The 72,089-nt window shown below is 40.5% G+C and overlaps 2 non-coding genes across 2 annotated transcripts; both read right to left on the bottom strand.

Moving 5' to 3' along the window:
* Positions 1 to 37,261: 37,261 nt before the first annotated feature.
* LOC130956182 (small nucleolar RNA R71) lies at positions 37,262 to 37,369 on the bottom strand. Its single transcript, XR_009077028.1, has one exon. It is a non-coding gene; the product is annotated as a small nucleolar RNA R71 (small nucleolar RNA).
* Positions 37,370 to 56,113: 18,744 nt separating this feature from the next.
* On the bottom strand, positions 56,114 to 56,221 carry LOC130954231 (small nucleolar RNA R71). Its single transcript, XR_009076230.1, has one exon. It is a non-coding gene; the product is annotated as a small nucleolar RNA R71 (small nucleolar RNA).
* Between the last annotated feature and the right edge of the window lie 15,868 nt (positions 56,222 to 72,089).

The raw sequence follows: 72,089 nt of genomic DNA, 5'->3' as shown, positions 1-72,089 counted from the left end.
GGGAGTGAGGTCGATCCCACAGGGATTGAAGGATTGAGCAATTTTAGTTTAGTGGTTGATTTAGTCAAGCGAATCAAGTATTGGTTGAGTGATTTTGTATCCAACAGTAAGTAAATAGCAGAAAATGTAAAAGGGGAGAGGTGAATTACAGAAACTAAAGAGAACTGAAAGTAAAAGAGCTGAATCTTAAAGAACAAGAAATTAAATGACTGAAACTTAAAGTGCAAGAAATGTAAATTGCAGTAACTTAAAGTGCAAGAAATATAAATTGCTTGAATGGAAGAGGGGTTTGAGGACTGGGATTTCAGACTTCAAGCAAGGGAAATTAAATTGCAACAATTATCAAAGCAAGAGATGATTTGAATTCTGTTAGATCTTCAAACAGAAAGGGAAATTTAATTGCAGCAGGGGTTCACAGAAGAACCAAAAGGAAAATGGGATCTCAGGACTCCAGAGACTAGATAGCAAAGTCTAGATCTCAATTGCCTTCCCAGATCCAAATTCACAAAGCAATTAACAAGAAATGAAAGAGGAAGCAGTAAAGGAAATTGGATTCAACTCAATTATGCAGTGAGGTAATCAAAGAGATCTTAAATGGAGATTGAGACAGAAATTCCTCAATTCTTCACACTCAAGATTCAAACAAGAAAAGTAAAAATGCTCAAGCAAGAACGAGGAAGAAGAGAGATCAATTCTCCTTCCCAATTCTCTCAAATCTCAGTTCCAAGCTCTTAGAGAAGATGAAGTTTGAAAATATCAAAATTCAAAAATCAAAAGAAAGGTCCCTAATTACATCAAACTATCTCCTATTTATACACTTTCTATTCTTGGATTTTGGAATTTGGATGGGCTTTTGATTTGGTGAAGAAATGAATTAAATTGGATTTTTAATCCAATTTTCAGCCCATGTGAAAGTAGCTTCCAGGAGGCTGCCCTGCCCTTGTGGAGGGCAGAGCAGGAAATGGTGCATGAGGCCTCGTGCGTGCTGAGTGCTGCGTGTTACGCTGCAGGATGCTGCCCTGCCCTTGTGGAGGGCAGGGCAGAGTTGTCATGGTGCGCCAAGTGCTGTCCGTGCGCGCTTGTTGCTGGCCGAAACTCAAGTCCTGGCCGTGCCAAGATGCTGTGCCATGCACCAAGAAATACTGCCCTGCCCTTGTGGAGGGCAGGGCAATGTGCCAATGGTGAAGTCCTACGTTTGAAACTCGGTGGAGGCACATGTTGCTCCTTTTTCCTTGGTTTTCTTGGCAACAAAGTAACGCCTAGTTCCTTGCTTCCTCATGGTGCCGTGTTCGATTCTTGGAGATTGAAAGCAAGGCAATTTTTGCTTATTTTCCTTGTGATTGAGCGCCACTCCCTTCCTCCTTGATCTTGGGTTCGAAACCCATAGGAAGCACTAGGAAGCAATTTCCTTTGAATTATTTTCCATGAAGGCCCGATATTGCTCTTGAGGAGGGCATGGCAGAGTTTTTGCTTCCTTTGGTCCTTGGCATCAAATTGTGCTCCGCCCTTGTTGTGGGCAGGGCAGTGATGCTTTTCAAGGCTTGGTTCAATATGCTGCTCTCCTGGAGGGCAGTGTGCTCTTGTGGAGGGTAGTGTTTGCCTCCTCCTTCTATGTTGCACCACACTTCTCATTTCTTGGCCACACTTCTTTAAGCCACATTTTTCTTCTTTTCTTCTTTTCTTCACCTACAAGAAACCAAAACAACCAATCAAAGTATCTCTAAACTCATAAGGTTTATAATTCATTAAAAATTAATTAATTTTGGCTCCAACCTCATGATTTAGCATCAATTTAATGGTGGTTGTTTTATTTAAAGAAGTTATGCATTTTCATTCCAAATTACTTACTTAGGATGCAAGAAAGTGCATAAAGACTAGTAAAACAAGAGAAATTAGCTTGAAAAATGGGTATATGATGACCTGTCATCACAACACCAAACTTAATTCTTGCTTGTCCCCAAGCAAGCATCAAAACCAAGAGAAAATGAAATGAACAAGAAAAGAAAACATATCCTTATTAGGCATATAGCAGAATTTGATTCATGGAGTTTTTATGCAGACAATGACAACTCAAGTTATTGTTTGCTGTTACATAATATACAGTTTTCCTCAAAGGTTTACTAAGCTTGTTGTTATAAGGTTTACTCTTTACTTGCTCCCTTGTTAACTTTTCTTTTCTCATTTTGCTTAACAAGTTTATTATTCTTTGAAGGCTTGGTGTTTAATGTTGCAGTAGTAGCCTTTGGCTTTATTTTTACTCAACATCTTTCCACCACAGACACATGGCTCACTATTTCTTCATAGGATCATTGATGCCCAGCATCTCTTTGGATAACTAAATGTTCTGTATCTAGGTTGCTCTTTATTGTGGACTTTCAATTGGCCATCCCAAATCAGTTGATCTAAGTGACCGGGTTTTGAAATACCCCTCAGAATTTACTTATCCAAGCATATCCTAGTACAAGAACACCATAGGCATGTGTCCTAGGGTCCAAGCTATTGGTGTCCAGCCTTTATTCTTTGTTTTTCTTGCCACATTGGCTTTTTCTTCTTCCTTTTCTTTCTGTTTTATTTTTGTTCTCAAGGGATTTTTTTCTTTACTGATAGGAACCTTTATGACAGCAAGCTAGCTCACACTTCAATGAAAATGACATTATGCAGCAATTATTTCATGAGTTATGCATTTAATCAAACACATATACCACCATTAACTTCCATTCTAACTTATGAAACATTGGATATTTACTTTCTAATTCAAACATTTCTCTTTTATTCAAGCATATGGGAAACAAAACAAAATTCAAAGCTAAGTGATGATTGACAAGCATTATGCAGATCAGCATACTTGACAAACAATTCCACTTGCAACTAGATAAACACTTTAGCAAGATATATAAGGGTTCCCAGATTCAAAACAATTTACAGCAGCAAGGATTAAGTTTAGATACAACCTTTGAAGTTACAGCCCTTTGATTCTTCCTTCTGTTGTATCCCTTTTGAGTCACAATGCAAATTGTCTTCAATTGTTGGCTAATTTCCTGCATAATTCTCAAAAGTTGCTTGCTTCTCAAGCCCTTAAATGAATGGTTAGTATGCATAAAATGAGTGTGTCTTTTGGATTTATTTTGGTGTGGGAACACCAAACTTAATTGTTTGCCACTGCCTCTGATGCAACGAATTAACCATATGTAAAACCTTGTGTCCTTGCTAAAGGTTGTGGAATTAAAGCTAAAAAGCAGTTAAGTAGTTGAATAATTTGTCTGATTGCTTGGAGCTAGCATTATGCAGAAAGTGAGAATGTTCTTTTAAATGAATTTTGGTTGAACACCAAACTTAGAATCCTTCATTCTCCCTTAAATTGTTTTGGTGTGCAACACCAAACTTAGCTCCTTGCAATGCATACCAATTATTCAACATTTTTATTGAAAAAGCTATGAAAGAAAACTACCTCAGGTTGGGTTGCCTCCCAACAAGCGCTTCTTTATTGTCACTAGCTTGACATCTTTCATTTTTACTTCATGGAGGCTGAAAATCATAGTGCCTCAGCTTTTCTCCTCTTACTGTGAACTTCCTTCCAGTCTCCTCTTTGATGATCTCTAGGTGTTCAAGTGAAAGGACCCGGTTCACAGTGTAGTATTCAGATGATTGTGGAGACACCTTCATTGGTTGGGTGTTTAACACCACTTTATCCCCTGGTGAAAAGCCTTCAGTAGGGATCTTCTTATTTCTCCATCCTCTTGGCCTCTTCTTCTTTTCTTTCTCAAGAGATACTCCCTGCCTTGGTGGTTCTTTATCTAGGATGTTGAATTTCTCATCTGGGGGTTTTGGATCTAGTTCCTTCTTGACTTCTTTGGTTTGTTGCACCATCTCTACTGCTTTCAAGCATGGATTTAGAAGTCTTGGAGTTAACTCATTGACTGCCTCCTTCAAACTTTGATCTCTGGCCTTATCCTTCATAAAATCTTCTTCTTGAATGGGTTCATGCAAGGTTTTAAAAACATGGAATGCTAGATGTTCATCATGCACTCTTAGCAATAATTCCCCTTTTTCCACATCTATCAATGCTCTGCCCGTAGCTAGGAAAGGCCTTCCCAGGATGATGGGAGTGTCAGGGTCCTCTTCTATATCTGAGATAACAAAGTCAGCAGGGAGAAAGAATTTTCCCACTTTTACCAACACATTCTCTACAACTCCCAGTGCTTGCTTAGTGGATTTGTCAGCCATTCGGAGAACTATTTGTGTGGACTTCAGCTCAGAAATTTGAAGTTTCCTCATTAGAGACAAAGGCATCAAGTTTATGCTTGCACCGAGGTCACAGAATGACTTTTCAATTGTTATGTTTCCTATGGTGCAAGGTATGTAAAAATTCCCAGGATCATCTTTCTTCTCTGGCAACTCTCTTTGGAGGATAGCACTACATTCCTTTGTCATCTCAACAATCTGTCCTTCCTTCAGGGATCTTTTCTTTGTCAGCACTTCCTTCATGAATTTGGCATATAGTGGCATCTGTTCAAGTGCTTCCAAGAAAGGAATATTGATGCTGAGTGTTTTGAATATGTCCATGAATTTTGAGTATTGCGTATTCTCATTTTCTTTTTTAAACCTCTGAGTGTATGGAAGTTTGGGGACACAAGGATTCACTCCTTCCCTCTTCTCTTGTAGTTGTGATTCAAGGGTGTTCTTGTATCCCTTTGAAATTTGTGCATTTTTGGTTTCTTGATCCTGTTTACTTTTCCCCTCTGTCTCTTCTTGTGGAACTTCTCTGTTGTGATTGTCCTGATTGATGGCTTCCTTCTTCATAGTCTTCTCACTTCCCACTGTGATTGCTTTGCACTCCTCCCATTTTGTGGCTTTTCCTTTGACTTTTGGGTATTCTTCAGTGACATTGGGGAAGGCATTTGCTCTCTTCTCATCCATTTCTGAAATTTTCTTAGCCATTTGCCCCATGTGTCTCTCAAGGTTTCTGATTGAGGCCTCTTGGTTTTTGAATGCTAGGGCCTGATCTTTCCTTGCAGCTTCCTGATCATGTCTTGCCATGTCTTGATTTTTCATGAGTTTCTCCATCATTTTCTCTAGACTTGAGATTCTTTGAGAGTCTGGATTTGGTTGTGGTTGTGTGAAATGAGATGGTTGTTGTTGGAAGTTGTTTGAATTAATTGTGGGGGTACTTTGTGGGTAGGATGTGGATGTGGAATAGTTATTCTGGTGGTTTTGTGAGTTATTATGGGGTTGGTGATATGTATTTTGTGAATTTTTGAATTGGTTAATATTATTGGATGAATGGTTATGGTTGCTTGTGTTGCTGAGGCTGCCAGAGTTGAAGTCCCTTTGTCCTTGATTCTGATGCTCACCCCACCTTGAATTAGAATGAGTCTTCCAGGGTGTCTTGTGTGCTTCACCATGAAAATTGTGTTGAAATGAACTTGAAGTATTGTTCATGCATTGCACCTGCTCAGGGCTTTGTTGCTCAAAATTGAATGTCCCAAAACTTTCTTCAGATTGATTCCACCCATGTGAGGTTTGAGATTGGCATTGTGTGTTTACTGCAACACCTTGCAGTCTATCAATTTTCTTGGCCATCATTTCTATTTGTTGCTGAAGCTGTTGATGCATCTGTTTGTTTTGTGCCAAGAGAACGTCAACACCTTCAAGCTCCAGCACATCCCTTCTCTGGGCTGGTTGGCGTTGTCTTTGATGAACAAAGAAATATTGATTGTTTGCCACCATCTCTATGAGGTTTTGGGCTTCCTCTGCTGTCTTTATTAGCTGCAATGAGCCTCCTGCTGAATGATCTAATGCTTCTTGAGCTTTCTGGGTCAACCCTTCATAGAAGTTTTGGAGTCTATCCCACTCACTAAACATTTCTGGGGGACATTTCCTTATTAAGGCCTTGTATCTCTCCCAGGCATCATACAGCGACTCTCCATCCATTTGAATGAATGTTTGCACCTCTATTTTCAGCTTGATAATCCTTTGGGGAGGATAGAACTTGGCTAGGAATTTGCTCACTAAGTCTTCCCAATTATTGATGCTTTCTTTGGGAAATGTCTCTAGCCATTGAGTGGCCTTATCCTTCAGAGAGAATGGAAACAGCAGTAGCTTGTAGATGTCTGGATGCACACCACTTGTTTTGACAGTTTCACAAATCCTGAGGAAGATGGATAAGTGTTGGTTTGGATCTTCAAGTGGACTTCCTCCATAGGAGCAATTGTTCTGCACCAGAGTGATAAGTTGAGGCTTCAACTCAAAATTATTTGCATGAACGTTGGAGTGAGTATGCTACTCCCACAGTTTCTTGCATTGAGGATAGTGTAAGAGGCCAACACCCTTCTTGCAGGCTGGGTATTGTTGCTCACTCCCTCTTCACGCACCTCAGCCACCATGACTTGCAAGAATCACAAACAAACCAAATGAAACATGGACATTCTAATGCTAGAATGTGGTTAGAGGGTTAGGTGACACAATGTGTCAAACAGTTAATGTGCTTAGTTAAAAAGAAAAAAATGCTTAATCTAGACCACCACCTTACTTAATCATTGTCAATCTAATTCAATCCCCGGCAACGGCGCCAAAAACTTGATGTGTGAAAAACGATCCAACACAAAACTCACCGGAAAGTGTACCGGGTTGCATCAAGTAATAAAACTCACGGGAGTGAGGTCGATCCCACAGGGATTGAAGGATTGAGCAATTTTAGTTTAGTGGTTGATTTAGTCAGGCGAATCAAGTATTGGTTGAGTGATTTTGTATCCAACAGTAAGTAAATAGCAGAAAATGTAAAGGTGGAGAAGTGAATTGCAGAAATTAAAGAGAACTGAAAGTAAAAGAGCTGAATCTTAAAGAACAAGAAATTAAATGACTGAAACTTAAAGTGCAAGAAATGTAAATTGTAGTAACTTAAAGTGCAAGAAATATAAATTGCTTGAATGGAAGAGGGGTTTGAGGACTGGGATTTCAGAATTCAAGCAAGGGAAATTAAATTGTAACAATTATCAAAGCAAGAGATGATTTGAATTCTATTAGATCTTCAAACAGAAAGGGAAATTTAATTGCAGCAGGGGTTCACAGAAGAACCAAAAGGAAAATAGGAAAGTGTAGATCTCAATTGCCTTCCCAGATCCAAATTCACAAAGCAATTAACAAGAAATGAAAGAGGAAGCAGTAAAGGAAATTGGATTCAACTCAATTATGCAGTGAGGTAATCAAAGAGATCTTAAATGGAGATTGAGACAGAAATTCCTCAATTCTTTACACTCAAGATTCAAACAAGAAAAGTAAAAATGCTCAAGCAAGAACGAGGAAGAAGAGAGATCAATTCTCCTTCCCAATTCTCTCAAATATCAGTTCCAAGCTCTCAGAGAAGATGAAGTTTCAAAATATCAAAATTCAAAAATCAAAAGAAAGGTCCCTAATTATATCAAACTATCTCCTATTTATACACTTTCTATTCTTGGATTTTGGAATTTGGATGGGCTTTTGATTTGGTGAAGAAATGAATTAAATTGGATTTTAATCCAATTTTCAGCCCATGAGAAAGTAGCTTCCAGGAGGCTGCCCTGCCCTTGTGGAGGGCAGAGCAGGAAATGGTGCATGAGGCCTCGTGCGTGCTGAGTGCTGCGTGTGATGTTGCAGGATGCTGCCCTGCCCTTGTGGAGGGCAGGGCAGAGTTGTCATGGTGCGCCAAGTGCTGTCCGTGCGCGCTTGTTGCTGGCTGAAACTCAAGTCCTGGCCGTGCCAAGATGCTGTGCCATGCACCAAGAAATACTGCCCTGCCCTTGTGGAGGGCAGGGCAATGTGCCAATGGTGAAGTCCCACGTTCGAAACTCGGTGGAGGCACATGTTGCTCCTTTTTCCTTGGTTTTCTTGGCAACAAAGTAACGCCTAGTTCCTTGCTTCCTCATGGTGCTGTGTTCGATTCTTGGAGATTGAAAGCAAGGCAATTTTTGCTTGTTTTCCTTGTGATTGAGCGCTACTCCCTTCCTCCTTGATCTTGGGTTCGAAACCCATAGGAAGCACTAGGAAGCAATTTCCTTTGAATTATTTTCCATGAAGGCCCGATATTGCTCTTGAGGAGGGCAGGGCAGAGTTTTTGCTTCCTTTGGTCCTTGGCATCAAATTGTGCTCCGCCCTTGTTGTGGGCAGGGCAGTGATGCTTTTCAAGGCTTGGTTCAATATGCTGCTCTCCTGGAGGGCAGTGTGCTCTTGTGGAGGGCAGTGTTTGCCTCCTCCTTCTATGTTGCACCACACTTCTCATTTCTTGGCCACACTTCTTTAAGCCACGTTTTTCTTCTTTTCTTCTTTTCTTCACCTACAAGAAACCAAAATAACCAATCAAAGTATCTCTAAACTCATAAGGTTTATAATTCATTAAAAATCAGTTAATTTTGGCTCAAACCTCATGATTTAGCATCAATTTAATGGTGGTTGTTTGATTTAAAGAAGTTATGCATTTTCATTCCAAATTACTTACTTAGGATGCAAGAAAGTGCATAAAAGACTAGTAAAACAAGTGAAATTAGCTTGAAAAATGGGTATATGATGACCTGTCATCACCACTCCTATCTTTGATTTCTAGATCGAATTCTTGCAATAGCGATACCCATCTTATCAACCTTGGTTTATACTCTTTCTTGGCTAACAAATATTTCAATGCCGCATGATCCAAATATACTACCACCTTTAAGCCAAGTAAATAAGCCCGAAATTTATCCAAGGCAAAGACAATATCTAACAATTCCTTTTCAGTGGTAGTATAATTAGATTGGGCTCCATCCAAAGTTTTAGAGGCACATGCAATCACATAAGGATTTTTACCTTCGCGCTGAGCTAGCGCTGCTCCCACCGCATAGTTAGATGCGTCACACATGATCTCGAATGGCCTACTCCAGTCAGGCCCTTTTACAATGGGAGCTTGGGTCAAAGCAATTTTGAGCTTGTCAAATGCTTCCATGTAATCTTCACTTAAATCAAATTCAACATCCTTTTGCAATAACCGAGAGAGAGATAGTGACACCTTACTAAAGTCCTTAATAAAACGCCGGTAAAAACCTGCATGACTGACGAGTTAATTTCTTTGATGGTATAGAATTTCCTCAAATGAATGAAATCTTCGTTGCAAGTATAGTTCTAAACCAACAAATAATCCTCCCAATCAAAAATTTTGGTTGTCACATGTATAAATCGGAGTATTTGGACTCCAGGTCGTCTCACAAGGATTGCAATGAAGTGAATGATTATTGGCTATGAAGGAACAAAGGGGGTATGATTGATAAAGGGGCAAGGAAGTAAACTAATAGCTAAAAAGTCTTGGCAAAGGTCGGTGGTCAAGGATCTCACGAGGATGACAATGAAGTGTATGCTTATTGGCTATGAAGGAATATGGGAGTTTGATTTATAAAGGGACAAGAAATTAAATGGACAAGAATTTAAATGACAAGAAAAGTAAATTAATAGCTAACAGGTCTTGGCAAAGGTTGGTGGTCAAGGATCTCTATCCTTATCACTAACCATAACATGAGAATTGGCAAGGATCGACCCCATTAAGTCATCCTCTAACTAATAAAGGAAAGTCAAATGAGCTGTTTCAATCCAAGTCCATAAGTCCTAGGTGTCCACCAATTCAATTAGTGAGATCTAGGGTTAATGGCTCCCAATCATCAATCACTTGGACATTAGCAACTCAAAAGTTCCTAAGTTACCTTCCCAAGCCAAGAGCATAAAATTCTACTCTAAAGCCTAACCAAGCATTTTGTCAAACACTTAGTAGGTATAAAAGGAAAGCATGGTAAATGTGCAAGAATAATAAAATCTACCAACTACCAATTGCAAGGAAACAATAGTAACAACTCAAATTAACAATTAAATGAACATCAAACATCAAATTGCATTAAAAGAGATCCAAATCTAACATGAGCATTCATAAGCATAAAAGATAGCAAAAAGGGGAATTAACATGAAAACTAAGAGGAATCAAGAATAGAAACATGAAATTGTAGAGAAAACAAGATGAGATCATGAAATTGGAACTAAATCTAAGATGAAATTAACCTAATCTACCCTAATTCTAGAGAGAAGTGGGAGCTTTTCTCTCTAGAAACTACACTACATGATGCTAATGCTACAATCAATTGCTCCCCTTTTGCTTGGGCTTCAATTCTACATGAAATACACTCAGAGACAGGTTGGAATTTGGCTTGGGATGCTCAGAAATCGCCCTAGCATTTTGCCTTTAAGTGAGTCACGTGCAAGTATCGGCGCGGACGCACCATGTGCGCGTGCGCGTCGATTGGCTATTTCTTCATCCGCGCGGACGCGTCATGTATGTGTGCACGTCTCTATGTGAAATCACTTTTGCCCGTGCGCGCCTTGTACGCGTGCGCTCCTATCGATGCATTCCCAATTCTTGTTTCCTCATGCATTCTCCACTTTGCATGCTTTTCTCCTCATTTCTTCCATCCAATACTTGCCTTATGAACCTGAAATCACTCAACAAACACATCAAGGCATCGAATGAAATTAAAGTGAGTTAAAATCACCAATTTAAGGGCCTAAAAATCATGTTTTTACACTTAAGCACAATTCAAGGGAGAATTACAAAACCATGCTATTTTATTGAATAAATGTGGGAAAAGGTGAATAAATCCCCTAAAATAAGCATAAGATAAACCACGAAATCAGGGTTTATCAATGACCAAGGAACGCACGGACTTCCCTCACAGAAGAGGGGTAAGGTAAACCAGATATAACATTGACCTTTGCTGGATCCACATAAATACCATTGTTACAGACAATGTGACCTAAAACAATACCTTGTCTAACTATAAAATGTCATTTCTCAAAATTAAGAACAAGGTTTGATTTAGTGCACCTCTCTAATACTTTTGCAAGGTTGTCCAAAAAAAGGTCAAAGGAGTCCCCAGAGACACTAAAATCGTCCATGAACACCTCCATGCAATGCTCAAGAAGATCCGCAATTAAACTCATTATACACCTTTGGAACGTAGCCAGTGCATTACATAGGCCAAAGGGCATCCTCTTGTAGGCATAAGTTCCAAAGGGCCATGTGAAGGTAGTTTTCTCCTGATCTTCGGGAGCAATGTGGATTTGAAAATACCCAGAATAGCCATCTAAGAAACAGTAATGAGGCTTACCAGACAATCAATCAAGCATTTGATCAATGAATGGCATGGAAAGTGGTCCTTCCTAGTGGCCATGTTCAAACGCCCACACCCTCCATGAGTTTTGCACCCTTGTAGCTACGAGCTCTCCACTCTCATTCTTGATTGTAGTAACACCAGACTTCTTTGGAACGACTTGTACAGGGCTTACCCATTCACTATCCGAAATCGGATAGATAATGTCAGTCTCTAATAACTGGGTCACTTTCTTCTTTACAACCTCTAGAATGGTAGGATTCAAACGCTTTTGAGGTTGCCGAATGGGTTTAGCTCCTTCTTCTAGAAAGATTCGGTGTTCATACACTTGAGGACTTATGCCCACTAGGTCCGCCAAACTCCACCCTATAGCCTTTTTGTTTCTCCTCAAGATGTGAAGCAATTTCTCCTCTTGTTGGGAAGTGAGCTCCCTTGCAACAATCACTAGGAGCTTTTGATCTTCCTTAAGATAGGCATATTTTAGGTGGGGTTGAAGTGGTTTCAACTATAAACTTTGTTCATGACTCGGCATTTGCTCTTCCAGTAAGACCGGAGGGGGTATGGTGTTCTCTCCACATTCATGGGGGCTCCCCACACTTGGACCTTGAATCATACACTTCTCATCAAGACTAGTATTATGTATTTCTGCCACAACATTGTCAATTAAATCACACCGGAAAGTTGAATGATCCTCCGGCGGGTGTCTCATGGCTTCATCAAGACTAAAGCTCACAACTCTTCCGTCAATCTCAAAATAATAAGTACGTGAAAAAGCATCCAATTTGAACCGAGAGGTCCTCAAGAATGGCCTCCCAAGCAAGATAGACGATGTCCTTTCGGATTCACTAGGCGGCATCTCAAGAATATGGAAATCGATTGGGAAGTGGTGACAAGCCATCTTAGACTAGTTTCACGAGCCTTTTACTTCTATTTTTAGTTGGTTTTCATGGATTTCTTGCACAATAAGTAAGTGATTGAAGTGGAATTTCATGTTTATCTTGACTCAATCAAACATTGTTAATTTTATACAATATCATGAGATTTATGTACAATTTAGTTGATTATTAGGAATGATGCAAAACCATTTGATTTTGGTGAGACTTTGATTGTATGTTTGATTTTTGACAGGTGAAAAGATGAGAGGAAGAAACAAAGAAGGAAGAAGTGTAGGAGAATGCTACATTCATTTGATGAACGCTAAGCTTACAAGCGACGCGCACGCGTACAAGACGCTTACGTGTGGAGAAGCATTTTGGGAGATCCACGCATATGCACGCATGGCGCGCACACGTGGATGAAGGATCAGCGTTCTCAAGCTAAGAACACCATGTCCAATTTGAATGAACACCTGCGATACTTTCAGAATTGGAATTCGAATTTGGTCCCCGACGAGCACGCGTGCATGACGCACACGCATCGATGTGACAAAAGTGGTGGTTAGCGCAAACGCGTACATGATGCTAGAGCACATAAGTGATATTTTACCCTCCACGTGCACGCGCAAAGGACGCGCATGCGTGAGGAGCGTTCATGGCACGAACGTCGTTCAGTTAATGAATGCTGCCAACGGACGCGCACGCACGTGTCACGCTTACGCATCGATGGTGCAACAATGCAAGGGACGCGCACGTGCATAGGATGCTCACGCGTCGATGGTGCAATAATGCAAGGGACACGCATGTGCATAGGACGCGCACGCGTCGATGGTGAACAATGCAAGGGACACGCACGCCCAGAGACGTGCATGCGTCGGTGAATAAACGTTGCGTTCTCTTTGAGAATGCTATGTTCTCCTGAAGCATGCTCCTAATCATACCAACTGAGGACCTATTCTGATCTGCTTCAACCAAGGCCAAAAGCCTACATCCAAGTACACTAAAGACCCATTTTTGGGGATGAAAAAAGAGTATAAATAGAAGAAGGTTTCCACAAGAGAGAGGAGGCTGGCTCTACTAGAGAGCAATAGGAGTAGGAGTAGAATTAAAGGCTTTTGTAAACACTTTTACCTTTCTGCACTTTTACATTTTAGTATTGAATTCAATTTAGCTGATGCAATTTCAACTTCTGCAATTCTCTTCTGCAATTTTCCTTTCTGAAATTTTACTTTCATGCAATTTAATTTTTCTGCAAGTGTTCTTAGAGCTATGATCCATTGAACACCAATCATTAGGGGGAGAAGCTCTGTTATGATTCACATGATTTAGTGAATTTCTTCTTCTTCTCAATTCAATTGTGTAGCTATTGGGTATCTTCTATTTTGACTGTGAGTTATTCACTCCGGAAGGGGGGTTTAACTAAATTGAATGTGGGTATGAGCCTCGGAAGGGGAATCACCTTTATTTGAATTGAAGATCTATCCTTCACTACTCTTTTGATCAACACCATTCAGGAGGAATTGAGATCTTGAGAGTTAGTGTGGCTTATGGATTAGAGACATGCACTCAACCTCTTCTCATGACAATTAGATCAAGGAATTGACAAGATTGATTGTGATTAAAGAGATTGGATTGCCAAAGAATTGGGATCCAATCAATTTCAATCCGCCATAGATCTACTCATATGATTGAGAAAGGAGTTGAGACCCATTTGATTCATTGTTGATTATATTATCTCCAATCCCTAATGAACATTTCTTTCTGTTGATCTTCATTTCAATTGTCTTTGAATCTACTGCTTCCTTTAATTTCTCTATACCCAAAGCCCTTTACGTTTCCTACAATTTACTTTTAATGAAATTTATGTTTCTTGCCATCTAAGTTTCTGCCAATTTATATTCTGCACTTTAAATTCTTTTCCATTTACCTTCTGTTCATTAATTCTCATTCAAATCATAACAACTGTTAGCTTGACTAAATTCATCACCTAACTAAAGTTGCTTGATCTAATCAATCCTCGTGGGATCGACCTCACTCACGTGAGTTTTACTACTTGATGCGACCCGTTATACTTGCCGGTGAGTTTGTGTGGAAATCTAATTTTCCCTCATCAAGTTTTTGGCGCCATTGCCGGGGATTGATTTAGATTAATAATGATTAAGTAGGTGATAATCTAGATTAAGCATTTTTCTTTTATTTTCTTTTAATCATATTAACTGTTCGACACATTGTGTCACTTAACCCTCTAACCACATTCTTGCATTAGAATGTCCATTTTTCATTTGGTTTGTTTGTGATTGTGCAAGTTTTGGAGGACGAGGTGCATGAGGAAGGAGTGACCAACAGTGCCCAACCTGAAAGAAGGGTGTTGGCCTCTTACACTATCCCCAATCCTAGACACTATGGGAGCAGCATCCTCACCCCAAATATTCATGCAAAAGACTTTTAGTTGAAGCCTCAACTAATCACTTTGGTGCAGAACAATTGTGCTTATTAAGGTGGCCCTCTTGAAGACCCCAACCAACATTTGTCTATTATCTTGAGGATTTGCGAAACTGTCAAGACAAATAGGGTACATCCTGACATCTACTAATTACTTTTATTCCCATTCTCCTTGAGGGACAATGCTTCCCAATGGCTAGAAACTTTTCCTAAGGAGAGCATCAAAAATTGGGATGATTTGGTGAGCAACTTCCTAGCCAAGTTTTACCCACCTCAGAGAATCATCAAGCTAAAAATAGAGGTACAAACCTTCACACAAAAGGAGGGAAAATCACTCTATGAGGCATGGAAAAGATACAAGGCCCTGATAAGGAAATGTCCACCAGAGATGTTCAGTGAGTAGGTAAGACTTCAAAACTTTTATGAAGGATTGACCATGAAGGCAAGAAAAGCATTAGATTACTCCTTGGGAGGTTCACTCCAGATGATGAAAACTGCCCAAGAAGCACAAGATCTCATTGATATGGTGGCCAACAATCAATATTTTTACTCATTTGAGAGGCACCATGACACAAGTCCAAAGAGGGGAGCGATGGAACTTGAAGGAGTAAATACAATTCTGGCCCAAAACAAGCAGATGGATCAACAAATTCAGCAACAAATGGACATGATGGCCAAGAGAATTAAGGGACTGCAATTTGCTGCAGTGAACACACAAAGCCAATCTCAAATCTCACATGGATGGAATCAATCTGAAGAAGGTTTTGGGACATTCAATTATAAGCAACAAGGCCCTGAGTAGGTGCAATACATAAAGAACACCTCAAGTTCATTCTAACATGACTTCCATGGTGATGCATACAATCCATCCTGGAGTACTCATTCTAACTTGAGGTGGGGTGAGCATTAGAATCAAGGACAAAGGGACTTCAACTTTAACAACTTTGGCAACACAAATAAGCACAACCAACCCCCTACTAACAATAACCATTACACACTACCCCAAAACACATACACCCAACCCCATCACACTTCACAAACTCCCCAAAATAATTTCTCTACACCACCATTTAACCAACAGAATACCTCCCTCAACACCTCAAACAACTTCCACCAACAACCATCAAATCCCACACAGCCACATCCAGAATCTCAAAGGATCTCCAACTTAAAAATATTAATGGAGAAACTCATCAAAAATCAAGAAGAGGCCAGACAAAATCAAGAAGCATCAATCAGAAATCTTGAAAGGCACATGGGATAAATGGCTAAACAACTCACAAAGATAAGTGAGAAGCAAGTAAATGCCTTTCCTAGTACCACTGAAGACAACCCAAGGGACAAAAGAAAAGCCACAAAATGGGAGGAGTACAAAGCAATGACATTAAGAAGTGGAAAGACTATGGAACAAGAAGCCACTATTCAGGAAGAGCACCACAGAGAAGTTTCACAAGAGAAAATAAAGGAGAGAATTGAGGAGAATCACAAAGCTGAAAACTTACAAAGCTCAAGGGAGGACAAGACCATCCTTAAACCACAGCCACAAGAGAAGAAGGAATGGGTGAAGCCATATATCCCCAAACTTCCACACCCTGAAAGGTTTAAGAAATAAAAAGAGGAAAAGCATGACTCAAAATTCTTGGACATATTCAAGACACTCAGAATCAATATTCCTTTCTTAGAAGCGCTTGAACAGATGCCATTATATTCCAAATTTATGAAGGAAGTGTTGACAAAGAAAAGGTCCTTGAAGGAAGGACAAATTATTGAGATGACAATGGAGTGTAGTGCTATCCTCTAAAGAGGCTTACCAGAAAAAAAGATTATCCTGGAGGTTTTTATATACCTTGCACAATAGGAAACATAACAATTGAGAAATCATTATGTGATCTTGGTGCAAGCATAAACTTGATGCCTCTATCTCTCATGAAGAAACTTCAAATTCTTGAGCTAAAATCCACTCGAATAGCTCTTCAAATGGCTGACAAATCCATTAAGCAAGCACGGGGAGTTGTAGAGAATGTGCTAGTGAAAGTGGGAAAATTCTTTTTTTCAGCAGATTTTGTTATCCTAGATATGGAGGAGGACCCTAACACTCCCATCATTCTGGGGAGGCCTTTCCTAGCTACGTGCAGAGCATTGATAGATGTTGAAAAAGGAGAATTGTTGCTAAGAGTGCATGATGAGCACCTAGTTCCATGTTTTTAAAACCCTACATGAGCCCACTCAAGAAGAAGAATGTATGAAGGATAAGGCCAGAGATCAGAGCTTGAAGGAGGCATTCAATGAGTTAACTCCAAGACTTCTAAGCCCATGCTTGAAAGAAGTAAAGATGATATAACAGACCAAGGAAGTTAAGGAGGAACTAAATCCAAAACGTCCATATGAAAACCTCAACAAGAAGCCTCCAGATAAAGAACCACCAAGGCATGAAGTATCTCCTAAGAAAGAGAAGAAGAAGAGGCCAAGAGGGTGGAGAAATAAGAAGATCCCCACTGAAGGCTTCTCACCAAGGGATAAAGTGATGTTAAATTACCAACCAATGAAGGTGTCTATACAATTGCCTGAGAACTATACTGTGAATTGGATCCTTTCACTTGAACACCTAGAGATCATCAAAGAGAATACCGAAAGGAAGTTCACAGTAAGAGGAGAAAAGTTAAGGCACTATGATTTTTAGCCTCCATGATCAAAGGACAAGATGTCAAGCTAGTGACATTAAAGAAGCGCTTGTCGGGAAGCAACCCAACCAAAAGTAGTTTTTTTTCCTAGAAGTTTCAATAAAAAGAGTTAAGTAGACTTCTCTGTATTGTAAGGAACTAAGTTTGGTGTTGCACACCAAAGTAATTCAAGGGTGAATATGTAATTCTATGTTTGGTGTTCCATAAAAAAATTATTAAAAGCACATTGCATCCCTCAGCAAAATTAGTCACTGGTTCCAAACAATCAGAGAAATTACTTAATAGGAGTTTAATTTTTAGTTCATAGTTTATTTTTTATAAGCACTTGATGTTTCATGCATGTGTTCACTCTGCTGCATATAAAAGTAGGCAAGGAACTAAGTTTGGTGTTCTCAGACCAACTTAAGTTCGGAATATCACAAGCATACATGCATGCTAACCATCTCTCAAGTGCTTGGGGAACAAGCAACTTTCAATATCTCTTGCAGGAAGACACTCAATCTCTTGGAAGGAATGAACACCATCATCTAAAGAAGTGAGAAGGGCATAAAAGCTAAGGATGGTGATGACAAGGAGGAAACAAGTGGACTCCAAGAGGTTGTATCTTTACTTGCCTGTCTTTAGTTTAAATGTGTTAATTGAAAGTGCACGTGTCCCCTGTTGATTAGTGTCCTATTAGAGTCATTTGCTGTCAGTTAATTTGTTTGTTTTCATGCTATTATGGGTTGCTAGTCTAAGTGCTTGCTTCATCTTCATCTTACTTAAGTTGTATGCTTTGTCTCCCATGCTTGAATCAAAGAAAAATTGTTGTGAAATAGAGAAAGAGTAAAGGTCTGTTCTGATAGAAGATAGAATAAGGTTATGTGGTGGTACGTGCTGGTTCATTAGTTGATTTATGAATAAGATTAGAGGTTGGCATGACTTTGAGATATGAAGTTGAGTTATATTTTATGAGACTTGACAAGTGAAAAAGGTTCATAATAAAAGAAAAAAATTCAAAAGAAAAAAACAAAAAGAAATAAACAAGGCTGGGCACCAATGGCTTGAGATTTGGATATATGCCTGTGATGCTCTTGTACAACGATCAGCTTGGATGACTAGGTTCTAAGGGGTACTTCATCACCTGGCAACTTGGGTTAACTAACCCGGGATTGCCAACCAAAAGTCCACTATCAAGAGCTACTTTGAGACAAAGCATTTAGTGACCCAAAGAGGTGCTGGGCATCAATTTTCAAAGAATAAAACAAACTAAATGCTTGTGATGTGTATGCGCTAAGGAGAGGCTTGAGCAAGTAAGTCCTTAGGAGTGTCTCAACACCTAGCATCTTGAACTAATTGGGGGTGGGAATGTTGGCTGAAAGCTTACTTTAAAGAGCTGCCTTAACACATAACATTTAGCCTCAGCAAGCAATAAATCTCAAGCAAAGGAAAGAGAGCAAGAAAAAATTAAGGACCAAGCCATAACAAGTTTCATTTTTTTGTGTAATTCAAGTAAGGATCCAAAGGGGGTGTCTGTACCTTAGCCACACAAATAAAAATCACTAAGGTACCATGCAAGAGAATCCCATTAACCAGTACTGACTGTCTTCCAACAAAAAAAACTTATGCCTCTCTCTGTTTTCATTTATTCTCCTGATTTTTTAGTACTTGCTTAGGGACAAGCAAGATTTAAGTTTGGTGTTGTGATGACAAGCCATCTAAGGCTAGTTTCACAAGCCTTTTTCTTCTATTTTTACTTGGTTTTCATGCATTTCTTGCACAATAAGTAAGTGATTGGAGTGGAATTTCATGTTTATCATGACTCAATCAAACATTGTTAATTTTATAAAAAAATATGAGATTTATGCACAATTTAGTTGATTATTAGGAATGATGCAAAACCTTTTGATTTTGGTGAGACTTTGATTGTGTTCATACCCTGGGTCGTTGGTGGATGAAATTGTGATCCATGTTCTAACTATTTTGAGATGAAAGCTTCTTATGGCACTGGTTGAATTCACAACTCCGTTCAACTAACCAGCAAGTGTACTGGGTCGTCCAAGTAATAAACCTTACGTGAGTAAGGGTCGATCCCACAGAGATTGTTGGTATAAAGCAAGCTATGGTCACCTTGTAAATCTCAGTTAGGCAGAGTAAAATTGTTTATGGTTTTGAAAATAAATAATAAAAAGAAATAATAAAAGGGATAGAATACTTATGCAGATTCATTGGTAGGAATTTCAGATAAGCATATGGAGATGTTGTAAGGCTCAAGGACGCCTGCTCTCCCACTGCTTCTACTCAATCCTTCTTACTCCTTTCCATGGCAAGTTGTGTATAGGGGTTCACCATCAGCGGTGGCTACTTTCAATCCTCTCGGGAAAATGGTCCTCTGCGGCTGTCACTCGCATGGCTAATCGTCTGGAGGCATCACCCATGGTTGATGGCTACATCCCATCCTCGCAGTGAAAACTACGCTCACGCACTCTGTCACAGCACGGCTAATCACTGGTTGGTTCCCGCGCCTACTGGAATAGAATCCCTTGATTCTTTTGCGTTTGTCATCACGCCCAGCACTTGCAAGTCTGAAGCACGTCACAGTCATTCATTACCGGAATCCTACTCGGAATACCACAGACAAGGTGAGACTTTCTGGATTCCCAGGATCCTACTCGGAATACCACAAACAAGGTGAGACTTTCCGGATCCTCATAAATGCCGCCATCTATCTAGCTTATACCACGAAGATTCTGTTGGGGAATCTAAGAGATACACATTCAAGCTCTGTTGCATGTAGAACGGAAGTGGTTGTCAATCACGTGCGTTCATAAGTGGGAATGATAATGAGGGTTATTTAATCATCACATTCATCATATTCTTGGGTGCGAATGAATATCTTGGAATAAGAATAAGAGAGAATTGAATAAAAGAAAATAGAACTGCATTAATACTTGAGGTACAGCAGAGCTCCACACCCTTAATCTATGGTGTGCAGAAACTCCACCGTTGAAAATACATAAGTAAAAGGTTCAGGCATGGCCGAATGGCCAGCCCCCTAAAACGTGATCAATAGCCTCTTAGGATGAAGAATAAAACAAAACTGAGACCAAAGATGTCTAATACATTAGTAAATCATCCTATTTATAATAAACTAGCTCCTAGGGTTTGCATGAGTAAGTAATTGATGCATAAATCCACTTCCGGGGCCCACTTGGTGTATTTTTGGGCTGAGCTTGATCAATCCACGAGCTGAGGCTTCTCTTGGAGTTGAACTCCGAGTTATGACGTGTTTTGGGCGTTCAACTCCGGATCATGACGTTTTTCTGGCGTTTAACTCCAGACAGCAGCATGTACTTGGCGTTCAACGCCAAGTTACGTCGTCAATTTCCGAATAAAGTATAGACTATTATATATTGCTGGAAAGCCCTGGATGTCTACTTTCCAACGCCGTTGAGAGCGCGCCAAATGGAGTTCTGTAGCTCCAGAAAATCCATTTCGAGTGTAGGGAGGTCAGAATCCAACAGCATCAGCAGTCCTTTTGTCAGCCTTTTTCAGAGTTTTGCTCAAATCCCTCAATTTCAGTCAGAATTTACCTGAAATCACAGAAAAACACACAAACTCATAGTAAAGTCCAGAAATGTGAATTTAACATAAAAACTAATGAAAACATCCCTAAAAGTAGCTTAAACTTACTAAAAATTACCTAAAAACAATGCCAAAAAGCGTATAAATTATCCGCTCATCACAACACCAAACTTAAATTGTTGCTTGTCCCCAAGCAACTGAAAATCAAATAGGATAAAAAGAAGAGAATATACTATAAATTCAGAAATATCAATGAATATTAATTATAATTAAATGAGCGGGACTTGTAGCTTTTTGCTTCTGAACAGTTTTGGCATCTCACTTTTTCCTTTGAAGTTTAGAATGATTGGCTTCTCTAGGAACTTAGAATTTCGGATAGTGTTATTGACTTTCCTAGTTAAGCATGTTGATTCTTGAACACAGCTACTTATGAGTCTTGGCTGTGGCCCTAAGCACTTTGTTTTCCAGTATTACCACCGGATACATAAATGCCACAGACACATAACTGGGTGAACCTTTTCAGATTGTGACTCAGCTTTGCTAGAGTCCCCAGTTAGAGGTGTCCAGAGCTCTTAAGCACACTCTTTTTGCTTTGGATCACGACTTTAACCACTTAGTCTCAAGCTTTTTGCTTGGACCTTCATGACACAAGCACATGGTTAGGGACAGCTTGATTTAGCCGCTTAGGCCTGGATTTAATTTCCTTAGGCCCTCCTATCCATTGATGCTCAAAGCCTTGGATCCTTTTTACCCTTGCCTTTTGGTTTTAAGGGCTATTGGCTTTTTCTACTGCTCCTTCTTTTTCTATATACTCTTTTTTTTTCGAATGCTTCTTCTTTTTCACTGCTTTTTCTTGCTTCAAGAATCAATTTCATGATTTTTCAGATCCTCAATAACATTTCTCTTTGTTCATCATTCTTTCAAGAGCCAACAATTTTAACATTCATAAACAACAAGATCAAAAGACATATGCACTGTTCAAGCATTCATTCAGAAAACAAAAAGTATTGTCACCACATCAATATAATTAAACTAAATTCAATAGCTATTTTCGAAATTTATGTACTTCTTGTTCTTTTGAATTAAAACATTTTTCATTTAAGAGAGGTGAAGGATTAATGGATTTTATTCATAGCTTTAAGGCATGGTTACACACTAATGATCATGAAATAAAGACACAAAACATAAATAAACACCATACTAAAAACCAAAAACAGAAAGAAATAAAGAACAAGGAATGAATCCACCTTTAGTGGCGTCTTCTTCTTGAAGGACCAATGATGTTCTTTAGCTCTTCTATGTCCCTTCCTTGCCTTTGTTGCTCCTCCCTCATTGCTCTTTGATCTTCTCTTATTTCTTTGGATGAACTCCAACCATCCTCTAGCTATAGGCTTGAGGTCCAGTCTTCTTAGTTGGACTGGCTTGCCTTTGGAGTCTCTCTTCCATTGAGCTCCTTCCACACAAATGTCCATAAAGACTTGGTCCAACCTTTGATTAAAGTTAACCCTTCTAGTGTAGGGGCGTTCATCACCTTGCATCATAGGCAAGTGGAATGCCAACCTTACATTTTTCGGACTGAAATCCAAGTATTTCCCCCTAACCATTGTGAGATAATTCTTTGGGCTTGGGTTCATACCTTGGTCATGGTTCCTAGTGATCCATGCATTGGCATAGAACTCTTGAACCATTAAGATTCCGACTTGTTGCATGGGGTTGGTTAAGACTTCCCAACCTCTTCTTCGAACTTCTTGTCGGATCTCCGGATACTCATTTTTCTTGAGCTTGAAAGGGACCTCAGGGATCACCTTCTTCTTTGCGACAACATCATAGAAGTGGTCTTGATGGCTCTTGGAGATGAATCTTTCCATCTCCCATGACTCGGAGGTGGAAGCTTTTGTCTTCCATTTTCCTTTTCTAGAGGATACTCCGGCCTTAGGTGCCATTGGTAATGGAAAAACAAAAAGCTTATGCTTTTTACCACACCAAACTTAAAATTTTGCTCGTCCTCGAGCAAAAAAAGAAAAGAAGAGTAGAAGAAGAAGAAGAAAATATGGGAGATAGGGAGAGAAGGAGGTTCGGCTATGAGGGAGAAGAAGGGGTTGTGTTGTGTGAAAATGAAGTAGAAGGGAACGGTATTTATAGGGAGAGGGGAGGGTGGGTGTTCGGCCAATTTGGGTGGGAATGGGTGGGAAATTGAATTTGAATTTTATGAAGGTAGGTGGGGTATATGGGGAAGAGTGGGGTGATGTGAATGGTGAATGGGGTAATTGGGAAGAGGAATTGAGGTGATTGGTGATGGGTGTTGGGAAGTGTGACATGGGGAGTAGAGAGAATGAGATTTAGGATTAGGAGAGTGTGATTAGGATTAAAAGGTAAGGTGGGAATATGGTAGGTGGGGATCCTGTGGGGTCCACAGATCCTGTGGGGTGATCCTGTGGGGTCCACAGATCTTGAGGTGTAAACAAATACCATTCCTTCACCATATAGGCATGTAAAATGCCTTCATGCATCATTCTGGCATTCAAACGCCCATTGGTGCATGTTCTGGGCGTTCAACGCCCATGTAATGCATGTTTCTGGCGTTGAACGCCAGTTTCATGCTTGTTTCTGGCGTTCAGCGCCAGTTTGTCTTCTCTGTGCACGTTCCTGGCGTTTAACGCCAGGTTGTTGCTTGTTTCTGGCGTTCAGCGCCAGAATGGTGCTCTGTTCTGGCGTTGAACGCCGGCCAGATGCACCTTACTGGCGTTGAACGCCAGTCTGCGCTACCTCCAGGGTGAAAATTTTTTTCTTCTGTTTTTGACTCTGTTTTTAATTTTTTTTGATTTTTTTGTGACTCCTCATGATCATGTACCTAATTAAACACAAAAATAACAAAGAAACAAAATAAAATAAAATTAGATAAATAAAATTGGGTTGCCTCCCAACAAGCGCTTCTTTAATGTCAATAGCTTGACAGTGGCTCTCATAGAGCCACAAGGTGATCAGGTCAGTTTTAGTGTGGTCCCAACACCAAACTTAGAGTTTGGATATGGGGTTGGAACACCAAACTTAGAGTTTGGTTGTGGCCTCACAACACCAAACTTAAAGTTTGACTGTGTGGGCTCTTCTTGACCTTGAACTGAGAGAAGCTCTTCATGCTTACTCTCTTTTGTCACAGAGGGATGGCCATGTGCCTTAAACACAAGGTAGTCCCCATTCAATTGAAGGACTAATTCACCTCTGTTGACATCTATCACAGCTCCTGCTGTGGCTAGGAAAGGTCTTCCTAGGATGATGCATTCATCATCTTCCTTCCTAGTGTCTAGGATTATGAAATCAGTAGGTATGTAAAGGCCTTCAACCTTTACTAGCACATCCTCTACTATTCCATAAGCTTGTCTCATTGACTTGTCTGCCAATTGTAATGAGAACAAGGCAGGTTGTACCTCAATGATCCCCAGCTTCTCCATTACAGAGAGTGGCATAAGATTTATCCCTGACCCCAGATCACATAGAGCTTTTTCAAAGCTCATGGTGCCAATGGTACAAGGTATTGAGAACTTGCCAGGATCTTGCTTCTTTTGAGGTAGAGTTCTCTGAATCCAAGTATCTAGTTCATTAATGAGCAAGGGAGGTTCACTTTCCCAAGTCTCATTACCAAACAGCTTGGCATTCAGCTTCATGATAGCTCCTAAGTATTGAGCAACTTGCTCTCCAGTCACATCTTCATCCTCTTCAGAGGATGAATAGTCTTCAGAACTCATGAATGGCAGAAGGAGATTTAATGGAATCTCTATGGTCTCTAGATGAGCCTCAGATTCCTCAGGATCCTTGATAGGAAACTCCTTCTTGCTTGAGGGACGTCCCAGGAGGTCTTTCTCACTAGGATTTTCATCCTCCTCCTCCCTTGTGCATTCGGCCATATTGACTATGTCAATGGCCTTGCACTCTCCTTTTGGATTCTCTTCTGCATTGCTTGGGAGAATACTGGGAGGAGTTTCAATGACTTTCTTACTCAGCTGGCCCACTTGTGCCTCCAAATTTCTAATGGAGGATCTTGTTTCATTCATGAAACTGAAAGTGGCCTTTGACAGATCAGAGATTACATTGGCTAAATTAGAAGTGTTTTGTTCAGAATTCTCTGTCTGTTGCTGAGAAGATGATGGATATGGCTTGCTATTGCCTAGCCTGTTGCGTCCACCATTGTTAAAACCTTGTTGAGGTTTTTGTTGATCCTTCCATGAGAAATTTGGATGATTTCTCCATGATGAGTTATAGGTGTTTCCATAAGGTTCACCCATGTAATTAACCTCTGCCATGGCAGGGTTCTCAGGATCATAAGCTTCTTCAGAAGCTGCCTCTCTAGTATTGTTGGATGCATGTTGCAATCCATTCAGATTTTGAGAGATCATGTTGACCTGTTGAGTCAACACTTTGTTCTGAGCCAATATGGCATTCAGAGTATCAATTTCAAGAACTCCTTTCTTCTGAGGTATCCCATTGTTCACAGAATTCCTCTCAGAAGTGTACATGAACTGGTTGTTTGCAACCATGTCAATGAGTTCTTGAGCCTCTTCAGGCGTTTTCTTCAGGTGAATAGATCCACCTGCAGAATGATCCAATGACATTTTCGAAAATTCAGAGAGACCATAGTAGAATATATCTAGTAAGGTCCATTCTGAAAACATGTCAGATGGACATCTTTTGGTCAGCTGCTTGTATCTTTCCCAAGCTTCATAGAGGGATTCACCATCTTGTTGTTTGAAGGTTTGAACATCCACTCTCAGCTTGCTCAGCTTTTGAGGAGGAAAGAATTTATCCAAGAAGGCAGTGACCAGCTTATCCCATGAGTCCAGGCTATCCTTGGGTTGTGAATCCAACCATACTCTGGCTCTGTCTCTTACAGCAAAAGGGAAAAGCATGAGTCTGTAGACTTCAGGATCAACCCCATTCGTCTTTACAGTCTCACAGATCTGCAAGAACTCAGTTAAAAACTGATAAGGATCTTCAGATGGAAGTCCATAAAACTTGCAGTTTTGTTGCATTAAAGCAACTAGTTGAGGCTTAAGCTCAAAGTTATTGGCTCCAATGGCAGGAATGGAGATGCTTCTTCCATCAAACTTGGACGTTGGCTTTGTGAAGTCACCAAGCATTCTCCTTGCATTATTATTATTTTCGGCTGCCATCTCCTTCTCTTGTTCGAAAATTTCTGAAAGGTTGTTTCTGGATTGTTGTAATTTAGCTTCTCTTAATTTTCTCTTCAGAGTCCTTTCAGGTTCTGGATCAATTTCAACAAGAGTGCCTTTATCCTTGTTCCTGCTCATATGAAAGAGAAGAAAACAAAAAAAGAAAGAGGAATCCTCTATGTCACAGTATAGAGATTCCTTTATGTTAGTAGAAAAAGAAGGGGTAGAAAAATGAAGAATGGATTCGGATTTATGGATGAAGAGAGGTGAAGAGAAGTGTTAGTAATTAAATAATTAAATAGAATAAGAGAAGAGAAGGGAGATTTCGAAAATAATTTTGAAAAAGGATTAGTAATTTTCGAAAATTAAATATAAAATAAGATTAAAATTAAAACATGAAACAATTAGTTAATTAAAAAGAATTTTTGAAAAAGGGATGAGATATTTTCGAAAATTAGAGAGGGAAAAGTAGTTAGGTGGTTTTGAAAAAGATAAGAAACAAACAAAAAGTTAGTTAGTTGATTGAAAAAGATTTGAAATCAGAATTGAAAAAGATAAGAAGATAGTAAGTTAAATAAGATATTTTGAAATCAAATTTTGAAAAAGATAAAATTTTTGAGAAAGATAAAATAAAAGATAAAAAGATTTAATTCAAAAATTTTAAAATTATTTACTTCACTAACAAGAAACTACAAGATAAGATTCTAGAACTTAAAGATTGAACCTTTCTTAACAAGAAAGTAACAAACTTCAAATTTTTGAACCAATCACATTAATTATTAGTGAATTTTCGAAAATTAGATGTAAAGATAAGAAAAAGATTTTGAAAATATTTTGAAAAAGATTTTTAAAATTTTCGAAAAAATAGAAAAAATGAAAAAGATATGATTTTTGAAAAAGATTTTAGAAAGATAAGATTTTTAAAATTGAAATTTTGACTTGACTTATAAGAAACAACTAATTTTGAAAATTTTTTTTTTTTTGACCAAGTCAACCCAAAATTTCGAAAATTTGGAGGGAAATAAGGAAAAGATATATTTTTGATTTTTGAATGTTTAATTATGAGAGAGAAAAACAACAAAAATACTCAATGCATGAAATTTTTAGATCAAAACCTTGAATGCATGCAAGAATGCTATGAATGTCAAGATGAACACCAAGAACACTTTGAAGATCATGATGAACATCAAGGACATATTTTTGAAAAATTTTTGATGCAAAGAAAACATGCAAGACACCAAACTTAGAAATCTTTAATGCATGGACTCTAACAAACAAAAAATGCATATGAAAAACAACAAACAACACAAAACAAGAAATCATCAAGATCAAACAAGAGGACTTATCAAGAACAACTTGAAGATCATGAAGAACATTATGAATGCATGGGATTTTCGAAAAATGCAAGAAAAATTTTTAAAGCATGCAATTGACACCAAACTTAAAAATTGACTCAAGACTCAAACAAGAAACACAAAATATTTTTGGTTTTTTTATGAATTTATGATTTTTTTAATATTTTTATTAATTTTTTTTTTCGAAAATAAAGTTTAGAAAAACGAAAAATAAAAGAAAAATTTTGAAAAAGATTTTTGAAAAGAAAATTACCTAATCTGAGCAACAAGATGAACCGTCAATTGTCCATACTCGAACAATCCCCGGCAACGGCGCCAAAAACTTAGTGGACGAAATTGTGATCCATGTTCTAACTATTTTGAGATGAAAGCTTCTTATGGCACTGGTTGAATTCACAACTCCGTTCAACTAACCAGCAAGTGTACTGGGTCGTCCAAGTAATAAACCTTACGTGAGTAAGGGTCGATCCCACAGAGATTGTTGGTATGAAGCAAGCTATGGTCACCTTGTAAATCTCAGTTAGGCAGAGTAAAATTGTTTATGGTTTCGAAAATAAATAATAAAAAGAAATATTAAAAGGGATAGAATACTTATGCAGATTCATTGGTAGGAATTTCAGATAAGCATATGGAGATGTTGTAAGGCTCAAGGACGCCTGCTCTCCCACTGCTTCTACTCAATCCTTCTTACTCCTTTCCATGGCAAGCTGTGTATAGGGGTTCACCATCAGCGGTGGCTACTTTCAATCCTCTCGGGAAATGGTCCTCTGCGGCTGTCACTCGCATGGCTAATCGTCTGGAGGCATCACCCATGGTTGATGGCTACATCCCATCCTCGCAGTGAAAACTACGCTCACGCACTCTGTCACAGCACGGCTAATCACTGGTTGGTTCCCGCGCCTACTGGAATAGAATCCCTTGATTCTTTTGCGTTTGTCATCACGCCCAGCACTTGCAAGTCTGAAGCACGTCACAATCATTCATTACCGGAATCCTACTCGGAATACCACAGACAAGGTGAGACTTTCCGGATCCTCATAAATGCCGCCATCTATCTAGCTTATACCACGAAGATTCTGTTGGCGAATCTAAGAGATACACATTCAAGCTCTGTTGCATGTAGAACGGAAGTGGTTGTCAATCACGTGCGTTCATAAGTGGGAATGATAATGAGGGTTATTTAATCATCACAATCATCATATTCTTGGGTGCAAATGAATATCTTGGAATAAGAATAAGAGAGAATTGAATAAAAGAAAATAGAACTGCATTAATACTTGAGGTACAGCAGAGCTCCATACCCTTAATCTATGGTGTGCAGAAACTCCACCGTTGAAAATACATAAGTAAAAGGTTCAGGCATGGCCGAATGGCCAGCCCCCTAAAACGTGATCAATAGACTCTTAGGATGAAGAATAAAACAAAACTGAGACCAAAGATGTCTAATACATTAGTAAATCATCCTATTTATAATAAACTAGCTCCTAGGGTTTACATGAGTAAGTAATTGATGCATAAATCCACTTCCGGGGCCCACTTGGTGTATGTTTGGGCTGAGCTTGATCAATCCACGAGCTGAGGCTTCTCTTGGAGTTGAACTCCGAGTTATGACGTGTTTTGGGCGTTCAACTCCGGATCATGACGTTTTTCTGGCGTTTAACTCCAGACAGCAGCATGTACTTGGCGTTCAACGCCAAGTTACGTCGTCAATTTCCGAATAAAGTATGGACTATTATATATTGCTGGAAAGCCCTGGATGTCTACTTTCCAACGCCGTTGAGAGCGCGCCAATTGGAGTTCTGTACCTCCAGAAAATCCATTTCGAGTGCAGGGAGATCAGAATCCAACAGCATCAGCAGTCCTTTTGTCAGCCTTTTTCAGAGTTTTGCTCAAATCCCTCAATTTCAGTCAGAATTTACCTGAAATCACAGAAAAACACACAAACTCATAGTAAAGTCCAGAAATGTGAATTTAACATAAAAACTAATGAAAACATCCCTAAAAGTAGCTTAAACTTACTAAAAATTACCTAAAAACAATGCCAAAAAGCGTATAAATTATCCGCTCATCAGTCGTGCTGTCCGACCCGGGATGTTCTACAGACAAAGCGACCGACCTCTTCAGGTCAGGACAACCCGATCTCTTCTCAAAGAGCTCGGCCAAGTCACAGAAAGGCCCAAACAAAGGACCCAAATAGAGGAACACGTCCCAAATCCGAGGGCGGCCCAAGCCCGTAGAAATAAAGGGGGTTCCCTTGAAGATACGAGGACCTCAGTTAAAGATAAGATAAAGATAAGATAAGATAACTAACTTATCTCATCCAAAGAGGTCACTCTACACCATTATAAATACACTGGAGCACCCAGGTATAACTCATACTCTGATTCTACTCAATACCTACTTAATACCCTTGCTAACTTAAGCATCGGAGTCCCTTGCAGGTACCCCCCACCCTCCGGGAATGAAGGAATCAGCATCACCACCAAGTCCAATAAGTCGGACACAAACCATTCCAACCAGTACAGAAGATCTCGTCCGAGATCGACCTACAGTTTCAGGTAACCCTCGGAACATTGGCGCCATTTTCGGGGACCCTGGAAGTCATCCCATTACCATGGTGGACGACCATGACAATGACCACACTTCAGATCTAGAAGAAAGCACGCCGCACAAAAACGTGGGCACAACACCAAAGGATACTCCCCAAGTCAATAATAAAAACTCCCCAGACGAGGGAGCCTTGGAGGCATTCCAAAATCGGCTAAAATAACATGAGGAAGATGCCTTATGACAACAAGAGGCCGAGAAGGATCTGCAAAGAGAAATAAGGTGACGCCGGGAACTGGAAACAAAACTCCTAAAACTTGAAGCCAATGTCAAGACAAAAGCCAGCCAATTCGGTCCCGAAGATAATGCACAAAAGGAGCAAGACCCATTCACCAAAGAAATCATGAAGACAAAAATCCCAAAGGACTTTAAACTCCCAGATATGACCTTATACGACGGCACTACAGATCCCAGCCATCATCTCAGCAACTTCAGAAGCAGAATGTACCTCACCGATGCCTCAGATGCAGTTCGTTGCAAAGCCTTTCCAACTACTTTAACAAAAACAGCAATTAGATGGTTCGACAATCTCTCTCCTAGGTCCATCTCAAGTTTCGACGACTTGGCTAAAAAATTCCTGGCGAGATTCTCCATCCAAAAGGACAAAGCTAAACATGCTCCGAGCTTACTAGGAATGAGACAAGGGGAGCGGGAAACCCTGCGAAACTATATGGAGAGATTCAACAAAACATGCATGGATATACAAAACCTTCCAACAGAAGCTGCCATCATGGGTCTCATTAATGGTCTGCGAGAAGGGCCTTTTAGTCAATCCATATCAAAGAGGTATCCCACATCTCTGAACGAGGTGCAGGAGTGAGCGGAAAAGTACATCAACATGGAGGAAAACTCCCAATTAGGAGAGACCTCAAAAGCATGGTTCACCCATCGGGATAAAGACAAAGATTCCAGAAAAAAGGAAGATCGACATGGAGAGAAAATAAAAAGGTACCACAATTAAACCCCTCTTCGGGTGTCTCTTGTGGATGTCTACAGAGAAGTTTGCAACAAAAAAAAAATACCACCAGCTCGACCACTCAAAGGCAAAAAAAGAGGAGGAAACCGGACTGAATATTGTGAATACCATCGGATCTGCGGGCACTCCACCAACGAGTGTTTTGACTTAAAAAACGTCATAGAAAAGCTTGTGCGAGAAGGGAGTTTAGATCGATACCTGGCCACCCACGAGGATGAACAAAGGAAAAGGAGAAGAGCAGAAGATGTCGGACCAACTATGCGATCATCCCGGACACCAGAGAGACACGTCCACATGATACACGGTGGATTCGCCGGGGGAGGAATCTCCAAGTCATCCCGCAAAAGACATCTCAAAGACATATATCACGTCGCAGAAAGAAAGGAAGCACCCGACATCCCGGCAATCACTTTTACCAAGGAAGACGCATCCGGCATCACAACAGGACATGACGATCCCATGGTCATCACTATTATACTGGCAAACGCAAATCTCCATCGCACACTGATAGACCAGGAGAGCTCTGCCGATATCTTATTCAAAACCGCCTTCAACAAACTCGGCTTAGAAGAAAAAGAACCCAGAGCATATCCGAACAGCCTGTTCGGGTTAGGAGATACCCCGGGTCAACCAATGGGATACATTCCGCTCCATACAACTGTTGGAAAGGGAAGTCAGTCAAGAACACTCAAAATAGATTACATCGTCGTTGACGTAAGCTCAGCCTACAATGCCTTGATAAGTCGGACAACGTTAAATCAACTCGGCGCAATAGTCTCGACTTCGCATCTATGCATGAAGTTCCCAACCGCAGAAGGAATAGCCACAGTAAATGTAGACCAGAAAATGATGCGCCGCTGTTACAACGAAAGTCTAAACCTCAGAGGCGGAGGTGAAGAATTCCACACAATCGAGCTTAGTGGAGTTCGGAGGCAGAAGGAGCTTCACCCACAACCTGAAGGAGAAATAGAGCAAATTTAGATCGGGAACACCCCGGACCAAATAACCAACGTCGGCACACTCCTAAAAGGGGACATAAAAGAATCACTCATACAGTTCCTACGCAGCAACGCCGACCTCTTTGCGTGGAAGGCCGCAGATATGCCAGGTATAGATCCCAAACTAATGTGCCATAAGCTAGCAGTCTACCCAGGATCTCGGTTGGTACAACAAAGACGCAGAAAGCTAGGACCCGAACGCTCTCAAGCAGTGGAAGAACAGGTACGAGCTCTACTGGAGGCAGGCTTCATAAGAGAAGTCAAATACCCGTTATGGCTTGCTAATGTCGTTTTGGTAAAAAAGTCAAATGGGAAGTGGAGAATGTGCACCGACTATACCGATCTCAACAAAGCTTGCCCGAAAGATCCTTATCCACTCCCAAACATTGACGCACTGGTAGATGCCTCCTCTGGATACAAATATCTCTCCTTTATGGACGCATACTCAGGATATAACCGAATCCCAATGTACCCACCAGACCAAGAAAAAACCTCTTTCTTAACCCAGAGGAAAACTACTGCTACATTGTTATGCCTTTCGGTCTCAAAAATGCAAGAGCCACTTACCAAAGATTAATGAATAAAGTTTTTTCAGATCACATCGGAAAGGTCATGGAGGTCTACGTAGACGACATGCTAGTGAAGACGCAAAACGAAGAGATGTTATTATTTGACCTGAGACAAGTATTCAACACCATAAGACAACACAGCATGCGACTCAATCCCACAAAATGTACCTTCGCAGTAGAAGCGGGTAAATTCTTGGGTTTTATGATCACACAGAGAGGAATCGAGGCAAACCCGGACAAGTGCAGGGCCGTACTTGACATGAAAAGCCCGACTTGTATCAAAGAAGTACAACAACTCAATGGACGGCTGGCAGCCTTGTCCAGGTTCCTGGCGGGATCCGCAATAAGATCTCTCCCCTTCTACGCCACTCTAAGGAAGGGAAAGGAATTTGAATAGACAGTTGAATGCGAGCAAGCCTTCCAAGACTTCAAGAAATTTCTGGGACAGCCACCTATATTAAGTCGACCACGGGAAGGGGAACCACTCATCTTGTACCTCGCAGTGGGAAATCAGGCAATAGCCTCAGCACTGGTCTGAGAAGACAACAGCGGGCAGCAACCCATATACTTTATCAGCAAAGCATTGCAAGGAGCCGAGCTGAACTACTAGAAAATAGAAAAGTTCGCTTACGCTCGCCTAATAACATCTCGACGACCTCGCCCATATTTCCAGTCTCACACCATTAAAATTTGAACCAACCAGCCCATAAAAGGAATCCTACGAAAAACAGACTTGGTGGGCAGAATCTTGCAATGGGCAGTCGAGTTGTACAAGTTCAATCTTCAATACAAAGCTCGGACAGCCATCAAATCCCAATATCTGGCCAACTTCATTGCGGAATTTACGGACACACCGGAAATCCCCACAGAATGGCATCTATACGTGGACGGCTCCTCAAATAAAACGGGAAGTGGCACAGGCGTAATAATTGAAAGCAACCAGGGGACCCAGATCGAACTCTCCCTCAAATTTGGGTTTCCTGCCTCAAACAATCAAGCGGAATATGAGGCACTTCTAGCTGGTTTGAAGCTGGCTAGGGAAGTTGGAGCTCAAAAACTTATCATCTTCAGCGACTTACAGGTAGTCACATCACAAATAACAGGCAGCTACCAAGCCAAATATCCCACTATGAAAAAGTACCTGGACAAAACCAGGGAACAGCTCGGACAACTCGGAAAGTACGAGATTCGACACATACCCCGAGAACAGAATGCCCGGGCCGATGCACTCTCAAAGCTAGCCAGCACCAAACCAGAAGGCAACAATAAAAGCCTTATCCAAGAAATTTTACAAAAACCATCAATCTCAGAAGAAGAAAAAGTCCTAGCCATAACAGGTCGCGATCAGGGATGGATGACCCCCATAATCAATTACCTCACAACGGAGGCCCTCCCTACAAATGAGAAAGAGGCAAATAGGTTAAAACGGGAAGCACAATTGATGAGCAGATAATTTGTACGCTTTTTGGCATTGTTTTTAGTATGTTTTTAGTATATTTGGTTTAGTTTTTAGTATATTTCTATTAGTTTTTAGTTAAAATTCACTTTTTTGGACTTTACTATGAGTTTGTGTATTTTTTTGTGATTTCAGGTATTTTCTGGCTGAAATTGAGGGACCTGAGCAAAAATCTGATTCAGAGACTGAAAAGGACTGCAGATGCTGTTGGATTCTGACCTCCCTGAACTCGAAGTGGATTTTCTAGAGCAACAGAAGCCCAATTGGCGAGCTCTCAACGGCGTTGGAAAGTAGACATCCTGGGCTTTCCAGCAATATATGATAGTTCATACTTTGCCCAAGATTTGATGGCCCAAACCGGCGTTCAAAGTCACCTTCAGAAATTCCAGCGTTAAACGCCGGAACTGGCACCAAAATGGGAGTTAAACGCCCAAACTGGCACAAAAGCTGGCGTTTAACTCCAAGAAGAGTCTCTACACGAAAATGCTTCATTGCTCAGCCCAGGCACACACCAAGTGGGCCCGGAAGTGGATTTTTATGTCATTTACTCATCTCTGTAAACCTTAGGCTACTAGTTCTCTATAAGTAGGACCTTTTACTATTGTATTGAGAGACCGGGGGGTAGCTATCTTTGTTGTTAGGCTATCTTAGATCATTGAGAGGCTGGCCATTCGGCCATGCCTAGACCTTGTTCTTATGTATTTTCAACGGTGGAGTTTCTACACACCATAGATTAAGGTGTGGAGCTCTGCTGTACCTCGAGTATTAATGCAATTACTATTGTTCTTCTATTCAATTCTGTGAGATCAGAGTCTTCGTGGTATAGGCTAGAACTGATGGCGGCATTCAAGAGAATCCGGAAGGTCTAACCTTGTCTGTGGTATTCTGAGTAGGATTCAATGATTGAATGACTGTGACATGCTTCAAACTCCTGAAGGCGGGGCGTTAGTGACAGACGCAAAAGAATATCTGGATTCTATTCCGGCTTGATCGAGAACCGACAGATGGATAGCCGTGCCGTGACAGGGTGCGTTGAACATTTCCACTGAGAGGATGGGAGGTAGCCACTGACAACGGTGAAACCCGTGCATAAGCTTGCCATGGAAAGGAGTAAGAAGGATTGGATGAAGACAGTAGGAAAGCAGAGAGACGGAAGGGACACAGCATCTTCATGCGCTTATCTGAAATTCCCACCAATGAATTACATAAGTATCTCTATCTTTATCTTTATGTTTTATTCGTATATCACCATATCCATTTGAGTTTGCCTGACTAAGATTTACAAGATGACCATAGCTCGCTTCATACCAACAATCTCCGTGGGATCGACCCTTACTCGCGTAAGGTTTATTACTTGGACGACCCAGTGCACTTGCTGGTTAGTTTTGCGAAGTTGTGTTTATGCCATGGTATTGAACACCAAGTTTTTGGGGTTCCTTACCGGGGATTATGAGAGTTGTGAAAAGTATTGTTCACAATTTCGCGCACCAAGTTTTTGGCGCCGTTGCCGGGGATTGTTTCGTGTATGGACAACTGACGGTTCATCTTGTTGCTTAGATTAAGTATTTTTTAGAATTCTTAAGAATGAGTTCTAGAGTTTCATGATGATCTGTTGAAGTCTGGTTGGCTGTGAAGCCATGTCTAATCTTATTAGACCGAGGTTTCAACTAATCATCACAAGAGCTTGTTGATCTCTATCAATCTTGCTATTGGAGCAATGATCTGCTAAGGCTTGGCTGGCTATTGGCCATGTCTAGTGTTTTGGACCGAAGCTTTCTTTGACAGCTTGGCTGGCTGTGAAGCCATGTCTAATTCCTAGACCGGAGTCTTAGACTAGCATTGCAATGATTCCTGGAATCCAAATTAAGAATTCTGAAACCTTTATTTTCTATTTCCATATAATTTTCGAAAAATCCAAAAAAATTTCAAAATCATAAAAACCAAAAATATTTTATGTTTCTTGTTTGAGTCTAGTGTCTAATTTTAAGTTTGGTGTCTTGCATGCATTGTTTATTTGATCTTGGTTCTATTTTCAAGTCAATAGTACAGGGAACTGAAGATTCAGAACATGCAGCAGAGGAATTACACAAAAAAAGCTGGGCGTTCAAAACGCCCAGTGAAGAAGGACAGACTGGCGTTTAAACGCCAGCCAGGGTGCCTGGCTGGGCGTTTAACGCCCAAAAAGGTAGTGCATTGGGCGTTAAACGCCAGAATGTGCACCATTCTGGGCGTTTAACGCCAGGATGGCACAAGGGGGAGGATTTTGTTTCCAAATCAATTTTTTTCAAGTTTTCAAAGTTTTTCAAAATCAAATCTTTTTCAAATCATATCTTTTCAATCAAATGTTTTCAAAATCAATTTCTTTCCTTTTTCAAAGATACTTGCTATCAATTAATGATTTGATTCAACATTTCAAGTATGTTGCCTTTTCTGTTGAGAAAGGTTTAATGTTTGAATCATATATTTTCTTGATAGCCAAGTTATTAATTTTTTAAAATCAAATCTTTTTAAAATTGTTTTCAAATCATATCTTCTCAATCATATCTTTTTAATCACATCTTTTTCAAAACAGTTTTCAATCATATCTTTTTGATTTCTAATTTCAAAGTCTTTTTCAAAAATTACTTGATTTCTTTCCCACTCTTGATTTTCGAAAATCAATTAAAGTTTTTCAAAATTTTTTTAAAAAATCCTTTTAACTTAATTTTCGAAAAAGCTCTTCCCCTCTTCTCACATCCTTCTATTTATGGAGTACCACTCCTCCTCAATGCACAATTCGAACTCTGTCTGACTAAGTTCGAATTCTTCTCCTTCTTCCTTCTATTTTTCTTCTTCTCTGACACCTCAAGGAATCTCTATACTGTGACATAGAGGATTCCACATTTTCTTGTTCTCTTCTCTTTCATATGAGCAGGAACAAAGACAAAAGCATTCTTGTTGAAGCTGACCCTGAACCTGAAAGGACCTTGAAGCGAAAGCTAAGAGAAGCTAAGGCACAACTCTCTGTAGAGGACCTAACAGAAATCTTCAAAGAAGAAGACATGGCAGCCGAAAACAACAACATTGCAAACAATACAAGGAAGGTGCTGGGTGACTTTACTGCACCTACTCCCGACTTCTATGGGAGCAAACAACTTTGAGCTTAAGCCTCAATTAGTTTCTCTAATGCAACAGAATTGCAAGTTCCATGGACTTCCATTGGAAGATCCTCATCAGTTCTTAGCTGAATTCTTGCAAATCTGTGACACTGTCAAGACTAATGGGGTTAACCCTGAGGTCTACAGACTTATGCTATTCCCTTTTGCTGTAAGAGACAGAGCTAGGACATGGTTGGACTCACAACCTAAAGAAAGCCTGGACTCATGGGAAAAGCTAGTCAATGCCTTCTTGGCAAAGTTCTTTCCACCTCAAAAATTGAGTAAGCTTAGAGTGGAAGTCCAAACCTTCAGACAGAAGGATGGAGAATCCCTCTATGAAGCTTGGGAAAGATACAAACAATTGATCAGAAAATGTCCTTCTGACATGCTTTCTGAATGGAGCATCATAGGTATTTTCTATGATGGTCTCTCTGAACTATCCAAGATGTCTTTGGATAGCTCTACTGGAGGATCTCTTCATCTAAAGAAGACGCCTACAGAAGCTCAAGAACTAATTGAAATGGTTGCAAATAACCAATTCATGTACACTTCTGAAAGGAATCCTGTGAACAATGGGACTAATCAGAAGAAAGGAGTTCTTGAGATTGATACTCTGAATGCCATTCTGGCTCAGAACAAGATATTGACTCAACAAGTCAATTTGATTTCTCAAAGTCTGTCTGGAATGCAAAATGCACCAAGCAGTACTAAGGATGCTTCATCTGAAGAAGAAGCTTATGATCCTGAGAACCCTTCAATGGAAGAGGTGAATTACATGGGAGAACCCTATGGAAACACCTATAATTCTTCATGGAGAAATCAGCCAAATCTCTCATGGAAGGATCAACAGAGACCTCAACAAGGTTTCAATAACAATAATGGTGGAAGAAACAGGTTTAGCAATGGCAAGCCTTTTCCATCATCTTCTCAGTAACAGACAGAGAATTCTAAGCAGAACCACTCTGACTTAGCAACCATGGTCTCTGATCTAATCAAAACCACTCAAAGTTTCATGACTGAAACAAGGTCCTCCATTAGGAATTTGGAGGCACAAGTGGGACAGCTGAGCAAGAAAATTACTAAACTCCCTCCTAGTACTCTTCCAAGCAATACAGAAGAAAATCCAAAAGGAGAGTGCAAGGCCATCAACATGGCCGAATTTGGAGAGGAAGGAGAGGAAGTGAACGCCACTGAGGAAGACCTCAATGGGCGTGCACTAGCCTCCAATGAGTTCCCTAATGAGGAACCATGGGAATCTGAGGCTCAAAATGAGACCATAGAGATTCTATTGGACTTACTTCTGCCTTTCATGAGCTCTGATGAGTATTCCTCCTCTGAAGAGGATGAGTATGTCACTGAAGAGCAAGTTGCTAAATACCTTGGAGCAATCATGAAGCTAAATGACAAGTTATTTGGAAATGAGACTTGGGAGAACGAACCTCCTTTGCTCACCAAAGAATTGGATGACTTGTCTAGGAAGAAATTACCTCAAAAGAGGCAGGACCCTGGGAAGTTCTCCATACCTTGTACCATAGGCACATTGACCTTCAAGAAGGCTCTGTGTGACTTAGGGTCAAGTGTAAACCTCATGCCTCTCTCTGTAATGGAGAAGCTAGGGATCTTTGAGGTACAAGCTGCAAGAATCTCACTAGAGATGGCAGACAATTCAAGAAAACAAGCTTATGGACTTGTAGAGGATGTTCTGGTAAAAATTGAAGACCATTACATCCCTGCTGATTTCATAGTCCTAGAGACTGGGAAGTGCATGGATGAATCTATCATCCTTGGCAGACCCTTCCTAGCCACAGCAAAGGCTGTGATTGATGTTGATGGAGGTGAACTGATCATTCAAGTGAATGAAGAATCCTTTGTGTTTAAGGCTCAAGGATATCCCTCTGTCACCATGGAGAGGAAGCATAAAGAGCTTCTCTCAAATCAGAGTCAAACAGAGCCCCCACAGTCAAACTCTAAGTTTGGTGTTGGGAGGCCACAACCAACTTCTAAGTTTGGTGCTGAACCCCTACACTCAAGCTCTAAAGTTTGGTGTTGGGAGGTTCCAACATTGCTCTGAGCATTTGTGAGGCTCCATGAGAGCCCTCTGTCAAGCTACTGACATTAAAGAAGCGCTTGTTGGGAGGCAACCCAATGTCATATTTTATCTATTTTTCTTTGTTATTTTATGTTTTCTGTAGGTTGATGATCATGAGAAGTCACAAAATCAATTGAAAAAGTAAAAACAGAATGAAAAACAGGAAGAAAAACAGCACACCCTGGAGGAAGAACCTACTGGCGTTTAAATGCCAGTAAGGCTAGCAGATGGGCGTTTAACGCCCAGTCTGGCACCATTCTGGGTGTTTAACGCCAGAAAGGGGCACCAGACTGGCGTTAAATGCCAGAAAAGGGCAAGAACTTGGCGTTAAACGCCAGAAATGGGCACCAACCCGGCGTTTAACGCCAAAATTGGCTCAAAACGCATTTTTGCATGCCATTTGGTGCAGGGATGACTTTTCCTTGACACCTCAGGATCTGTGGACCCCACAGGATCCCCACCAACCCCACCACTCTCTCTCTTCTTCACCCATTCACCAATCACCTCAACACTTCTTCCTCAAAAACCCTTCACCTATCAAATCCCATCTTTCTCTTCACCACTCACATCCATTCTTCATAAAACCCCACCTACCTCACCTTCATATTCAAACCACTTTCCCTCCCAAACTCACCCTCCCATAGCCGAACCATAACCCTTCCCCCACTCCTATATATACCCATCTTCACTCCTTCATTTTCCCACAACCTCAACACCACTTCTTCCCCTTTTTGGCCGAACACTAAGCCATTCCCTTCTTTCTCATTTCTTCTTCTTCTACTCTCTTCTTTCTTCTTTTGCTCGAGGACGAGCAAACCTTTTAAGTTTGGTGTGGTAAAAGCAGTGCTTTTTATTTTTCCATAACCATTTACGGCATCCAAGGCCGGAGAAACCTCTAGAAAGAGGAAAGGGAAGGCAAAAGCTTCCACCTCCGAGTCATGGGAGATGGAGAGATTCATCTCAAGGGTGCATCAAGACCACTTCTATGAAGTTGTGGCCTTGAAGAAGGTGATCCCCGAGGTCCCTTTTTCACTCAAAAAGAGTGAATATCCGGAGATCCGACATGAGATCCGAAGAAGAGGTTGGGAAGTTCTTACCAACCCCATTCAACAAGTCGGAATCTTAATGGTTCAAGAGTTCTATGCCAATGCATGGATCACCAAGAACCATGATCAAAGTGTGCACCCGGATCCAAAGAATTGGCTTACTATGGTTCAGGGAAAATACTTGGATTTTAGTCCGGAAAATGTAAGGTTGGCATTCAACTTGCCTATGATGCAAGGAGATGAACATCCTTACACTAGAAGGGTCAACTTTGATCAAAGGTTGGACCAAGTCCTCACTGACATTTGTGAAGAGGGCGCCCAATGGAAGAGAGATTCAAGAGGGAAGCCGGTTCAACTAAGAAGGCATGACCTCAAGCCCGTGGCTAGAGGATGGTTGGAGTTTATCCAACGCTCAATCATTCCCACTAGCAACTGGTCTGAAGTTACTCTAGACCGGGCCATCATGATTCATAGCATCATGATTGGAGAAGAAGTAGAAGTTCATGAGGTTATAGCCCAAGAACTCTATAAGGTGGCGGACAAGTCTTCCACCTTGGCAAGGTTAGCCTTTCCTCACCTCATTTGTCACCTCTGTTATTCAGTTAGAGTTGACATAGAAGGAGACACCCCCATTGATGAGGATAAGCCCATCACTAAGAAAGGGATGGAGCAAACAAGAGACCCCTCTCATCATGAGATCCCTGAGATGCCTCAAGGGATGCACTTTCCTCCACAAGACTATTGGGAGCAAATTAACACCTCCCTAGGAGAATTGAGTTCCAACATGGGACAACTAAGGGTGGAGCACCAAGAATATTCCATCCTCCTCCATGAAATTAGAGAAGATCAAAGAATCATGAGAGAGGAGAAACAAAGACAAGGAAGAGACATTGAGGAGCTCAAGCACTCCATAAGATCTTCAAGAGGAAGAACAAGCCGCCATCACTAAGGTGGACCCGTTCTTTAATCTCCTTGTTCTTTATTTTCTTGTTTTTCGAATTTTCATGCTCATGTTTATCCATGTTTGTGTCTTATGATCATTAGTGTCTTAAGTGTCTATTCCTTAAAGTTATGAATGTCCTATGAATCCATCACCTTTCTTGAATAAAAAAATGTTCTTAATTGAAAAGGAAAAAGAATTGCATGAATTTTGAATTTTATAACAGTTTAATTATTTTGACGTGGTGGCAACACTTTTGTTTTCTGAATGCATGCTTAAACAGTGCATATGTCTTTTGAATTTGTGATTCATGAATGTTGGCTCTTGAAAGAATGATGAAAAAGGAGACATGTTACTGAGGATCTGAAAAATCATAAAAATGATTCTTGAAGCAAGAAAAAGCAGTGAATACAAAAAAAAAAAAAAGAGAAAGAGAAAGACGAAAAAAAGAAAAAAAAAAGAGAGAAAGAAAAAGAAAAGAAAAAGAAAGAAATAAAGTTGTGATCTAAGGCAAAAAGAGTGTGCTTAAGAACCCTGGACACCTCTAATTGGGGACTTTAGCAAAGCTGAGTCACAATCTGAAAAGGTTCACCCAATTATGTGTCTGTGGCATGTATGTATCCGGTGGTAATACTGGAAGACAGAGTGCTTTGGGCCACAGCCAAGGCTCAATAAGTAGCTGTGTTCAAGAATCATTATACTTAGCTAGGAGAATCAATAACACTATCTGGATTCTGAGTTCCTAAAGAAGCCAATCATTCTGAGTTTCAAAGGATAGAGTGAGATGCCAAAACTGTTCAGAGGCAAAAAGCTAAAAGCCCCGCTCATCTAATTAATACTGATCTTCATAGATGTTTTTGGAATTCATTACATATTCTCTTCTTTTTATCTTATTTGATTTTCAGTTGCTTGAGGACAAGCAACAATTTAAGTTTGGTGTTGTGATGAGCGGATAATTTGTACGCTTTTTGGCATTGTTTTTAGTATGTTTTTAGTATATTTGGTTTAGTTTTTAGTATATTTCTATTAGTTTTTAGTTAAAATTCACTTTTCTGGACTTTACTATGAGTTTGTGTGTTTTTCTGTGATTTCAGGTATTTTCTGGCTGAAATTGAGGGACCTGAGCAAAAATCTGATTCAGAGACTGAAAAGGACTGCAGATGCTGTTGGATTCTGACCTCCCTGCACTCGAAGTGGATTTTCTGGAGCTACAAAAGCCTAATTGGCGCGCTCTCAACGGCGTTGGAAAGTAGACATCCTGGGCTTTCCAGCAATATATGATAGTCTATACTTTGCCCAAGATTTGATGGCCCAAACCGGCGTTCAAAGTCACCTTCAGAAATTCCAGCGTTAAACGCCGGAACTGGCACCAAAATGGGAGTTAAACGCCCAAACTGGCACAAAAGCTGGTGTTTAACTCCAAGAAGAGTCTCTACACGAAAATGCTTCATTGCTCAGCCCAAGCACACACCAAGTGGGCCCGGAAGTGGATTTTTATGTCATTTACTCATCTCTGTAAACCTTAGGCTACTAGTTCTCTATAAGTAGGACCTTTTACTATTGTATTGAGAGACCGGGGGGTAGCTATCTTTGTTCTTAGGCTATCTTAGATCATTGAGAGGCTGGCCATTCGGCCATGCCTAGACCTTGTTCTTATGTATTTTCAACGGTGGAGTTTCTACACACCATAGATTAAGGTGTGGAGCTCTGCTGTACCTCGAGTATTAATGCAATTACTATTGTTCTTCTATTCAATTCCGTGAGATCAGAGTCTTCGTGGTATAGGCTAGAACTGATGGCGGCATTCAAGAGAATCCGGAAGGTCTAACCTTGTCTGTGGTATTCTGAGTAGGATTGAATGATTGAATGACTGTGACGTGCTTCAAACTCCTGAAGGCGGGGCGTTAGTGACAGACGCAAAAGAATCACTGGATTCTATTTCGGCCTGATCGAGAACCGACAGATGGATAGCCGTGCCGTGACAGGGTTGATAACTACGATTTTAGGAAATTGCACGATCGGCAAAAATTCCTTCCGGCAAGTGCACCGGTTATCGTGAAGTAAAAACTCACAATAGAGTGAGGTCGAATCCCACAAGGATTGGTTGAGTGAGCAATTGGGATTAGAAGTGTGTTCTAGTTGAGCGGAATCAAGATTTAGATGAGAATTTCGGAATGTAAAATTGCATGAATTAAAGAGCGAGAAGCTAAATTGTTTAAATTAAAAAGGGATCGGGGTGATTGCATGAATTTAATTGCAGAATGTAAAGAGAAAGTGGTAATCAGAAATGGGGAATTCATTGGGTTTTAGGAGATATTGAGATCTCCGAATCAAAACATGTTTATCTCTTCCTCAACCAATGCGTTCATTGAATTTTGCTTGGCAATCTTATATGATTGGATCCCAATCCCTTGGCTCACCAATTCTCTCTAAAGACAAACAAATTCCCAATCCCTTGGTTTAAATGTTCATAAGAAGAGATGATGCTCGATCACTGATTATACCACACAGTTTCATGAACCACAATTTGGTAGGATTACATGTCACAATATCCATCCAAACCCCAATCCAATTCACTGTGAGAAAGCTTCTCTAGCATGAATCCTCCATTCCTTTCCCAAGGTTCCGAAGGATTCCAATTATGGATAGTTTCTTTCCCAAGACAACTAACCAATGGAATTAGATCGAGAAGCTTTCTAACAAAAATTCAAGAGAAAAGATTGAAGAAGAAGATAAAAACTATTATTGATTCATTGAATTACAATAGAGCTCCCTAACCCAATGAAAGGGGTTTAGTGAGTCATAGCTCTGAATTCAATTACAAAAAGTATGAAAACTAGAAAAATGATCAAAAGTTTTCCGTCTGTTCCTTACTAACTTAAATTCTATCCTATTTATACACTTTCTAAATTGAGCTTCTGTTGTGTTTCTTGGGCTTTGAGGCCTTTCCTTGATTTCCTTTTGCTTTGGGTTTATGATCCATAATCCTGATGAGGCTGCTGATCTAATTCTGTAACATTCATTGAGCCAACTTAATGATAATCAAGTAATGACACATGACTCAACAAATTGAAATTCCAGACTCATCAATTCTTCAGGCCCAATCCCATAAACCATGATATTCAATTAGGTTTCATACCAGAGTACGTTTAAGTTAATGTTTGTGCTTAAATGCTAACTTAAACTGCAATATCTTTGGCCCAGAAACCTTTTCAAATAGTGGCGTTTAAGTTGCAGTTTAAGCTTAAACTGCAACTTAAACGTTGGACACTCCTGGAGGTGGTATAATTCAAGCACGTTTAAGCTTCAGTTTAAGGTTAAACTGAAGCTTAAACGTGGAAATGAAAGAAAGCAACCATAGAGGGTAAAGTAGTCGAACACGTTTAAGCTTCAGTTTAAGGTTAAACTGAAGCTTAAACGTGGAAATGGAAGAAGGCAACCCTGGAGTGTGGAATTGTCGAACACGTTTAAGCTTCAGTTTAAGGTTAAACTGAAGCTTAAACGTGGAAATGAAGAAAGCACCCTGGAGGATGGAATTGTCGAACACGTTTAAGCTCCAGTTTAAGCTTAAACTGGAGCTTAAACGTGGAAATGAAAAAAAACAACCCTGGAGTGTGGATTTTGGTCGAACACGTTTAAGCTCCAGTTTAAGGTTAAACTAGAGCTTAAACGTGGAAATGGCTCCCTGGTGCATTTCTCATTTCTGGCGTTTAACTTCCAGTTTAAGGTTAAACTGGAGGTTAAACGCCACTTTCAGCTTTTCCTCAGCTTTCATGATTTTGGCGTTTAACCTCCAGTTTAAGCTTAAACTGGAGCTTAAACTGGAGCTTAAACTCCACATGTGATATTCAAGCTTCCTTTATTGATTTTGTTGCTTCCTTGCCTAGCCTCTTCTTCCCTGAAATCATCCAAACAACTGCTTCAAAGTCTTGCAAAATTTCATGAGAAATCTTCCATTCATAGCATTCAAGTAATATAACTAAAAACTCATGGAATTTGCATCAAAATCATACTGTTTGGATGGTTCATTGCTTTGTTATTCATTTAACCATTCTTGGTTACTTTAAGCTCAAGAAAATGCATAAAACAACTAAAACTAATAGAAAAATGCTAGTGAAACTAGCCTAAGATGCCTTGGCATCAAGGGTGCGTTGAACATTTCCACTGAGAGGATGGGAGGTAGCCACTGACAACGGTGAAACCCGTGCATAAGCTTGCCATGGAAAGGAGTAAGAAGGATTGGATGAAGACAGTAGGAAAGCAGAGAGATGGAAGGGACACAGCATCTTCATGCGCTTATCTGAAATTCCCACCAATGAATTACATAAGTATCTCTATCTTTATCTTTATGTTTTATTCGTATATCACCATATCCATTTGAGTTTGCCTGACTAAGATTTACAAGATGACCATAGCTTGCTTCATACCAACAATCTCCGTGGGATCGACCCTTACTCGCGTAAGGTTTATTACTTGGATGACCCAGTTCACTTGCTGGTTAGTTGTGCGAAGTTGTGTTTATGCCATGGTATTGAACACCAAGTTTTTGGGGTTCCTTACCGGGGATTATGAGAGTTGTGAAAAGTATTGTTCACAATTTCGCGCACCAACAATACTATACCATCATAAATAACACTTTATACAAAAGAAGGATTTCAACACCATTGCTGAAATGTGTGCCAACTTCCAATGCTAAAGATATCATAGAAGAAGTGCACAGTGGCATTTGTGGCAATCACCTCGGAGTGCAAGCACTCGCCAAAAAAGTACTTCGGGCAGGATTCTATTGGCCGAAGCTACAAAAAGAAGCCACAGAATTTGTAAGGACATGTTCGCCATGTCAGAAGCATGCCAACTTTCACGCCGCTCCGCCAGAGGAACTCATCAGCGTAACCTCACCCTGGCCATTTGCAAAATGGGGCCTCGATCTCCTCGGACCTTTTCCTCAAGGATCAGGGCAAGTCAAATTCCTCATAGTAGGAATAGACTACTTCACAAAATGGATCGAGGCAGAGTCCCTAGCTAATGCCACAGCTCAAAGAAGTCAGAAATTCCTATATAGAAACATCGTCACAAGGTTCGGAGTTTCACACTCCATCACTACAGACAATGGTACCCAGTTCACAGACACAGGCTTTAGAAAACTAGCGGCCGACTTGAATATAAAACAACAATTCACTTCTGTTGAGCACCCCCAAGCTAATGGACAAGCTGAAGCTGCTAACAAAGTTATATTAGCAGGGTTAAAATGGAGGCTACAGGATGCAAAGGGAGCCTGGGCCGAAGAACTCCCACAAGTCCTATGGGCATATCAAACGACTCCACATTCCACGACAAAGGAGTCACCTTTCCTATTAGCTTACGGGATGGAGGCAATGATCCCAGTAGAAGAGGAAGAAGGATCACCCAAGGTAATCCATTTCAGCGAAAAAGCCAATTCCCAACTCCAAAGGGAAGAGCTCGACTTACTTCCGAAAATTCGAGAAAGAGCTCGGATAAGGGAAGAAGCGTTGAAACGACGAATGGCCTCCAGATACAACCAAAAAGTAATACAGCGGGCCTTCAATGAAGACGACCTCATCCTAATCCGAAATGATATAGGAGCAACTCGACCTGGAGAAGGAAAACTGGCAGCAAACTAGAAGGGACCCTTCCGAGTCATAGAAGTACTGGGAAAGGGCTACTACAAGCTTTCCGAACTCGACGGGCGGGAGCTTCCTAGATCATGGCACGCCTGCAACCTAAGAAGGTACTATATCTAGGGATGACAAAATATTTTGGACAGGGCACACTCTTTTTCCTGAAAAGGTTTTTTAATGAGGCGCCCTGCCAAGACCTACAAATCACCCGACTTAGGAAATTAACTCCTCATGTATATTTGTATTTTCCTTTAATAAAATTTGCTCAGATTCTCTACAAACGCTCAAGTCGTATTTTTCTAAAAACATTCATCACCCGATTGTAAAGCTACAGATCGACAGAAAGTGAAAACCGAATTCACTATGCGATCACGATAAAAACGAGGGCTAAAAACCCAAATTCTACGAAATCGGCAAAGATGAAGACAGAATAATGCAAGAAGTTATAGAAAGTGATCCATAGAAAGGACCTGACGAGGTCCTAATAAAATGGATTGCTATAAAATAACTTAAAGGCTGGACGGCACAAAAGTCGGACCAGCCACAAAAACCCAAGTTATAAGTAAAGCCCTGGATAGAGGTCTGGCCAACCCTATAAAAGAGGATTACTATAACTTCGAAGAGCCCAACAGGACGAAGTCGGACTCCTACAAAAAGTTACAAAAGATAAATCCTTGAAGGAGACCTAAACAAGGTCCAAGAAAGAGGATTATCAAGTAACTCGACATGGCCCGACATGACGTAGTCGGCCCGGATAGATTAAAGTTACAAAAGATAAATCCCTGAAAGAGACTTGAACAAGGTCCGAGAAAGAGGATTATCAAGTAACTCGACAAAGCCCGACATGACGAAGTCGGCCCGGAAAAGATAAAGTTACAAAAAAGATCTGAACAAGATCTAAGAAAAAACGATTACCTAGTAACGGAACAGGGACCGATGTGAAAAAGTCGGACTAAAGCTACAAAAAGTTATAAAAAGTAATCCCAAGGGGTTGCTAGAAATAACTCAAGAAAAGATCAACTGAGAAAATCAGCCAACAGAGGGGAGATTGCTCGACCCGATAAGACCTCGACTTCGCCAAAAGCAATCAAAAGAGGATGAATAAAAAACAACTCTGAAAGATTCCAGATAAATGCTAAAGAAAGCTGCAAGCAATCATATTGTGAAAAACAAGGCAGTTACCATAAAACAAAGACTCAAGAGGCCGCTTGAAGCCAACCCCAAGAGCAAGAGAAACTATTTTGTTTTTCAAAATAAAGTTGCTAAGAGTAGCAACTATCAACAGTCAACAAAACACCATTTACAAAAAAGAGTTCAAAACCCACAGGCCGGGCTATACACAAATCTATTAAGGATAATCAAAGAGAGTCCAAAGGCTTCCCAGTAGCAGCATCAACATGAGGTGAAGGAGGACGAGTCTGGAGAGGCACCGCATCCACTGTCCCATCGCCTCGATTCAAGATCTGATAGTCAGGATCTGGCTCAACTATGGTCGAGGGGGCTGAAGGAACCGGCGGGGCAGAGGCTTTAGCAGGAGGCACAGGAGGAGGTTCAATATCATCATCGAGATCATCCGGAACAATCTTGCCATCCTTTACTACGTTATCAAGACTAACGAAAGTCAAATCGGCACCAGGGACAACAATCCGGAACTGCTCTATCAGGTTCTCATAGGCGGCAGTCACGCTACCCACAAGATGACCCTGAAGCTCGGCATAATCAACCCGAGCAGTTTCCAAGTCATCTCGGAGACGCACCAACTCCCTATAAGCCGAGACATAGCTATCCTTGTGCTTCAATGCCATGTCCTCAGCCAACTTCAAAGAAGCCGCCAAGGCAATAGAGCTAGCATTCTCACCCTCTAGTTCCTTTTCTACCTTCGCCAACTTCACCTCCAATTCCTCCTTCAGACCCTTGATCCGATCAAACTCCGATTTAGCCTCCTCTATGAAAGATTTAGTAGCATGAATCAGAATACCCTGAACAGTCTGGAAAATGGTCGCACCCATATGTGCCATCTTCACACTATTTTTGGTAATGAAATCTAGGTGCTGAAGAAGGGACACATCATCCATAGAAAGCCCACCATAATGGGCAATCTGTTGGTCGACAAACTGATGCATGGAAACTTAACAGAAATTAAAGTACAGAATCTTAAATGAGGAATTGGGGTAATGCTCAAAAAAGTAAATAGCAGAAATTAAAGAGAATGGATAAGATCAGAAATGGGGAGATCATTGGGTTTAGGAGATGTTGCAATTCTTCGGATCAAGTTCATTCTCATCTCTTCCTCAATCAATGCATTCATTGATCTCCTTGGCAATCTTAAGTGATTGAATCCCAATTCCTTGGTAATCCAATCTCTCAAATCTTGATCAATAGCCAATTCCTTGGTCAATTGCTCATGAGAAGAGATGAAGTATGGTCACTGATTATACCAATACATTTCCCAATTCAAGTATTGGTAGGATTATAGTCACATATCCATTCCAACCCAAATTGGTCCAGCATGAGAAAGCAATTCTAGCATGATCTCTTCATTCCTCTTCCAAGGTTCCGAAGAGATCCAATTATGGAGAGTTTCTTTTCCAAGATAGCTAACCAATTGAATTAAGATTGAAAGCTTTCTAGTAAAATCAAGAGAAAAGATAGAAGAAGAAGAATGAAAACTAATATTGATCCATCAAATTACAATAGAGCTCCCTAACCCAATGAAAGGGGTTTAGTTGTTCATAGCTCTAGGAATCAAAAATGGCAGAAAAGAAGAATCCATGATAGAAGTACAAAGAAGTAAATATGCAGAGAGTAGTTCTCCAAGGTGCAAAAGTTTTTAGCTAGTTCAAAACTACTCCTATATATACTACTCTTCAAGATCTTCTAGTGAGTTCTTCAAGTCTTGGATGTGGGCTTTGGACCTTGAGTTGAAATAATTCTCATCTTTAGTGGGCCAAGCTTGCAGAGAAATATGAATTAGGCTTGGGCATTTAGTGAGATTAATCGTGGAATACATTTCTGGGTGCGAGAACGTTAGTGGCATTCACCTTTTCCACTAACGTTCTACCCTTATATGCCCACGTTATTCTCAAAGTTAGAAGTCTTAACGTGACTTCTAACGTTCCTTCTCAACTCTTGGCCAACGTTAATGGGACTCACTTTTTCCATTAACGTTGGCTTATGCCCCTTTTCGCAAACGTTAATGGAAATCACTTTTCCCATTAACGTTGCTTGCCCTTTGCCCCCTACTTTAGGTCTCACGTTAGCTTAGCTAACGTAGCTCTTAACGTGGGCATCTATCACCTTCGAGAGCGTTAGTGACACTCACCTTTGTCACTAACGCTCTAATTGCCTTAATCCCCTACGTTAGAACCCACGTTAACTAAGTTAACGTGGCTCTTAACGTAGTAATGAAGCCATCTTCCAACGTTAGTGACAAAAGTGAGTGTCACTAACGTTGGTTCTTTGAACCCCACTCCACGTTAACTTTCACGTTAACAATCTTAACGTGAGAGTTAACATAGGCAATGAAAATGATCCAACGTTAGTGACAACAGTGAGTGTCACTAACGTTGGCATTGTTGATCCTTGTCCACGTTAGAGTTCACGTTAACTTAGTTAACGTGACTCTTAACGAGGGGCATTGCCTAGTTTCCCAACGTTAGTGGTGTTCACTTTTACCACTAACGTTGAGGAGAAACGTTATTGGAGTTCACGTTTCTCATTAACGTGGAGTCCTCTTTTCCTTCTACGTTAAGTACCACGTTAACTTAGTTAACGTGGCTCTTAACGTAGGCTATGAATGGCTTCGCAAGCGTTATTGGTGATCACTTTTCTCATTAACGTGAATGCTAACGTGATTCTTCCATGCTTCATTTGTCCTGAAATCAAGCAATTAGAGTGCATCAAAGCTCTAGCTAAAATCATGAGATTATGCATCATTAAAATATCATGTAATTCTAGCAAAAATCTCATGAAATCATGCAAAATTCACATTAGTTGCTTGACTGAAGGTGTAAGTGTATTTTCACCCAAAACTTGCCTTGTTTACTAGGAAAATTCATGAAACTACCCTAAAACAGTAAAGAAAAGGTCAGTGAAACTGGCCTAGATGCCCTGGCATCACAACACCAAACTTAAAGCTTGGTTGTCCCTAAGCAAGTACTGAAGCATAAGAAAAATGAAATAAAAGAACAAGAATATAAGATGGAAATATCATTCATGGTTCATGGAGTTTCATGCATAGCAACATAGGTTCTTTCCTTTTAGGTTTCAAGCCTTTATCAAATCCCTAGTCACTCTCTTAATTGCATCCCTTGAGGCTTCATTCTTATTGATCCTTCTTTTTTTTTCAAAGTTTATTTTTCTTTTTGCTAGGTGCTTTGTAAGAGGACAACTTTTTATGATAAGCTTTCAGCCAACACTCCCAAACCAGTTGGTTTTAAGGTGCTAGGTGTTAAGACACCCCTAAGGACTTACTCCTTCAAGTCTCTTTCCCTCATACATACACACCACATGCACATGGTTTGTTATTCTTTCTTTCTTGAGACCTTGGTGTCCGCACCTCTTTGGGTTACTAAGTGCTCTGTAACAAGTGTTACTCTTGATAGTGAACTTTCAGCTGATAATCCCAGATTAGTTAATCCAAGTTACCAAGTGATAAGGCACCCCTAAGAGCTTATTCATCCAAGTATATCCCTTGTGCATAAACACCACAGACACATGCCTCAGTTTCAAAACCCTTGGTGCCTAGCATTGTTCCTTTTTGTGTTCCCTTTCTTATTTTCACTTGTATTACTCTTTCTTTTCTTGTTGGGATCTTATTATTTAGCTAGCCTCAAGGAATGTGTCTCAAACTTATGACTTAGGATGGATAGTTGCTTTCTTTCCTTTCTTAGTGAACTAACTTAGCTTACTAATCATCCTACCACAAACACTTAGAATGCACTTCACAAAATGACTCCATTCTTGTTCTTTCCATAACATTTTCTTTTTGATTAACTTAAAGAAACAAGCATACAAGTAAGAAAGGTGCAAGTGAATATTTAAGACATTAGGCTCAATAACATAGACTTAAGCAATGAAACTTAAATGCATAATTGAAAATCCTAAGCTACCATGGAAGCATGTTCTATTTCATACATGATTTTCCTTATTTAAAGCTTTGAAAAGGAAGGTAAACTAATAAGGAACTTCACCACCTTTCACTTGCCGGCCTGCTCATTCTCTTCTACTCTCTTGCCATTTTTAGATTCGCTTTGTCCACTTGTTCTTTCTCTCATCCGATTTGCTCTAGCCAATTTCCAATCCTCTAGTGCCTTTCTTACCGATTCATGACTTTGTTCAACCCTTTCATGCTCTACTCGTGCTAATTCATCCTTTACATCCTCATATTTTGTGATTCCTGGATGCAAATTAGGCAATTGTCCGAGATATCCAAGCCTGGCTTGGGTATTCACATGGTATCCAGTCTCACTCATGTAGACTCCTTCCGAGAATGTTCTAAGTTCATCGAGAAGATCTGCTTGTTCTCTTTGTTTCCTATGCATCTCATTGATGAGCGGATAATTTGTACACTTTTTGGCATTGTTTTTAGTATGTTTTTAGTATCTTTTAGTTAGTTTTTATTATATTTTTATTAGTTTTTAATTAAAATTCACTTTTCTGGACTTTACTATGAGTTTGTGTGTTTTTCTGTGATTTCAGGTATTTTCTGGCTGAAATTGAGGGATCTGAGCAAAAATCTGATCCAGAGACTCAAAAGGACTGCAGATGCTGTTGGATTCTGACCTCCCTGCACTCGAAGTGGATTTTCTGGAGCTACAGAAGCCCAATTGGCGCGCTCTCAACGGCGTTGGAAAGTAGACATCCTGGGCTTTCCAGCAATATATGATAGTCCATACTTTGCCCAAAATTTGATGGCCCAAACCGGCGTTCAAAGTCACCTCAAGAAATCCCAGCGTTAAACGCTGGAACTGGCACCCAAATGGGAGTTAAACGCCCAAACTGGCATAAAAGCTGGCGTTTAACTCCAAGAAGAGTCTCTACACGAAATTGCTTCATTGCTCAGCCCAAGCACACACCAAGTGGGCCCGGAAGTGGATTTTTATGTCATTTACTTATCTATGTACACCTTAAGCTACTAGTTTTCTATAAGTAGGACCTTTTACTATTGTATTAGAGGACTTTTGGTAGCTATCTTCGATATATGCTATCTTAGATCATTGGGAGGCTGGCCATTCGGCCATGCCTAGACCTTATGCTTATGTATTTTCAACGGTGGAGTTTCTACACACCATAGATTAAGGTGTGGAGCTCTGCTGTACCTCGAGTATTAATGCAATTACTATTGTTCTTCTATTCAATTCCGCTTGTTCTTTGTCCAAGATATCACTGGTTCTTCAACTTGATGAAGGTGATGATTGACGCCCATCACCATTCTCACCCATGAACAAGGTGACTGACAACCACTTTTGTTCTACACGCATCTGAGGCTTAGTGAATATCTCTTGGATTCTTTAATCGGAATCTTCGTGGTATAGGCAAGAACTGATGGCGGCATTCAAGAGAATCCGGAAGGTCTAACCTTGTCTGTGGTATTCTGAGTAGGATTCAATGATTGAATGACTGTGACGTGCTTCAAACTCTAACCTGCTGGGCGTTAGTGACAGACACAAAAGAGGGATTCTATTCCAGTAGGAGCGGGAACCGAACCGGTGATTGGCCATACTGTGACAGAGTGCGTGAGCATTAGCTTTCACTGCGAGGATGGGAGGTAGCCACTGACAACGGTGAAACCCTACACGAGCTTGCCATGGAAAGGAGTAAGAAGGATTGGATGAAGGCAGTAGGAAAGCAGAGAGACGGAAGGGAAGGCATCTTCATACGCTTGTCTGAAGCTCCTACACCAATGATATACATAAGTATCACTATCTTTATTTTCTATGTTATTTTCGTTCATCATCATATACAATTGAGTTTGCCTGACTAAGATTTACAAGATGACCATAGCTTGCTTCAATGCTAACAATCTCCGTGGGATCGACCCTTACTCACGTAAGGTATTACTTGGACGACCCAGTGCACTTGCTGGTTAGTTGTGCGAAGTTGTGTAATGCCATGGAATTGAACTACCAAGTTCTTGGAGTTCATGACCGGGGATTATGAGAGTTGTGAAAAGTATTGTTCACAATTTCGCGCACCAAGTTTTTGGCGCCGTTGCCGGGGATTGTTCAAGTTTTGAGCAAGCTTTTGGTAACAATGCCTGGGATTGTTCTAGTTTGGACAACTGACGGTTCATCTTGTTGCTTAGATTAGGTATTTATCTTTTTCGAAATTCTTGAAGATGAATTCTAGAGTTTCATGATGATTTGTTGAAATCTGGCTGGCTGAGAAGCCATGTCTAATCTGATTGGACCGAGGTTTCAACTTATCACCACAAGAGCTTGTTGATTTTCATCAATTTTGCTTTTGGAGCAGTGATCCGCTAAGGCTTGGCTGACCTTTGATCATGTCTAGTGTTTTGGACCGAAGCTTTCTTTGAAAGCTTGGCTGGCTGTGAAGCCATGTCTAATTCCTGGACTGGAGTCTTAGACTAGCATTGCACTGATTCCTGGAATTCTCATTAAGAATTTTGATGTTTTTTTTTCCACTTAATTTTCGAAAAATACAAAAAAAATTACAAAATCATAAAAACCAAAAATATTTGATGTTTCTTGCTTAAGTCTAGTGTCTCATCTTAAGTTTGGTGTCAATTGCATGCATTCATTCATGTGTCTTATGGATCTTCAAGTAATTCTTGATGATTTTTGTGTTCTAATCTCTAAATTCTATTGACTTGACGTATTTTGTGTGTCTCATATGCATTCTCACATTGTTAGTGTCAATAGTATACAAACTGCTAAGTTTGGTGTCTTGCATGCGTTGTTATTTGATTCTTATTGCATTTTGATTATTAAAAATCCAAAAATATTTTTAATTTGTGTCTTTTCAAGTCAATGATACCAAGAATTGAAGATCCAGAACATACTGCAGAGGAATTATACAGAAAAAGCTGAGCATTCAAAAATGCCCAGTGAAGAAGACAGACTGGCGTTTAAACGCCAGCCAGGGTACCTGGTTGGGCGTTTAACGCCCAAAAAGGGTGCATTTTGGGCGTTAAACGCCAGAATGGATACCATTCTGGGCGTTTAACGCCAGGATGGTGCTAGGGGGAGAATTTTGTTTTCAAATCATTTTTTTTTCAAAGTTTTCAAAGTTTTTCAAAATCAAATCTTTTTCAAATCATATCCTTTCAATCAAATGTTTTCAAAATCAATTTCTTTCTTTTTTTCAAAGATACTTACTAACAATTAATGATTTGATTGAACATTTTTTGCCTTTTCTGTTAAGGAAGGTTTTATGTTTGAATCATATCTTTTCTTGTTAGGCAAGTCATTAATTTTTAAATCATATCTTTACAATTTGTTTTCAAATCATATCTTTTCAAATTGTTTTCAAATCATATCTTCTCAATCACATCTTTTTAATCACATCTTTTTCAAATTAAGTTTTCAATCAAATCCTTTTGACTTCTAATTTCAAATCTTTTTCAAAAATCACTTGATTTCATTCTTACTTTTATTTTCGAAAATCAATTAAGTGTTTTTCAAAAATGTTTTCAAAATTTTCTAATTAATTTTCGAAAAGATTACTTCCCTCCCTCTCACATCCTTCTATTTATGGAGCACCACTCCTTCTCAATGCACAATTCGAACCTTATCTAATTAAAGTTCGAATTCTTCTTCTCCTTCTTCTTTCTATTTCTCTTTTCCTCTGACACCTCAAGGAATCTCTATACTGTGACATAGAGGATTCCACATTTTCTTTTTCTCTTCTCTTTCATATGAGCAGGAGCAGAGACAAAGGCATTCTTGTTGAAGCTGACCCTGAACCCGAAAGAACCCTGAAGAGAAAGCTAAGAGAAGCCAAAGCACAACTCTCTTTAGAGGACCTGACCGAATTCTTCAAAGAAGAAGAAGACATGGCAGCCGAAAACAACAACAATGCCAACAATGCAAGGAAGGTGCTGGGTGACTTAACTGCACCTACTCCCGACTTCTATGGGAGAAGCATCTCTATCCCTGCCATTGGAGCAAACAACTTTGAGCTTAAGCCTCAATTAGTTTCTCTAATGCAACAGAATTGCAAGTTCCATGGACTTCCAATGGAAGATCCTCATCAGTTCTTAGCTGAATTCTTGCAAATCTGTGACACAGTCAAGACTAATGGGGTAGACCCTGAGGTCTATAGACTGATGCTATTCCCTTTTGCTGTAAGAGACAGAGCTAGAATATGGTTGGACTCTCAACCTAAAGAAAGCCTGGACTCTTGGGAAAAGCTAGTCAATGCCTTCTTGGCAAAGTTCTTTCCACCACAAAGATGGAGTAAGCTTAGAGTAGAAGTCCAAACCTTCAGACAGAAGGATGGAGAATCCCTCTATGAAGCTTGGGAAAGATACAAACAATTAATCAGGAAGTGTCCCTCAGACATGCTTTCTGAATGGAGCATCATAGGTATTTTCTATGATGGTCTCTCTGAACTATCCAAGATGTCTTTGGATAGCTCTGCTGGAGGATCTCTTCATCTGAAGAAGACGCCTGCAGAGGCTTAAGAGCTGATTGAAATGGTTGCAAATAACCAATTCATGTACACTTCTGAAAGGAATCCTGTGAATAATGGGACTAATCAGAAGAAAGGAGTTCTTGAGATTGACACTCTGAATGCCATATTGGCTCAGAACAAGATATTGACTCAACAAGTCAATTTGATTTCTCAAAGTCTGTCTGGAATGCAAAATGCACCTGGCAGTACTAAGGAAGCTTCATCTGAGGAAGAAGCTTATGATCCTGAGAACCCTTCAATGGAAGAGGTGAATTACCTAGGAGAACCCTATGGAAACACCTATAATTCTTCATGGAGAAATCTCCCAAATTTCTCATGGAAGAATCAAGAGAGACCTCAACAAGGTTTCAATAACAATAATGGTGGAAGAAACAGGCTTGGCACCAACAAGCCTTTTCCATCATCTCAGCAACAGACAGAGAGTTCTAAGCAGAATACCTCTGACTTAGCAACAATGGTCTCTGATCTAATCAAAACCACTCAAAGTTTCATGAATGAAACAAGGTCCTCCATTAGGAATTTGGAAGGACAAGTGGGTCAGCTGAGTAAGAAAATTACTGGACTCCCTCCTAGTACTCTCCCAAGCAACACAGAAGAAAATCCAAAAGGAGAGTGTAAAGCCATAAACATGGCCGAATATGGAGAGGAAAGAGAGGAGGTGGACGCCACTGAGGAAGACCTCAATGGGCGTGCACCAATCTCCTCTGAGTTCCCCAATGAGGAACCATGGGAATCTGAGGCTCAAAATGAGACCATAGAGATTCCATTGGAATTACTTCTGCCATTCATGAGCTCTGATGAGTATTCTTCCTCTGAAGAGGATGAGTATGTCACTGAAGAGCAAGTTGCTAAATACCTTGGAGCAATCATGAAGCTAAATGACAAGTTATTTGGAAATGAGACTTGGGAAGATGAACCTCCTTTGCTCACCAAAGAACTGGATGACTTGTCTAGGCAGAAATTACCTCAAAAGAGACAAGATCCTGGGAAGTTTTCTATACCTTGTACCATAGGCACCATGACCTTCAAGAAGGCCTTGTGTGACTTAGGGTCAAGTGTAAACCTCATGCCCCCCTCTGTAATGGAGAAGCTGGGGATCTTTGAGGTACAAGCTGTAAGAATCTCATTGGAGATGGCAGACAACTCAAGAAAACAAGCTCATGGACTTGTAGAGAATGTTTTGGTAAAAGTTGAAGACCATTACATCCCTACTGATTTCATAGTCCTAGAGACTGGGAAGTGCATGGATGAATCCATCATCCTTGGCAGACCCTTCCTAGCCACAGCAAAGGCTGTGATTGATGTTGATAGAGGTGAACTAATCATTCAAGTGAATGAAGAATCCTTTGTGTTTAAGGCTCAAGGATATCCCTCTGTCATCATGGAGAGGAAGCATGAAGAGCTTCTCTCAAGACAGAGCCAAGCAGAGCCCCCACAGTCAAACTCTAAGTTTGGTGTTGGGAGGCCACAACCAAACTCTAAGTTTGGTGTTGAACCCCCACATTCAAACTCTAAGTTTGGTGTTGGGAGGTTCCAACATGGCTCTGAGTATCTGTGAGGCTCCATGAGAGTCCTCTGTCAAGCTAATGACATTAAAGAAGCGCTTGTTGGGAGGCAACCCAATGTTTTATAGTTAACTATTTTCTTTTGTTATTTTATCTTTTTTTGTAGGTTGATGATCATAAGAAGTCACAAAAACAATGAAAAAAGCAAAAACAGAATGAAAAACAGGAAGAAAAACAGCACACCCTGGAGGAAGATGCTGCTGGCGTTCAAACGCCAGTAAGCCTAGCAGTTGGGCGTTTAACGCCCAGTCTGGCACCATTCTGGGCGTTTAACGCCAGAAAGGGGCACCAGACTGGCGTTAAACGCCAGAAAAGGGCTAGAACCTGGCGTTAAACGCCAGGAATGGGCACCAGCCCGGCGTTTAACGCCAGAAATGGCTCAAAACGTGATTTTGAGCAACATTTGGTGCAGGGATGACTTTTCCTTGACACCACAGGATCTGTGGACCCCACAGGACCCCACCACCACTCTCTCTCTTCTTCCCCCATTCACCAATCACCTCAATACCTCTTCCCCATAAACCCTTCACCTATCAAATCCCATCTTTCTCTTCACCACTCACATCCATCCTTCATAAATCCCCACCAACCTCACCCTTCAAATTCAAACCACTTTCCCTCCCAAACCCACCCATACATGGCCGAACTCCTTCTCCCCTCTCTCCTATAAATACCCTTCTTCCCTTCTTCATTTTCACACAACCTAAACACCACTTCTCCCCCTCTTTGGCCGAATACACCACCATCTCCCTCCTCCTCATTTCTTCTTCTTCTACTCTCTTCTTTCTTCTTTTGCTCGAGGACGAGCAAACATTTTAAGTTTGGTGTGGTAAAAGCGTTGCTTTTTCGTTTTCCATAACCATTTATGGCATCCAAGGCCGGAGAAACCTCTAAAAAGAGGAAAGGGAAGGAAAAAAGCTTCCACCTCCGAGTCATGGGAGATGGATAGATTCCTCTCAAGGGTGCATCAAGTCCACTTCTATGAAGTTGTGGCCTTGAAGAAGGTGATCCCCGAGGTCCCCTTTTCACTCAAAAAGGGTGAATATCCGGAGATCCGCCATGAGATCCGAAGAAGAGGTTGGGAAGTGCTTACCAACCCCATTCAACAAGTCGGAATCTTGATGGTTCAAGAGTTCTATGCCAATGCATGGATCACCAAGAACCATGACCAAAGTGTGAACCCGAATCCAAAGAATTATCTTACTATGGTTCGGGGGAAATACTTGGATTTTAGTCCGGAAAGTGTGAGGGTGGCGTTCAACTTGCCTATGATGCAAGGAGATGAACATCCTTACACTAGAAGGGTCAACTTTGATCAAAGGTTGGACCAAGTCCTCACAATCATATGTGAAGAGGGCGCACAATGGAAGAGAGATTCAAGAGGCAAGCCGGTCCAATTGAGAAGGCATGACCTCAAGCCCGTGGCTAGAGGATGGTTAGAGTTCATTCAATGCTCAATCATTCCCACTAGCAACCGGTCCGAAGTTACTCTAGACCGGGCCATCATGATTCATAGCATCATGATTGGAGAAGAAATAGAGGTTCATGAGGTTATAGCCCAAGAACTCTATAAGGTGGCGGACAAGACCTCCACCTTGGCAAGGTTAGCCTTTCCTCATCTCATTTGTCACCTCTGTTATTTAGTTGGAGTTGACATAGAAGGAGATACCCCCATTGATGAGGACAAGCCCATCACCAAGAAAAGGATGGAGTACACAAGAGACCCCTCTCATCAAGAGATCCCTGAGATGCCTCAAGGGATGCACTTTCCTCCAAGACTATTGGGAGCAAGTAAACACTTCCCTAGGAGAACTAAGTTCCAACATGGGACAACTAAGGGTGGAGCACCAAGAACACTCCATTCTCCTCCATGAAATTAGAGAAGATCAAAGAATCATGAGAGAGGAGCAACAAAGACAAGGAAGAGACATTGAGGAGCTCAAGCACTCCATAGGATCTTCAAGAGGAAGGAAGAGCCGCCATCACTAAGGTGGACCCGTTCCTTGATTTCCTTGTTCTTTATTCTTCTGTTTTTCGAATTTTATGCTTATGTTTATCCATGTTTGTGTCTTGTGATCATTAGTGTCTTAGTGTCTATGCCTTAAAGTTATGAATGTCCTATGAGTCCATCACCTTTCTTGAATAAAAACGTGCTTAATTGAAAAGGAAAGAATTGCATGAATTCTGAATTTTATAACAGTTTAATTATATTGATGTGGTGGCAACACTTTTGTTCTCTGAATGTATGCTTGAACAGTGCATATGTCTTTTGAATTTGTGGTTCATGAATGTTGGCTCTTGAAAGAATGATGAAAAAGGAGACATGTTACTGAGGATCTGAAAAATCATAAAAATGATTCTTGAAGCAAGAAAAAGCAGTGAATACAAAAAAAAAAAGGAAGAAAGCAAGCGAAAAAAAAAAAACCGAAAAAGAAAAAAAAAGAGAAGAAAGAGAAAAAGAAAGAAAAAGAAAAAAATAAGAGTTGTGATCCAAGGCAAAAAAGAGTGTGCTTAAGAACCCTGGACACCTCTAATTGGGGACTTTAGCAAAGCTGAGTCACAATCTGAAAAGGTTCACCCAATTATGTGTCTGTGGCATGTATGTATCCGGTGGTAATACTGGAAGACAGAGTGTTTTGGGCCACGGCCAAGACTCATAAAGTAGCTGTGTTCAAGAATCATCATACTTAACTAGGAGAATCAATAACACTATCTGGATTCTAAGTTCCTAAAGAAGCCAATCATTCTGAATTTCAAAGGATAGAGTGAGATGCCAAAACTGTTCAGAGGCAAAAAGCTGAAAGCCCCGCTCATCTAATTAATACTGATCTTCATAGATGTTTTTGGAATTCATTGCATATTCTCTTCTTTTTATCTTATTTGATTTTCAGTTGCTTGGGGACAAGCAACAATTTAAGTTTGGTGTTGTGATGAGCGGATAATTTGTACACTTTTTGGCATTGTTTTTAGTATGTTTTTAGTATCTTTTAGTTAGTTTTTATTATATTTTTATTAGTTTTTAATTAAAATTCACTTTTCTGGACTTTACTATGAGTTTGTGTGTTTTTCTGTGATTTCAGGTATTTTCTGGCTGAAATTGAGGGATCTGAGCAAAAATCTGATCCAGAGACTCAAAAGGACTGCAGATGCTGTTGGATTCTGACCTCCCTGCACTCGAAGTGGATTTTCTGGAGCTACAGAAGCCCAATTGGCGCGCTCTCAACGGCGTTGGAAAGTAGACATCCTGGGCTTTCCAGCAATATATGATAGTCCATACTTTGCCCAAGATTTGATGGCCCAAACCGGCGTTCAAAGTCACCTCAAGAAATCCCAGCGTTAAACGCTGGAACTGGCACCCAAATGGGAGTTAAACGCCCAAACTGGCATAAAAGCTGGCGTTTAACTCCAAGAAGAGTCTCTACACGAAATTGCTTCATTGCTCAGCCCAAGCACACACCAAGTGGGCCCGGAAGTGGATTTTTATGTCATTTACTTATCTATGTACACCTTAAGCTACTAGTTTTCTATAAGTAGGACCTTTTACTATTGTATTAGAGGACTTTTGGTAGCTATCTTCGATATATGCTATCTTAGATCATTGGGAGGCTGGCCATTCGGCCATGCCTAGACCTTATGCTTATGTATTTTCAACGGTGGAGTTTCTACACACCATAGATTAAGGTGTGGAGCTTTGCTGTACCTCGAGTATTAATGCAATTACTATTGTTCTTCTATTCAATTCCGCTTGTTCTTTGTCCAAGATATCACTGGTTCTTCAACTTGATAAAGGTGATGATTGACGCCCATCACCATTCTCACCCATGAACAAGGTGACTGACAACCACTTTTGTTCTACACGCATCTGAGGCTTAGTGAATATCTCTTGGATTCTTTAATCGGAATCTTCGTGGTATAGGCAAGAACTGATGGCGGCATTCAAGAGAATCCGGAAGGTCTAACCTTGTCTATGGTATTCTGAGTAGGATTCAATGATTGAATGACTGTGACGTGCTTCAAACTCTAACCTGCTGGGCGTTAGTGACAGACGCAAAAGAGGGATTCTATTCCAGTAGGAGCGGGAACCGAACCGGTGATTGGCCGTACTGTGACAGAGTGCGTGAGCATTAGCTTTCACTTCGAGGATGGGAGGTAGCCACTGACAACGGTGAAACCCTACACGAGCTTGCCATGGAAAGGAGTAAGAAGGATTGGATGAAGGCAGTAGGAAAGCAGAGAGACGGAAGGGAAGGCATCTTCATACGCTTGTCTGAAGCTCCTACACCAATGATATACATAAGTATCACTATCTTTATTTTCTATGTTATTTTCGTTCATCATCATATACAATTGAGTTTGCCTGACTAAGATTTACAAGATGACCATAGCTTGCTTCAATGCTAACAATCTCCGTGGGATCGACCCTTACTCACGTAAGGTATTACTTGGACGACCCAGTGCACTTGCTGGTTAGTTGTGCGAAGTTGTGTAATGCCATGGAATTGAACTACCAAGTTCTTGGAGTTCATGACCGGGGATTATGAGAGTTGTGAAAAGTATTGTTCACAATTTCGCGCACCACTCATGAATGTGGACTCCTTGATGTGCTTGGATGTCGATTAGCCTTTGGATGGCTTCTTGTTGTTGATCATGTTTCTGATTCAAATTGTGGAAGGATTCACTCCATTGTCTTCCTTGCTCCAATTGCTGATCCATCAGTTGTTTTTGCCATTCCCCTTGTTGATTCATCCATCTGGAAAGTGACTCTTCATGACGATCCCTTGATTGTATTTGGAGCTCCCTTTGCGCCTCTTGGTTTTCCATGCATTGCCTAGATAAAACATCAATAGCCTCTTGCAGTTGGTGCATGCTTAAGGCGGCTGGGGGTTGCTCTTGTGGAGGTTGTTCTTCTTCAGTTTGAAGGGCTGGCCTCTTTCGTCTCTTCCGTGGAGGTAGTTGAGCTGCAGCTGCATGCATCCGACGATAAGTGATTGGAAGACCAACCGTTACCCACACGGGGTTCGCATCCTCGAATATCACCCTGGCCAGCCTGCAAAGAAGAAAAATTGTACTGGGATAACCCAACTTTCCTCCAGAATCACTCTTCTCAGCAAACTTCCGAATGCCTTGGGCTATGATTTCATGAACCTTGATCTCTCCTCCTTTCATTATACATTGTAACATTGTTGCTCTCTTGAGATTCACCTCTGAGTTGTTTCCGACTGGGAGGATGGATCTCCTTACAATTTTGAACCAACCTTTAGCCTCTGGGAAGAGATCTCCTCTTTTTATAAATTTGGGTTTTCTCTTGGGACCTCTTTCCCAATCGGCTCCTGGAACACATATATCTTGTATAATCTGGTCATAATTGGGAAGTTTGTCCATTCTTGAGTGATAGCTCTCCTCTTCAAAAGAGATGCTTCTCAACTTCAGCACTCTCATGATAGTCATAGGGCTAAAATCCACCATGACCCCTCTCACAAAACTTCTGTATGAGTCATCCGCCTTGTCTTGCCTAACTGCATTTGCATAGAACTCTCTTACTAGAGTTGCATTCACCCTTGTGATCGGATCGGTAAGGAGCTCCTACCGACGTTGCTCCACCTTTTCTATGATCTCTGGACACTCAGTTTTTGTTACTTGGAAGCCCAGTTCATAAATGATTTCTTTGTCAGCCATCCACCCATATTGAAGTGCATGATGAAATATTCTAAACCGCACTTCATCAAAAGGAGGATGTTCTATGGGTCCCTTCCCTTTTTGTCTCTTGGAGCTTGATGATACCATGTAAGATAGTTGCTATGTTGGTTATTCTCAAGATGGCTATGAGGGTGTATGTGAAGCTTTGGTGAGGAGTGATGTGTGTAGTGTGTGTAGAACTGAAAGGAGAGAGTGGGAATGGTGAGTATAAGTGTGCATGGAGAGGTTGTGTGAAGAGGTTTAAATAGGAAAATGGCAATTGATTGAAGGGTGTGGATTGATGATGGTGTTTGATAGTAGACGGTTGGGGTTTTAAGATTGAAGGAGCACAAGGATCAGCTCCTTTATGGGGGTCTTGATTTGGTATCCAAAGCCATCCATTCCCAATGTTGCATGGCAACACTTCCAAGGACATTCCCTATGAGGACAAGTGTGAGATTCCCTTGGTGTAGTGGCCGAACCTCTTGTCCTATCAAGTACCATCAATGTCCTTTTTGATTCTCTATATATGACAAAGAGAGAATGTGAAGATTAGTTGTACAATTGGTGGAAAAATTCAAAAGGTGAACTAACGAAGCAAAACTCTCTCTCCCTTTTTTTTTAGAAGCAACTCAACTACTTGTTAAGCTTCTCAAGCATGAAAGTCAGCACACCAAACTTGTTTGTGATCCTATGATACAACAAGTTTGGGACATAAATCTTTCTCATAAAGTGTGTTCAAACCTCAATTGATGTGTTTGAACACCAAACTTATCATGTACTATATGTTGCATGTGGAGGAACTTTATATTAGTTGTCAAAATTGGATTGAAATTCCATGGAAATTGTTTTGTTGCTCTTGTTAGAAATTTAAGAAAGAGAGAGTTATAGAACATGGGTTGCTTCCCATGAAGCGCTTCTTTAGCATCACTAGCTTTACGTTTGGTTCTTTGTCAAGGTGGTTGATAGTGCTTGAAGTCCTCTCCTCTTGCAGTGAATCTATATCCGTTAGCTTTGTTGACGAGCTCCAGATGCTCTAAGGATAAGATTTTATTGATAGTATACACAGGAGGTAACTGAGATGGAATAGTGGGTAGGTGAGGTGGTATAGATGGAAAGTATGTAGAAATAACTTCATCACCTGGTGAGAAATTGTCTGTAGGAATTTTCTTATTTCTCCATCCCTTTGGAATTCTTTTCCTTGTTTCCATTGATGTTTTCTTGTTTTCTATGGATTCTTTCTCTAGGGGATTCTTGTTATTGATCTTGCATGACTCTGGTGGGTCTGGTTCCTCTTGGATCACCTTTGAACATGGTTCTTCCTGATTATATGGCTTCTCAACCAATGGGGCTTCCAATTGTGTTGTTTGTGCTTCCTCGTTTAGCTCTTCTATCATCTTATTGTCTTTATGATCCGCTCTTTGTGAAAGGTTGTAAACATTGAAAGCCAGCTGCTCATCATGTATTTTCAGCACTAACTCTCCTCGTTCTACATCTATAAGTGCTCTAGTTGTGGCTAGAAAGGGTCTTCCCAAAATGATGGGGTAGATAGGATTCTCATCCATTTCCAAAACAACAAAATCTGTGGGAAGATAGTAGCTCCCAACCTTCACCAGCACATTTTCAACTACTCCTACTACTTGTTTTTGGGTTTTGTCTGCCAATCGGATAATTACATCAGTAGGAGTTAGTTCATTGTTTTGGAGCTTCTTCATGAGAGAGAGAGGCATTAAGTTGATGCTTGCTCCCAAGTCACAAAGTCCTTTGTCAATCATTGTTTCTCCTATGGCATAAGGAATGTGGAAGCTTCCTGGATCTTCCTTCTTTGTGGGTGGCCCTGGTTGAATGAGAGCACTACAGTCTCTGTTCATCTTGATTGTTTGTCCACCCTTAAATGGACTTTTTCTGGCTAGTAGCTCCTTTATATACTTGATGTAGAAGGGCATCTGTTGGAGGGCTTTAATGAAGGGTATATTTACATCTAAAGATGCAAACATATCAAGAAACCTTGAGTACATTCTCCCTGCTATACCACCTTTAAGCCTGTGGGGAAAGGGTGCATGTGGGTTCAATGCCTCCTTTTTCTTTAGCTCTTCTTTGGATGTGAGTGGGGTTGCACAGCTTCCTTCCTCTTGATCTTCCTGTTGGTTATTTTGGAGGTGTTTTACTCCATTCATACTTCCCTAATCACTTGTGGTTATCATTTTGCATTCTTCCTATCTCACTTTCTTTGGTTCTCCTCTTTGATTCTTCTCTGTATCACTAGGGAATCCATCAGTGGGTTTGGGAATTTGTTGAGATAGATAGCCTACTTGGGACTCTAATCTCTTAATGTTTTCTCCTTGATTCTTGATGCTGGCTCGCACTTCTTCCTTAAACACCTTGTTGTCTTGGACTTCTCTGCACATGTTTTCAAGTAGAGCCTCAATCTTTGAAAGCCTATCATCTGTGGATGATGGTGGGTTGAGATTAGGTGGTTGAGAAGGTTAGTTGGATGGATGTTGGTAGTATCTCTGTGAGGTGTTTTGATGAGTGGCATTGTTGTTGGAGTTGAAGTTGGAACGTCTCAGATCTTGTCCTTGGTCTTGTTGGTTTCCCCATCCAAAGTTGGGGTGATTTCTCCATCCAGAGTTGTATGTTTTAGAGTATGGATCATGGACTTGTCTAGGTGAATTTCCCACATAGTTGGTTTGCTCCCAGTCACCTTCTTCTCCTATGTTTACTCCTTCATGAGTTGGTGATGAGGTGATGGTTGCTGCAACTTGGTTCTCTTCCACCTTCTTGGTAAGATCTGTTAGCTGCTTGGTGATCATCTTGTTTTGGGCTGACAATGCATCCATGTGGTTCAACTCTATTACTCTTCTAGTGATACTTCTTTCAGAGGCATAGAAGTAGTCATTCTCAGCAACTGTTTCAATGACATCTATGGCTTCTTCAATGGTTTTCTTCTTGTTTAAAGAACCTCCTGATGAATGATCTACAACTTTCTTTGACTCATAGGAAAGACCTTCATAGAAGATGTGAAGTTGAACCCACTCATTAAACATCTCTGGTGGGCATCTCCTTGTCAAGTCTTTGAATTTCTCCCATGCTTCATAAAGTGTCTCACCATCTTGTTGCCTGAAAGTCTGCACCTCAGTTCTTAGCCTATTAATCTTTTGAGGAGGATAAAATCTTGCTAAAAACTTGTTCACTACCTCCTCCCAATCTGTCAGGCTTTCTTTTGGGAAGGATTCAAGCCACTTTGTTGCCTTGTCCCTGAGTGAAAAGGGGAATAAGAGCAACCTATAGACATCCGGGTGGACTCCATTTGTCTTCACTGTGTCACAAATCCTCAAGAAGGTGGTCAAGTGTTGGTTAGGGTCTTCTTGAGCACCCCCTCTAAATGAGCAATTATTTTGCACCAAAGTGATGAGCTGAGGTTTTAGCTCAAAATTGTTGGCATGAATGGTGGGTTTCTGAATGCTGCTTCCACAGTTTCCTGGATTAGGATTGATATAGGATCCTAAGACCCTCCTTTCATGCCCAACCCCGTTTGCATGGCCTTCTCTGGCATGATTATGAGCTTCTTCTTCATGATTGTTCTCCAAATTCTCTTCCATGTTGGGTTCAAAATATTCTTCCTCTTCCTCAGCACCAATAATTCTTTTTCCTCTTGCTTCCCTTTTTCGTCTCCAAAGGGTTCTCTCAGGCTCTAAATCAAAGGATGTTGAGATTCCTTCTCTTCTCCCTGTCATACAACAAACAGAATGCACAACAGGAGATATAGTGAATACAATTTTTGTTAGAATGATTGTTAGTGTGAGTGATGCAATTTATCAAACAGTTAGTGTGTTAGTGAGCTGAATTATGATAAACTAAGAAAAGAGAACAGAAAATAGAGAGGGAATAAAGGGTGAGGAAGAAATTAAAAACAAACTAAGGTAAACTACTAAATATAGAAAAGAATAACAAAAAGAAAGAAAAAATGCTCAATCTAGTGATCTTCTAGCTTAATCATTGTTGATTCAAAATCAATCCCCGGCAACGGCGCCATAAACTTTATGCATGGAAACTTATCTCTCAACAAATTTTCCTTCGGCAAGTATACCGAATTATCGTCAAGTAAAACTCACTATAGAGTGAGGTCGAATCCCACAAGGATTGATTGGTCAAGCAACTTTAGTTAGAAGAATATGCTAGTTGAGCTAAACAGAATTTAGATTGAGATGCAGAAATTTAAATGACTAGAAAGTAAATAACAGAAATTAAAGTGCAGAATCTTAAATGGGGAATTGGGGTAATGCTTATAAAAGTAAATAGCAGAAATTAAAGAGAATGGATAAGATCAGAAATGGAGAGATCATTGGGTTTAAGAGATGTTACAATTCTCCGGATCAAGTTCATTCTCATCTCTTCCTCAATCAATGCATTCATTGATCTCCTTGGCAATCTTAAGTGATTGAATCCCAATTCCTTGGTAATCCAATCTCTCAAATCTTGATCAATAGCCAATTCCTTGGTCAATTGCTCATGAGAAGAGATGAAGTATGGTCACTGATTATACCACATACATTTCCCAATTCAAGTATTGGTAGGATTATAGTCACATATCCATTCCAACCCAAATTGGTCCAGCATGAGAAAGCAATTCTAGCATGATCTCTTCATTCTTCTTCCAAGGTTCCGAAGAGATCCAATTATGGAGAGTTTCTTTTCCAAGATAACTAACCAATTGAATTAAGATTAAAAGCTTTCTAGTAAAATCAAGAGAAAAGATAGAAGAAGAAGAATGAAACCTAATATTGATCCATCAAATTACAGCAGAGCTCCCTAACCCAATGAAAGGGGTTTAGTTGTTCATAGCTCTAGGAATCAAAAATGGCAGAAAAGAAGAATCCATGATAGAAGTACAGAGAAGTAAATATGCAGAGAGTAGTTCTCCAAGGTGCAAAAGTTTTTAGCTAGTTCAAAACTACTCCTATATATACTACTCTTCAAGATCTTCTAGTGAGTTCTTCAAGTCTTGGATGTGGGCTTTGGACCTTGAGTTGAAGCAATTCTCATCTTTAGTGGGCCCAGCTTGCAGAGAAATATGAATTAGGCTTGGGCATTTAGTGAGATTAATCGTGGAATACATTTCTGGGTGCGAGAACGTTAGTGGCATTCACCTTTTCCACTAACGTTCCACCCTTATATGCCCACGTTATTCTCAACGTTAGAAGTCTTAACGTCACTTCTAACGATCCTTTTCAACTCTTGGCCAATGTTAATAGGACTCACTTTTCCCATTAACGTTGGCTTGTGCCCCTTTTCGCAAACGTTAATGGGAATCACTTTTCCCATTAACGTTGCTTGCCCTTTGGCCCCCTACGTTAGGTCTCACGTCAGCTTAGCTAACGTAGCTCTTAACGTGGGCATCTATCACCTTCAAGAGTGTTAGTAACACTCACCTTTGTCACTAACGCTCTAATTGCCTTAATCCTCTACGTTAGAACCCACGTTAACTAAGTTAACGTGGCTCTTAACGTAGTAATGAAGCCATTTTCCAACGTTAGTGACAAAAGTGAGTGTCACTAACGTTGGTTCTTTGAACCTCGCTCCACGTTAACTTTCACGTTAACAATCTTAATGTGAGAGTTAACGTAGGCAATGAAAATGATCCAACGTTAGTGACAAAAGTGAGTGTCACTAACGTTGGCATTGTTGATCCTTGTCCACGTTAGAGTTCACGTTAACTTAGTTAATGTGACTCTTAACGTAGGGCATTGCCTAGTTTCCCAACGTTAGTGGTGTTCACTTTTACCACTAACGTTGAGGAGAAACGTTATTGGAGTTCACGTTTCTCATTAACGTGGAGTCCTCTTTTCCTTCTACGTTAAGTACCACGTTAACTTAGTTAACGTGGCTCTTAACGTAGGCTATGAATGGCTTCACAGGTGTTATTGGTGATCACTTTTCTCATTAACGTTGCAAGCCAATTGCCATCCCACGTTAGTATTCACGTTCACTAAGTTAACGTGAATTCTAACGTGATTCTTCCATGCTTCATTTGTCCTGAAATCAAGCAATTAGAGTGCATCAAAGCTCTAGCTAAAATCATGAGATTATGTATCATTAAAATATCATGTAATTCTGGCAAAAATCTCATGAAATCATGCAAAATTCACAATAGTTGCTTGACTGAAGGTGTAAGTGTATTTTCACCTAAAACTTGCCTTGTTTACTAGGAAAATGCATGAAACTACCCTAAAACAGTAAAGAAAAGGTCAGTGAAACTGGCCTAGATGCCCTGGCACCACAAACTCAATAGCATCAAAATCCGGGGCATCCAGGTTAAAGGGCTCAGATATTTTCTGCTTTTTCAAAGGAGGAGCACCAGAAGCAGCAGCTGAAGATTGTGGGGGATCTGCCAGACGAACCCGAGGAGTAGGGATCACCCTCCTCGGGCCAGGGGAACTCAGCACAGGCAGCTTCATGATGGTTTGGGAGGACCCCTCCCCAGCCGCCTTGACCGAGATATTTTGTGCAGCAGCTGCCTTCCTGGCCTTTTTGAAAGCCTTCATGGAGTCATTCTTCTTCGACATTTCTGAAATCCAGAAAAGACAGAATCAACAAACAAAGGTCAAGGATCACAGGGGTCAAATAGAATAAAATAAAAACACGTCAGTCAGTACCCAACACTTTTCGGACCAAAGATGGGTCCCCCAGAAATTTCTTAGTATCTAGATGTGGAGGCTCCCCCCAAATTTCCTCTAATACACTCACAAAAGCCTGCTCGACCTCATCTAACATCTCCGAACTATACCGAGGAACCATGAAATTCTTTTGCCACTCAAGAGGAAAAGCAGGTTCATCATTTTCATCAAGAAAAAAGGGGCGAACACCCTCAACAGCTCGAACTTTAAAGAAATAGTTTTTAAAGTCCTTAAAGGACTCGTCATACATGGCAAAGACCTTGTGCCCTTGAGCAGATCTAAAGGAAACCCAAGAAGCTTTCTTTTTTGAAGAAGCCCTAGGCTTGGCCGAAACAAACAAGTAAAGAAAAAGAGTTAGAGAAGGCTTGATGCCTAACTCTTGACACAGTAATTGAAAAATTTTATAAAACCCCATGAATTGGGATGAAGCTGGGATGGAGCAATGTTACACGACCACAACAAGTCGGTTTTAAAGGCAGAAAAAGGAAAAGTAATGTTCAATTGACTAAAGAAATATTCATAAGCATAGAAGAAGGGACGCTCCCCCTCGACTGAGGTGGGAAAACAAACTCTTTCGTCAGAACCAGGCGGTACAAGCTCATAATCCCTCTCCTGGGCACCGCTACCACAAACCCTATGATGTTTTTGCAGCTCTATACAAAACTCAGAGTCCACCACAGAAATACACAGAAGAACCATAGAATCCACCCAATCAGCCATGCCCTCAGGGACTTGGGAAGACGTCTCAACAATATTTTTGCAAGAAGCCATGAGGCCAACTAGTCCTACAATATGAAAAAGAATATTGGATTACTAAAAAACATCTCAGACAACAGCAAAACAACTTGACCACACAACCCAGCACAGTATAAGGAACAAAAGGAGACCCCAAGACCTACACAAAAGATCTAGGGGCATCCTTTGGAGGCAACCACAGAACAAGAACCCAAAGGGACCTACAAGTTCACACCCCAGCAACGACCCTTTTTTTCTCTTAACCAGAAATCACCAAGAAACCATCGTCTTCATTCCGTAGAAAAAATACCGACAGAACAAAGCCATTAAAGGAGCAACCTTTTTTCGAAACGTAGCAACATGCAAAACCCTAAAGGCACTAAGCTACTAGGAAATCCAGCCGAAAGCACACAGAAAGACGAAAAGAAAATCAGAAAACACACATCGTAGTGACAGTCAAGCATGGTAGTATGAAAAGATTCAAGCTTTCCAACAACAACTTAGGAAAAATCTAAACTTTATTGAAGAATCATATTCCAAAAGTAAAAACAGAAACAAGGAAAAGGTTCAAAGCTTTCCAAGCATACAAAATCAAGGCGTCATCAAAAGGATCAGAAACAAAAGTAGCAAAAATAAAAAGGTGAAGAGGAAAGCAAAACCAACCTGGAAGAAGGAAGAAAACTTTGAAAAAGGAGTAGCAGAGAATCAACCACAAAGCGGAAAGCACCAAGCGAAGGCCAACGCGTCACAAAGAAACGAGAGGTGCAAGACAGGAAACGGCGAAAAAGAAAGGAAGTTACAGGGAAAGGAAAACCGTCTCTTGGATACAAAATTTAAATAAAGAAAACCAAGAGAAACGGAACAAAAACAAATTAATGGGGGCATTAAAAACCCTCGCGCATTCCCAAGGAAAAAACGAAAGTGCACGCTTTCAGAAAAAACGGAACAGAAACGTTCTGCATTCAAGAAAGAGCTTTACGGAAGATAAAGCGACAAAGTGCTCGAGTTCGGCTTTACCCGAGAAGGCTCGAAGTCCTAAAACCAAGACTCAGCCTCCAGATAAAAGACCAAGCTCGAGTAGGGGCAT

The sequence above is a fragment of the Arachis stenosperma genome, chromosome 1, assembly GCF_014773155.1.
Source record: "Arachis stenosperma cultivar V10309 chromosome 1, arast.V10309.gnm1.PFL2, whole genome shotgun sequence".
Classification (NCBI taxonomy): domain Eukaryota; kingdom Viridiplantae; phylum Streptophyta; class Magnoliopsida; order Fabales; family Fabaceae; genus Arachis; species Arachis stenosperma.
The sequence above is the reverse complement of the archived record's forward strand: the minus strand, read 5'-3'. Positions and strand labels throughout refer to the sequence as shown.